Source organism: Pristis pectinata, chromosome 8 (assembly GCF_009764475.1).
Source record: "Pristis pectinata isolate sPriPec2 chromosome 8, sPriPec2.1.pri, whole genome shotgun sequence".
NCBI classification, from domain to species: domain Eukaryota; kingdom Metazoa; phylum Chordata; class Chondrichthyes; order Rhinopristiformes; family Pristidae; genus Pristis; species Pristis pectinata.
This window is the reverse complement of record NC_067412.1, coordinates 91,491,574-91,563,662: the sequence shown is the minus strand read 5'-3', so window position 1 is coordinate 91,563,662 and position 72,089 is coordinate 91,491,574. Positions and strand designations below refer to the sequence as shown.

The 72,089-nt window shown below is 41.7% G+C and overlaps 4 protein-coding genes across 5 annotated transcripts in view; 1 reads left to right on the top strand and 3 right to left on the bottom strand.

Moving 5' to 3' along the window:
- The window catches only part of zgc:110222 (uncharacterized protein LOC550336 homolog), a 7,309-nt gene extending 4,263 nt beyond the window's left edge, over positions 1 to 3,046 (top strand). The window contains exon 3 of the mRNA XM_052021852.1: positions 2,677 to 3,046. Coding sequence (XP_051877812.1) covers positions 2,677 to 2,885 — 209 coding nt within the window. The 3' untranslated portion in view covers positions 2,886 to 3,046. The remainder of the gene's footprint in view (positions 1 to 2,676) is intronic.
- A 15,955-nt stretch (positions 3,047 to 19,001) lies between these two features.
- On the bottom strand, positions 19,002 to 24,420 carry LOC127573822 (heat shock transcription factor, Y-linked-like). The gene is made up of 2 exons (XM_052022330.1): positions 23,845 to 24,420; positions 19,002 to 19,790 (listed from the first exon to the last, which is right to left on the bottom strand). Exons 1-2 carry the CDS (start codon positions 24,418 to 24,420, stop codon positions 19,002 to 19,004), a joined length of 1,365 nt encoding a protein of 454 aa, XP_051878290.1.
- A 9,955-nt stretch (positions 24,421 to 34,375) lies between these two features.
- On the bottom strand, positions 34,376 to 49,326 carry tmem185 (transmembrane protein 185). Its single transcript, XM_052021316.1, has 7 exons — positions 49,155 to 49,326; positions 45,792 to 45,968; positions 42,762 to 42,969; positions 41,379 to 41,462; positions 40,348 to 40,524; positions 39,668 to 39,791; positions 34,376 to 37,942 (listed from the first exon to the last, which is right to left on the bottom strand). The coding sequence occupies exons 1-7, from the start codon at positions 49,190 to 49,192 to the stop codon at positions 37,698 to 37,700; spliced, it is 1,053 nt and encodes a 350-aa protein (XP_051877276.1). The 5' UTR covers positions 49,193 to 49,326; the 3' UTR covers positions 34,376 to 37,697.
- Positions 49,327 to 52,024: 2,698 nt separating this feature from the next.
- On the bottom strand, positions 52,025 to 61,355 carry LOC127573775 (ankyrin repeat domain-containing protein 46). Of its 2 annotated transcripts, XM_052022273.1 has the most exons (4): positions 60,998 to 61,355; positions 54,853 to 55,011; positions 53,427 to 53,486; positions 52,025 to 52,958 (listed from the first exon to the last, which is right to left on the bottom strand). In XM_052022273.1, the coding sequence occupies exons 1-4, from the start codon at positions 61,306 to 61,308 to the stop codon at positions 52,742 to 52,744; spliced, it is 747 nt and encodes a 248-aa protein (XP_051878233.1). In that variant the 5' UTR covers positions 61,309 to 61,355; the 3' UTR covers positions 52,025 to 52,741. The 2 variants fall into 2 exon arrangements, with proteins under 2 accessions (XP_051878233.1, XP_051878234.1); XM_052022274.1 differs by lacking the exon at positions 53,427 to 53,486.
- Positions 61,356 to 72,089: the final 10,734 nt, after the last annotated feature.

Genomic DNA, 72,089 nt, shown 5'->3' with positions numbered 1-72,089 from the left:
TATACTGCCGTTTATGGCCTCAAGACATCCCATAGCATTTTACAGCCAAAGTAGTTTTGATTTGTGGTTATGGTCGTCACTGAAGACGCAACTACCAATTTTCACACAACCAGTGATAAAGATTTTATATTAAGAAAGAAAGACTTGGAATTATCTCCAGGTCAGTGCAATGAACAGCACCTCAGTTTCTGACTAGGCATAATGCAGCCTTCTGTACTCAACAATGAATTCAAAAGTTTCAGATAATCAGCCTTTCCAGCTTTTTAATCTCACTTTTCAGCATTGTTTTTTTTTCTCTCCTCGTCTGATATTTCAGATTTAATTCATCCTTCCTATTACACCTTCCTCAGATATACATTTTATTATTCACAAGCCTTAACCACCTTCTGTTAGCTGTCGCTACATCCGCATATCATCCAGTTTCTCCTGGTCTCCATCCTATTGCAGACCTCCCATTTTGTTCTCCCTGCCTCTCCTCCCTTTCTTGGTGAATTTAAACTTGTTTTATTTCTAACTTTTCCCAGTCCTGATGAACCTTAAACAATGACTCTGTTTCCCTCCCCACAGATGCTGCTTTGCCTGCTGAATATTTCCAGCATTTTCTGGTTTTATTTTTGAATTACCTGGTGTTTTCTCAGATCATCCCGAAACATTTTCCTATTATTATTTATTGTAGGATATATAGTAGCCCAGTTGTGTACTCCAAATTCCAATAAACGGCAATGGAATAATGACCAAGTAATCTGGTCTTTTTGCACTGACAGATAAATATTGATCGGGGCATTAGGGAGATCTCAGTTCTCTTCATAATAGTGCTATGGAGTAGAAATAAAGCCATAAGAAATAAACAAAGATTTACACCATTCTAAAAGCCCGTTATGATGTAATTGACTCAGCTGTTCCAGTACCAAACACTATTGGTATCTGTATAAACAAGTCAAGATGCTACCTCATTTAGATACACAAAAACATCCTGAAAACTTCATTAAGATCACAGCAGGGAAAGTCAATGCACCTGGCCACTGAGAATGCCGTGGAGGCACCAAGTCTGAGGTGAACAGATAGGACCAGGTTTCAGTAACTCTTCTGAGAGAAGACACCTCTCCAACTGGACAGGACCCTCTCAAATACTGAGAGCATCAGCCTAGATTTTGCGGGAGCAGAACTCATGTACATGTGACTAATAAAGATACCTTATCTTGCTCTGTAGCAAGACCTGCTCACCCCACACTCCTACCGTTACAGTTTTACATTGCCTTCCAGTCTCCCAGTGTTTCCAGTGTAAAATTCCCAACCTTATATTTCATGGCTCTGCCTCTTTGTCTTTCTGTAACTGCCTTTGTTCTCCTCCCAGAACTGACATTGACCAACAATAACACTTGCATCTCCAAAGTAATATATCACAAGGTACTTCGTAGGAGCATAATCAAATTAAATTCTGCATTGAACCACATGTGGATATTAGAACAGGTGACCAAATACTTAGTCTATGACATAGGTTTGAAGAGCATAGGAGCAGTCTAAATGACCCCTGAGCCTGCCCCAACATTCATTATATGGCCTCAACTCCACTTTACTGCCTGGCCCTGATAAACTGCACAGGCAGTCCCCAGGTTACAGCAGGGTTCTGTTCCTGTGAACTGTTTTTAACCTGAACAGTCCGCAAGTCGGAAATGCAGCCACAAACCAAGTTCCTGCATGGCAGGAGATGCCTGCAGCCCCGAAGCAGCCAGCAAATCTCTCCCGAACATTCACTCATACGTATGGGCTGTACATCGGTTGGGTGTTCGTAAGCTGGGGAGGACGTGTAGTCCAAAATTCTGCCCGTCTTAGACTTGAATATATGTTATAGTCAAGGCTTGATTATGGGAAAGAGAATAGAGCAGTGGAGGAGAGGTGAGATGCTTCTGGACTGGGAAGGTCAGGGTCACACTCAATGTAGTGACCCACATTTATTCCTATTGCAAACTGCCTTGGTAATACATATCTCAAGGCTGTTTGAATAGATTGTTGAAAAGAACATAATGAACTTGTTTGGTCTGCTGCTGATATTTAGAGTGGTACAAAACATTCCGTCAGATCAGCACTTTATCCATTGCAAAGACACCAAAGTAATGCTTACTTTGTCATCCACTAGTGACTAATGCAGCAATTGCATTCTGCATGGCAACATGGCTCAGATTTACATCGTGGATTGTGGAGTTGTTAACAGTGCAGGAAAGGTAAGGAGGAATGTGTAGAGGTGGGCAATATGCCTGCACTTCCTTTAGTGCTGAGGTGGGGGTAAAGCTTCTAGTCATCTCTGCTGGAAGGCTACTTTGAGCTGAATCAGTGACACATGGCTAGACAAGGCACCAAGGAATTGGGAACTACATCAGATGGCAAGGCAGTTGAGCTAAGCAATTTCATTGGAGGGTAGCTAGGATCCAGTTCAAAGAATGAACCAGACAAATGCTTGTTGTTTTATAGGATTGAAAAGATTGTTGCAATGAGAGTACCTTTCCTTGTATATTATGCCTCCTCCCTCATAGAAGCTCACTGAAAGACATCAGATTCTCTTCATCATTGTACTGAGCATAACTCCTCTGTGTGTGTGTGTGTGTGTGTGTGTGTGTGTGTGTGTGTGTGTGTGTGTGTGTGTGTGTGTGTGTGTGTGTGTGTGTGTGCGCGCTACAGGATTAGTCGATGTTGGAGACACCTGGCAGTGCCCGAGTGGTTCAGACCCTGAGGAAATGAAGGTGTTGGAGAAAAAAGCTATTCTGCGTGGGCTAGAACAGAAGTATCTCACCACATTGTCGAATCCGAGGTGGCTACGTGAACCAATCCCAGCCAGGGGACACAAAGATGTATGGATAGTGGATATCCCTGATGAACTGATCCCATGACTACCGCTGATACTGAGTGGGACTAGACTGAGCTACAGAGGAAGGACATATCAATGTCCTGGACTGAGATACCCTGAATGCAATGCTTTTATTTGTCTAATTTACGTCATGTTGCCTTTTCTCTGTTGCTCTTTTTATGTATCTGGAAAGTAATCACAATAAAATCTTATTGCACAAAACAAACAACATGCCCGAAATGTCGACTGTTTATTTCCCTCCATGGATGCTGCCTGACCTGCTGAGTTCCTCCAGCACTTTGTGTATTGCTCCAGATTCCAGCATCTACAGAATTTTTTGTGTCAACATAAATTATATGTTTCAAAATGTGCTGTTTTACTGTATAATGATCACTTGTGGTTACTAATCAATTTCAGAGATCTGGTAGATGGATTATAATGTGGCCATGGTCATTCAGAAGTGAGCAAAACCAAACTCCATTCAGGTATATTGTAAGGAGACTCCTTCATTCAGACAAGCAGCTAACTAATGCAATAAGATCATTTTCAACATGGAACTGGTGGAGTTGTGAACTGAACTATATCCCCACCCCTTGCCTTGCTTAAAGGCAGGGCAAATTAGTTAATGAAATTCATTTGGAAAAGTAATCTGAGTAAATTAAATTCTATAACTGAGAGACTAGAAAGAGGGTATTAGATCGCATCTAATGTACATGGAAAATGGCCTGTGAGATGCTGGACACAGGATGTTGATGATCGGAGGTCATCTTGAAAAATAAGCAGGCAATTTAATAACACTCAAGGCCTTTCACATGCCCCTATTGGGAATCTCAGATTAAGCAAAACCATTCACCTTAAAAGGGAAAGCCACATTAAATGTTCACAGACAGGTGGCACTCTGCTAGTTTTTTCTTTCTTAAAAATGGTAAATTATGAATGGTAAATTAGATACAATAAGAGCAGAGGTCTCTTGTAGTGGCCAATAATTACAAAAGATGTTCTAGTGATGGGTCTTGGTTCTAAAATTCATTCTTAGAGTCATACAGAGATACAGCAGCGAAACAGGCCCTTTGGCCCACTGAGTCTGTGCCGACCACCCCTTTTTACACTAATTCTACTCTAATCCATTTTAGTCTCGTTCCACGTTCCCCCCCCAGATCCTACCACTCACTAGGGGCAATTCATAGCATCCAATTAACATATCAACCCACATGTTTTTGGGATGTGGGAGGAAATCAGAGCACCCAAAGGAAAACCATGCCATTACAGAGAGCACTACTTTAATTATTTTTAAGGGGAGATGGAGAAGGAGCTTGCTGTGACCTTTACTGCTTGCAATTAACAGCTGATGTGATGGGGAGGAGGGAGGGACACGTGTGATTGAACATTGATGCAGGTTAAGTGCAACACTGCAGTGCCCACTAAGATAAGATATCTTTATTAGTCACATGTACACGGAAACACACAGTGAGATGCATCTTTTGCATAGAGTGTTCTGGAGGCAGCCCGCAGGTGTCACTACGCTTCCGGCGCCAACATAGCATGCCCACAACTTCCTAACCCGTACGTCTTTGGAATGTGGGAGGAAACCGGAGCACCCGGAGGAAACCCACGCAGTCACGGGGAGAACGTACAAACTCCTTACAGACAGTGGCTGGAATTGAACCTGGGTCGCTGGCGCTGTAAGCGTTGCGCGAACCGCTACACTACCATGCCTGCCCATGGCCCATCCATTGTTCCTGATGCTTGAGACGGGATTATACAATGGAGGGAAGTAAATAATGGAGTTCCTTAGTGTTCAGTGGTAGGATGCTGCTGCTTCTGATCGGTATTAATGACTTGGACTTGAGGGTGAGGACATGATATTGAAATTTTCAGTTGACTTGAAACTTGGAAGCAAGGTGAACTTGGAAGCAGGCTTGTAAAATGGGCAAACCCCTGACAGCTAAAATCCAATGCAGAAAAATGTGAAATATTTCAGTAGCAAGAACAAAAGATAATAAATGGTAAGTGGCACTATTTGAAAGGGGATGCAAAAACAAAGAGACCAGAGGCCATTTATGCACAAGTATTTGAAAGTGCAGGGCTAGCTAACAAAGCAGCTAAAATATATTTTGATTCTGACTATATAAACAGAGGCATCGAATGCAAACACAACTGCCGAACCCAAGTATATAAAATATTAGTTCAGCCCCCATGTCATGATGTGGCCCCAGGTGAAGAAGGATATGTGACTGGTCCTGGAAAATCAGGAATTATAGTTACATGGAGAAACAATTGAGAACAAGGATGTTCTTTTTAGAACAGAGGAGACTTGCTATAGGTCGGTGTTTAACATCCTGATATGTTTAGATAGAAAAAGGAACTGTGTCTATTGAACACCACAGAAAAAGATCCGGGGGATTGTAGTGGGGACTTGCAGCGGCCTGAAAAGCTTGAGCATGTAGATTTTAGAAAAGAGGTGGTGCTGAAACTTTTGGAAAGCGTCAAGTTAGATAAGTCGCCGGGACCGGATGAGATGTACCCCAGGTTGCAGTGGGAGGCGAGGGAGGAGATCACAGAGCCTCTGACGATGATCTTTGTGTCGTCAATGGAGACGGGAGAGGTTCCGGAAGATTGGAGGCTTGCAGATGTTGTTCCCTTATTCAAGAAGGGGAGTAGGGATAGCCCAGGAAATTATAGACCGGTGAGTCTTACCTCAGTGGTTGGTAAGCTGATGGAGAAGATCCTGAGAGGCAGGATTTATGAACATTTGGAAAGGTATAATATGATTAGGAATAGTCAGCATGGCTTTGTCAAGGGCAGGTCCTGTCTTACGAGCCTGATTGAATTTTTTGAGGATGTGACTAAGCACATCAATGAAGGGAGAGCAGTAGATGTAAAGTATATGGATTTCAGCAAGGCGTTTGATAAGGTACCCCATGCGAGGCTTATGGAGAAGGTGAGGAGACATGGGATCCAAGGGGACATTGCAGTGTGGATCCAGAACTGGCTGGCCCACAGAAGGCAAAGAGTGGTTGTTGAAGGGTCGTATTCTGAGTGGAGGTCGGTGACCAGTGGTGTACCTCAGGGATCTGTACTGGGACCCTTACTCTTTGTGATTTTTATAAACGACCTGGATGAGGAAGTGGAGGGGTGGGTTAGTAAGTTTGCGGATGACATGAAGGTTGGGGGTGTTGGGATAGTTTGAAGGGCTGTCAGAGGTTACAGAGGGACATGGGTAGGATGCAGAGTTGGGCTGAGAGTGGCAGATGCAGTTCAACCCAGATAAGTGTGAAGTGGTTCATTTTGGTAGGTCAAATATGTTGGCGGAATATAGTCTTAATGGTAGGACTCTTGGCAGTGTGGAGGATCAGAGGGATCTTGGGGTCTGACTCCATAGGACGCTCAAAGCGGCTGCACAGGTTGACTCTGTGGTTAAGAAGGCATATGGTGTATTGTCCTTCATCAATCAGGGAATTGAATTTAGGAGCCGTGAGGTATTGTTGCAGCTATATAGGTCCCTGGTCAGACCCCACTTGGAGTATTGTGCTCAGTTCTGGTCGCCTCACTACAGGAAAGATGCGGAAGCCACAGAGAGGGTGCAGAGGAGATTTACAAGGATGCTGCCTGGAATGCGGAGCATGCCTTATGAAAGCAGGTTGAGGGAACTTGGCCTTTTCTTCTTGGAGAGACAGAGGATGAGGGGGGACCTGATAGAGGTGTATAAGATGATGAGAGGTATTGATAGGGTAGATAGTCAGAGGCTTTTCCCCAGGGCTGAATTGGTGGCCACAAGAGGACATAGATTTAAAGTGCTGGGGAGTAGATATAGAGGAGATGTCAGGGGTAAGTTTTTTACCCAGAGAGTGGTGAGTGCGTGGAATGGGCTGCCAGAAACGGTGGTGGAGGCAGATACAATAGGGTCTTTCAAGCGACTGTTAGGTATATGGAGCTGAGTAAAATAGAGGGCTATGGGTAAGCCTAGTAATTTCTAGGGTAGGGACATGTTCGGCACAGCTTTGTGGGCCGAAGGACCTGAATTGTGCTGTAGTTTTTCTATGTTCTATGTTCTAACACAACAGCAATTACCAGAGATTACACGCTTAAAGCAAATGCCAAATGAACCAAAGTTGGCATGAATGATTAGGATTTGGAATTCTCTACCTGACAAAATGGTGGAAGCAGATCCAATAGCCCTTTATAAAGGAACTGGACAAACATATAAAGCTAAAATATGAAGCTACAGGGATACAGAAAAAGTGCAGGGAAGTGAGGCTAACTGGATTGCTCTAAAACAGACCTTTTGTACTATCCAAGTACATTATTCTGACTCTAACAGAGGGTAAAGTGTCTCAGAAGAGTCATGTGAATTTCAGCTCAGCACTACAGCTATGTTATATGTCCAACTACATCTGTGAATTGTGTTGCGTTCCTACTCTAAAACAGAATTAAAACAGTAAAATCACTCAAATCTCTAGGCAACTGTTTCCGGAGATGAAGCTTTAACAGGCTCCAAGCAATTATTAATGCTCTTTGCATGATATGGCCTCACACAATAAGTCAATTTGATAACGGAGGTGACATAAAAGCAGGTGATTCAAATCAATACAAGGCTGCCTGGTAATAGAAATAGACAAATTTAAGTGTATTTGCATAAATCATTGAAGAATAAAGGATTTGTTTCCAATAAGAAACATGCCTAATTAAAGAGATCAGTAAACCCCAGATAAAATTCCATTTAGACTAGTGGTACACGAGGTACATGAATAACTGTCTGTTCCACCCTGACAAAGTGAAAGGAAGGAATTAATGCAAAATTAAGCAAGGAGAAAGGAAAATGTAATTAAGTGGGAAGTGGGGATCTTTAAAAAGGCAAGTTACACTTCTGAATACATTGTGCTAAAAGGGAGGAGGAGGCCACAGTTAATGTGGTGTATGGTAGTGAATGTGAGATAATGTTATTAAAAGCTTTGATCCCATGACATGGGCTGAGCAAATGCAGCAATATAAAGGATGAGCAGGATGAATAAAACTGGAAATAAAGCTGGAGGGAAACTAATAAAGACCTTATCACATATATAAGAAAAGCCAAATGAAATTTGCAGCACCAAAACTATGTAGCAATTTAGAGGATCATAAAATACTATTCCAGTTCATTACCCAGCGTGTAGGAATCACCAAATACCATGATAACTCTTAATGTTCCTCCAGGTACCTGACTGAGTTCGCTGATGCAATCACTCTCATTGCCTCCCTTTCATTCACTATATTCTGTGTAAAATATAAATTAAGTTGAAATATGCATCCCACATGAAAGTGAATGGACAAAAAGGGGAAAATGAGTGTTTTTGTATAAATCATTGAATAAAGGATTTATTTCCACACCTAGTCAAAGAGATCAGTGAACCCCAGGTAAAAATATACAACACTTTAAACAATGTGCCAAAGGAATTTTCAATCACATTTATAGAATAGTCAATGTTGTAACGTGGGAAACACAACAGCCAATATGTGCATATTACGATCCCAGAACAGCAATATGATTAAATCTTTTTAAGTGCCACCATGCCCTTAATCTTTGCCATGGTTTGTAATTTCCTCCAGCCCTCCAAGATACCTGCACTCTTCTTATTCTGGCCTCTTGAGCAACCCCAATGTTAACCACACCATTGTTGATTGTCTTCATCTGCCAAAACCCTAAACTCTGAAATTCCTTCCAAAATCTCTCCACATCTAACAAGAACCTAAGAACAAAACTAGAAGCGCTTGTGCCTGCACCAGCATTCAGTAAGATCATAGTCAATCTTTTACTTCTGCGTCACTTTCTTGCACTAACTCCATATCCAGTCAATCTTCATGGTTCTTGTTGGGAAATCCCTGTGGTTATGTTATCCCAACATCCTGTGTGAAGCTGCTGAACCAAAGAATTGGTTAGACATGGCTCCTTGACTGTCCCACTGTTGACAGGAACATTTGGTGGTGTCGTGTTTTTGAGTACTAAATTCATGAGCACTCAAAGACCTGACCCTTTGACATGTGTGAATAACTGACGGGGAGATGTGACATGGGGAATGAAAGGTAAATCTCACTGTTGGATAGTGGCCAATTTTCTCAGTCAATAAATAGGACATAAAAGGAAATAAAAACAGAAAATGATGACAGAGAAATAATGGAAGATCATTGACCTAAAATATTAACCCTTTTTCTCTCTCCACAGATGCTGGCTGACCTGCTGAATATTTCCAACAATTTCTGTTTTTATATCAAATTTCCAGCATCTACCATTGCTTTGTTTTTCTCGCTTCCAATGGAGATGCTAGGGAATAGTAGAACTTCAACAATCTGCCTCCATATTAGGAGATTTGAGTACAGTTTGCCAGGTGATACAATTGATAATGACATAAAATTTTACCACCAAGATTTCATCGGGTGCCACGCTATTGGGCCTGTGGTTGAGAAATGATACGTGTAAGAAAAAGTGTGCAGAATCTGCATTTAAAAGGCAAAGCTACAATGTAAAATCTTACATCTAACCATGCAGAAGACTGGAAACAACCAGGCATGAGCAAGGGGATAGGACATGAAGGAATAGGGGGTCAGGAAACAGAGGATTGGCACCCAATATTCTGATTTTGCTGGAAGGGCCCAAAATTAGGTTTCCACAGAGCTCTTAAAGTATTTGACAATCAGGCCATATATTGTGTAGGAGTAAATGTGAGAAGTAGTCAACAGTTAAGTGAAGTCTGCCAAGGAAGGAAGTAAAGGCAGCATTTAATATACCAACTGAATGGGTCAATGATAAATTGCTACAAAAGGTATTCTTTTTACCATGCTGCATACGTAACAGCTCTCTGATGTGCTTCTAAAAAGCTAACTCCCTCAAGTTCCACAATTAGCAGCATATTTCTTACTACAGCTACACAAGACTGCAACCATAGTCATACGACAACACAGGGGGGCGGTGTACCTGCACCTGTCTACATGAATGGTGCTGAGGTCGAGAGGGTTGATAGCTTCAAGTTCCTGGGAGTGAACATCACCGACAGCCTATCCTGGTCAAGTCATGTAGATGCCATGGCCAAGAAAGCTCACCAGTGCCTCTATTTCATCAGGAGGCTAAAGAAATTTAGTTTGTCCCCTTTGCCATTCACCAACTTTTATCGATGCTCCATAGAAAGCATCCTATCTGGATGCATCACGGCTTGGTACAGCAACTGCTCTGCCCAGGACCACAAGAAACTGCAGAGAGTTGTGGACACAGCCCAGCGTGTCACGGAAACCAGACTCCCCTCCTTGGACTCTGTCTTTACCTCTCACTGCCTTAGCGAAGCAGCCAACATAATCAAAGACCCCACCCACCCGGGTCATTCTCTCTTCTCTCCTCTTCCATCAGGTAGAAGATACAGGAGCCTGAGGGCACATACCACCAGACAAAGACATCTTCTACTCCACCGTGATAACACTATTGAACGGTTCCCTTATACGATGAGATGGACTCTGACTTCATGATCTACCTTGTTGTGACCTTGCACCTTATTGCACTGCACTTTCTCTGTAGCTGTGACACTTTATTCTGTAGTGTTATTGTTTGTAGCTGTACTCTAAAGCTGTGTAATGAATTGACCTGTACAACCGGTAAGCAAGACAAGTTTTTCACTGTACCTCGGTACAAGTGACAATAATAAACCAATACCAATATGTGGCATGGAACAAGCTCACTCACTGGTACAGACTATGGTAAAAAGGAGACATATATGTGATACTAGTTCTGCATTCCCTGGATTTCCATTAAGTCAGCACAAAGGTAACGCACAAACAGGAGAGGGAAATCCCGAAGGGAGGAAATGCTGGGAAATCTTTGACCCATGAATCAGCTTGAACAAGTCACCATCATTGCCCTGGGACCTGGGACATAAGAAAATTGGCCATAGCTAATTTGGTTGCTTGGCTGAAGCTATAGCTGTCTGTACCCTGTTACTCCTTCCCCCACTCGGTGATACATTCACATCAAGACACAACACACTGAAACACAGCTACTGCAAGCTCCTTCTGAAAAATGTGCTGCCCTTGAGCACCCTGTGGTCACCAATTTTGACATTATTTGGAAGGAGGGAGCATATTGTGTTGCAAGTACTCCTCTGTACACTTACCTGCTTCTTTTAGAAGCGACTATTCACAGTTTGTGGACACTCTCCCACATCTCCCACAGCCTAATCGGGCTGATTGCCTTTGGAGCAGATTGCTGTTACATCTTCTCAGCAGCAGTTCATGAGTAATTCACAGTAGCAGAACTGGAAGGAAAAATAAGCAAGAGAATTTCATTTACCAGAAGAAAAATATTAAATTGTTATATGATATCTCTGATATCATCTACAGATTTTACTTGAAACTTGAGACCAGGGTGACATTTTTCTTTTAAGGACGAGTAGCCTGAGAAACATAATTCCTCCTTTTGAGAGGTTTGGGGTAATTAAAGAAAATGTGTTTGCATTGACAGTTTGGTCACTAACCAGAGGATACAGATGCACTAACAAAAAGAACCAGAAAGGAGATGTGAATATTAATTTAGACAGGGCACGTTCAATGATCTGAAATTAACTCTCTGAAAGGGTGATGGAAGCTGATTTAATAATAGCTTCCACAATTGTGTATATAACTAAAAATGAAGCATTTGTGGAGCTTCTGGAGGGCGGAAGATGTTTGGATATCCTCTGCTCTGGTGCACGACTCAGTGACTTTGTTCCCAGTGTGGTGGATTTAACACATCGTCCTATTCTCTGCACTGCAACGTATATTGAGGTTGATGTCACTCTGGTGACTCGTACACAACAGCTATGCTCTATTTAATATATATGTAAAATAATTACTGGCACATTCCAGGGTGCAGGAGTACATGCTGAGGGATGCACTGAAGCTCGGTGCAGCCAATGCAAAGGCTTTGTGGGGAAGGTCCACAGTCTAGGCTCCTTCCACTACTGGACATGAAGTGATACACAAAAACTGCTGGAGAAACTCCGCAGGTCAGGCAGCATCCATGGAGGGAAATAAACAGTCGACGTTTCGGGTCGAGACCCTTCATCAGGACTGGAAAGGAAGAGGGCAGAAGCCGGAATAAGAAGGTGGGGGGAGGGGGAGGAGTACACGCAGGCAGGTGAGTTCAGGTGATAGATGAGTCCAGGTGAGGGGCGGAAGGTAGTGGGTGGGTGGGGGAGGGGAGAAGATGCAATAAGCTGAGAGGTGATAAGTATAACAGGCAAAAGGGCTGAAGGAGGAGGAATCCGGTAGGAGAGGGCAGTGCACCATGGAATAAAGGATGGGGCAGGGGGGGAGAGGAGATGGGCAGGTCATCAAGGTGGGGGAAGGGAGCCACAGGAATAAGGGAAGACAACCCCACACCTTCCCCCCTCTCACCTGGACTCGCCTATCACCTGAACTCACCAGTTACCTGCCTGCGAGTGCTCCTCCCCCTCCCCCCACCTTCTTATTCCAGCTTCTGCCCTCTTCCTTTCCAGTCCTGATGAAGGGTCTCGGCCCGAAACGTCGACTGTTTATTTCCCTCCATGGACGCTGCCTGACCTGCTGAGTTCCTCCAGCACTTTTTGTGTCTTGCTCCAGATTCCAGCGTCTGCAGAATTTCTTGATGCCTCTGGGCTTGGAGGGGCTGAGTCAGGTGGGGAAGCCCCTCAAACATTGAAAGGGTGTATCACCCCCGGGGGCCACATGAGTGGCAATGGTGCTATGGTTTATAAAAAAATGTTAACACTACTGCATGTATTGACCATATGACACTAAGAATGTAAAAAGTTTTTGCACTGTGTTTTTTTCCTTTTGTAAATATATTTTATAATGAATAAATTTTATTTTGAAATAAAAAAATTATGCTTAAAAATTCTGGGCATAATAGAAGTCTGGCACAATTATTATATTTAACATCCTACTTTTTGTTCCATGGAAAATGCTAATGTGGCCCCACCCAGTACAAGGGATTACCAACAGGCCTGAGAACAGTGTGAGTTAACACTGATTTACCAATTGTTGTCCTTAGTTGCGTGTTTTAATTTATTAAAGAAATATGGGCATTGCTGGCAAGTCCAGCATTTACTGTCAATCCCTAATTAACTCCTGAACTGAGTGCTATTGCTTGGTCATTACAGAGAGCAGTTCAGAGTCATCAACAACAGTGAGGATGGAGTCGCTGCAAACCAGACCAACTAAAGAGACCAGATTTGCCTTTCCTGAATGAGGTTAGTGCACCAGATGGATTTTCATGGTCACTATTTAATTAATTGCTTAAATTCACCAGCTGCTGTGGTGGGATTTGAACTCACATCTGTGGATTGACATTCTAGCCTTCTGGACGATAGTCCAGTAGGTTAACCATAATGTTATCTTAACATCTGTCTGTGCTGCATTCTGATGAAAAATTTATGAATGATGGAGATTTCAAAGCAGAAAGGAGCCACTGTACCTGTGTCAGCAGTAAGTTTGTTATCTACTATAAGCCTTTTTTTTAAGTCTTTCAATTTGTTGCTTAATATTTACTTGTTTAAGTGTTTAAGTATTGTGTGACAGATTTACCTCCAAACCAACTTCTGATAATGCACTCTGTTTTGTAATAAAACTCTTCACCAAATAATCCTTCATTCTGGTTTTAATTTACAGCTTACTTTGAAATAATGCAACACATATACCAAGATTCACTGATACAAAAAGACATTCCAGCAATTTAAAATCACTTACACCGAATACTCAATACAAAATAAATGCCTTAATCTTTCAGTAATATGACATTCTTGAATTATCAGGCCACATATTACAATATTAATGGAAGGTCATTGACCTGAACCGTTAAGTCTGTTCTTTACTTTCCGCAGATACGCCTCACCTGCTGTGTTTTTCACAAGATCTCAAGACAAAGGAGCAGAAGTAGGCCATTCGGCCCATTGAGTCTGCTCCATGAGCTAAACTAAAAACTATTCCTATCTAGTCCCAAATTCCAGCCTTATCCCCATATCCCTTGATACCATGACTAATTAGATACCTATCTATCTCCTCCTTAAATGCCACCCAGTGACTGGGCCTCCACAGCTGTAAGTGGCAAAGAATTCCATAATTTCACTACCCTCTGGCTAAAGAAATTTCTCCTCATTTCTGTTTTAAACCGGTACCCTCTAATTCTAAGATTGTGCCCTCTAGTCCTGGACTCACCCACCAAGGGAAACAGCTTAACCACATCTACTCTTCCAGTCCTTTCAACATTCTAAATGTTTCCATGAGGTCCCCTCTCATTCTTCTGTACTCCAGTGAGTACAGTCCAAGAGCCGACAAACGCTCATCACTTTCTGTTTTTATTTGACGATGTGAGGACCCTCTGTCATAAAACCACCCACTAACCTCCCCTTCCTTCCTCCAAATGAAACATACCAACTCTTAACAACAGCACAACAATAACAAGTTTGAAGCGATGGCAGTGGAAATTTACAGAACAAGATTGATTGCATCACATTACACAGATGTACATGTGAATCTCTGATTTACTAAAGAATAAATTTAAAGTCAAGGTTGCTGTACACCAGGGAAACAAGCTAGCCATGTGTTGCCAATGAACAGTTTGCCCATGTCACTGGTATGTTCAAACACCAGGGAAAGAGCAAAAGTCTCACATCTCTCTGTGATTCTTTGCTGAAAATCATGTCAAGTTGCATTAACACCGTTCATTGTGTTTTAAAGTTGCCTTACAACAAATGAAATACATGTGAACACTGTACAAACATAACATTGCAATATAAATTGTGACTGATTTTAAAACGAATTTAATTGTGGGTTATTTTAACCCAATGCAGTGAGCGGTGGGTAAGGTCAAAATAGTCTGCCAACATTCACTGTCTAAACTCACACATGAAGTCTGACCAGTGTCCAGGACTTACACCCAAAGAAAATGTTGGTACTTTCAGATAAAGCAATGGGGTGAGATGAAAGATGGAATAAAAATGGACATTTGCAAAATAAAACATTATTCCTGATGCTTGATGGTTACACAAATCATGACCAAAGAGAAAGTGTACAAATTGTCAGCTTAAGGAGTTCAGAATTTCCCTCAACATCCCTGCAGACTAGGAATTAAACACGAAGGGGCATTGAAACATCACAACGCTTGCATAATACCAGGACAATTACAGTGATGTAAACAGTTGGCTATTACACTATACACTTCAATAATAAACAGTTGCATTCATAGTATAAAATGATATTTTATAGACATGCATTCTCAATAAAATAATAATAATTTTTCTAATTAAATGAAATTCTTACCAAAACTGTAAAGGGACACAAAAGATCCTCTGTAAAAATGTGCCAATCAACTGTAAAATATGACAGATGTTACTTCAGAGGCAACCTGATTTATGGGGATTCAATATAATAAAATGAGCACATAAAAAAAAGAGGTTACCTGTGAATTCAATGTCTTTGTGAAGGAGTGGATACAAGATGGATTCTGAAAGCTGACTTTGAATCCAGACTCGTGGGATGGCAGTCTCCTCTCTCTGCTGGTTGCATTGGTCCATTGTGATTAATCTAGGATCTTACATCCCAGTTCCATATTCAGAATGGAAATTGTAATTTGTCACAATCTGGCTGTCTCAACAAGGACAGATCGTAAGGATAGCAAATACAGCAGATGGGGAAAACTCCCAACAATGTTAAACTGAAGCATTCTGCCACAGCATCTTGATGCTGCTGGAGCCAAACTTCCATCTGAAAAAGCTCTGTATAAATTTCCTTTAAACAATGATTTTAAAGCATGTAACACAATAATAAAGAGTAACTGAAAACCTCAGTGGATGCACTGTTCATCACTTTTGTAATGTTTATTGTAATTAGGCATTTCAGATGAAAAGGTATTCATTTCCCTTTAAAGAAGCAACATTCAGGTTCTTCAAAAATCAAACATAGCAAATATGCTCCCATGGATGTCTAACAATGAAGAATTAGAAACATATTATTCAATAAAAAGAAAAAACTAGAAGTACAATGAATTTTAAACATTTTAACACTGGGTGCATATTACATACACACGTCAGAAATCAAGGATGCATAAATACAAACTAAACCAGGAGACACAATCTCAGTCAACGTGGGAAGATCTTGAGTGATGTTGATCATTTCTCATGAGGGAGATTAATATCTGTGCTTCATTGTGTGCTCCAGTAAAAAATTCAATGATAACAATTCCTTTAAAATTGGGTCACATGACTTCCAGTGAACAGTTAAAGACAAAAGGATGGGGATTGGAAAGGACACTCGTGCGTTAGGCTGTCTTACAAATCTTTTTTTAACAGCTGCTCAAGGAGACCTTTGGTGATGTTGAATAAATTCACCAGCAAGTCTTTGGGAAGGGCTGGCCCGGGGAAACCATGAATTCAAGCCAAAAAAATAATTATTCCAGGATGGGCTGCTTTAAAATTAAATTCTACAGCTTCTTTTGGAAGGCATGAGGAAACAACTTTGCACAACAAAGTTGTAACTGTGACATAATAATAAAAAACTTACCAACAATGGAACATATCCAATATTGTTACTAAGAATTATCATAATCTGTACCTGCAATATAGTAGCATAAAACACTGTGCACATGGCATGCAACAAGAATTAACAATAGCAACTCAGCATTCATATTTAAAATATTTTATAGGATGTCCAGCAATGTCATTTAAAATTTAAAAGTCAATCAATTGCCAAACATTTACAAAAAGGAAACCAAGTAATTAATTTTGTTTTCACATACTTTTGACATACAATACAGTATCTCTCATTTTATCATTGCAAATGCAGATAACTTGATAAGCTTATTGGCATATACAATATTTAAATTTGCTGGTGACACCACACTGGGGAGGAGGGTGGTAACCGAGAACTACTTGGATATAAAGTTAAAACCCAACACAAGCCCAAGGACTTTTTTTTTATATAGATGGGATCCATTGGGTTCAGGTTGGGTAAGCAGGTTAGGTGACAAATTAAAGCAAGAATTAGGAAGACACAGGTGGAAAGACAGGGCATGATCAATGTGGAAAGGGTAAAGTAGTGCATTTTTATACAAGCATACAAAAAGAACAAGTGCATTGGGGAGCTATGGGAAATTGGTGTCCAAATACACCAATTATTCAAGATGGTAATTCAGCTAGATATAGCCGGTAACAAGGCAAACAGAATCCTTGGTTTTGACATCAATGGCTTTGAATACAAAAGCAGGGAAACAATGTTGAATTTCCATACAATGTTAATCTAACAAAGTTTCAAGTGGTCTGCAAGAACCCTGTGAAAAATACTGGAAAACTGTAGCATGTTACCAGAAATGAAGGTTTTTTTCCGCACCAACAGGAAGATTAAGGGTGACTTGATAAAGATCTTCAGGGTGAGGAAGAGTAATACAGAAAACATAACTATTTGTTTCCACTGTGTTGTGAAACAGTTGCAAGAAAGGCACACATTAAGATAATCACAAGAAAGTAATGGAAAGGGGAAGTTTGAAGAAAACAAATCTTTACACAAAAAGTTGCTAGAATGTTGAATTCTCTACCACAACACACTGTCAAGGTAGAGCCTAGAAATCTTTAGAAAAGGAACTGGATAGACAACTGAGAGAGAGGATACAAGGAGAAGGCAGCAGAGAGTGATTAGATCACCTGACTTGTGGAGAAAGAATGTAAAAGCAGACTTGATGGGCTGAACAGTGATGGGCTGAACAGTGACGTAACATTCACAGAGACCAACACCCATCAAAGACATAAACTAGAAGCAAATGCTACATTTACAAACCACTAGTTAAAGTTACATGTTTACACATATGGTGTTTAAAGTTCTATACCTCTAACAATGATTTCACCTCAAACATGAATTCCTTCATTATCGGTGTAATTTAAGAAAAGATAGGTTGGAGAGGAGAACAGAGGAATTTTACACCTGTGTCCTGAACTTCTAACTTTGTGCTACCATTTAAAAGGACAAGCAAATTCTTCAGAATTGCCAAGTCATCCTAAATCGTCACTCAGTCCTACTAATATTTGGAATAAAACTACATTTCAAAGTAGTATGAGTCTTTTTTTTTGGTTCCAGGTTCCAATGCACTGAAATCATAACTGGGCTCTGCTCATCTTATCTAAGTCAGGCAAGTATTCATTGTAGGGAAGCTCTGAACTGCCTCTTCAAAACAGGCCCAAGAAGAATAACAACACTGACCACCAATGTTAGATCTAACCATACATCCAATGAATGGATAATCTCCAACTGGAATGTATAAGAAGTCAAAGATGTCCACAAATGGACAATTTGTAAATAAGATGGATGTTTGTGGTGTACAGGTGTTCTATACCAAATGACTAGCACATCTAAAAAGCTCCACTGAATAAATTCAGGGCCAAAAGCTTATGGAGTCCTTGCTCCACTAACCCAGTCAGTCCAACACTGGGATCCTAGAGAGTAAGCATGACGGTCAGATTTTAATGGAATAGAATCATCAACAATGGCTATACCACCCCTCCCCCTTCAGCATTTTGGACTATATAGCAATTGGGAAGAACCAAATTCTTTGGAAGGGGACGGATAAGGCAAAGTTCGAAAATACTTTTTCTTAAAGCAGAAACTGGAATGGTGAATGAGTTTACTTTATCAATTTAAATGTAGAGGCAACTGTCAAATTACTACAGCTTTTCTTAGTATTTTATTTTCTTTCTTATTCTTACAGCTTGCAGACCCTCCCAGAGGGGCAACAGGTTGCAACAGATATACAAATCAGGAATACAGTTTTTAAACAACATTTCAATGTTCATAAAAAATAAACCAAAGTTGTAGGTTATATTTCAGTGTAAGCTCAGCCTAGCACTGTATCACCTTTTAATAATTAAACAGTATTGCTTCTTTACAGCTACCATATATCCATTTCACGATGCACCCATTTTGCTAGGAAAAGATAATTAATGATTTTTATGGCAAGCACCAAAAACTAAAGTCAGGTAAGGAGACTAAAAATCAGTGACAGCAAAGGAAGAGAACTGGGAAGAAATAAAATCACAGGCAAATACACCAATGTTGATAAGAACACTTGTTCAGGAGTTTATTTTAACATGTTCTTTAGATATCATTTCTGGGTAAGGTGTCTTCATCACTTTATTTACTTTTATCTGTGTGGCCCTGTCATATAATCACTGTTTCTGGGGCCACTTCTTGTGGACGATGCACTACCTCCTTGACAGTTGCAGTTGGGGCAGTGGTGATGGTGTGGTGGCGGTCGGTGGTGATGGACTGAAGACCCCGATGACATGGAGATAGCAGAAGCAGCCGCCATCATGGGCATGGAGAACCATGGGTTGCAAAATGGCAGCAAGCTGGCCAGGTGTGCTTGGGCAGCCGCCGCAGCAAGGTCGGGGTACATGCCTTGGAAACCTGGCATCCCCATCATAGGTCCAAAGCCAGCCGCCATGGGAGGCATGAGATGGTACACTGAGGTAGCTGAAGTGGTACTGCTGGTCTCCACAGCATGATTACCAGCCCGGATCAGGCCACCATGTTGTGACGGATGAAACTGAGTCATGTGGTTTACCTTAGTGCTTTGCTCTGTCGCTATATGGTCAGCTGGCCTCACTGCCAAGGCAGGGGGAGCCGGATTACCAGAACCATTTGTGTTTCCAGTATTGGAGACTCGTTGATTGCTGAGGTTATTTTCAAATGCAAATTTTTGCTCATTTTCCCTCGTAGGTGAGACTAAGTTGTTCTGCTGTACAGCTAATGTCTGTATTAGTTGCCTTGGACCTCCTGGTGTCCCCCCACTGACAGGGAAGTCACTACTGGAATCCCCTTCTGTGCAGTTAAGGTTAGGAATCGCACTTTTAATCCCAACTCTTCGCTTCATTCTGGGCAGCAGATGAGGGTAATCTCTTCTGAAATTCAGGTTATGGTAAAACTGAAACTGAAATAAAAATACCATCATTTTATTAATCACTGCATGGACATCGTTTTCTTAACCTTTCCAACCCTGAATTCTTTTGGATCTGTACTGTAATGAGGGCAGCTCTGCAGCACAACACTGTGGTTTCACTTCAAGGGAGTAGAACTGTGGCCATCACTATCGATCACTTCATTAATGCATCTGTAACATATATGATTGCCAGCTCTGATTGGTCAGATTCCTGCCTCCCGCAGACCCATACTGTCCCTGATATGTCTGCCCTCAGCCTCCTCCACTGCCAAAGTGAGGCTAAATGCAAACTAGAGGAACAGCACCTCCTATTCTGCCTCAGTAGTCTACAACCCGATGGCATAAACATCGAATTCTCCAATTTCAGGTAAACTGCTCCCTCCTTCTGTCCCTGTTCTCTCTCCTGATCTACCCAGTTCCTCCTACACCCACCCCAACCCCCATCTCTCCGTTTCCTTCCCATCCTCCGTCTGCCCACCCCTCCTCCCTTATTTGGTTCCATGCTCCACCCTCGTCTCCTATCAGATTCCTTCACCTGCAGCCCTTTGTTACCTCCACCTATCACCTCCCAGCCTCTGTCACTATCTCCCCTCTGCCTATCACCCCTCCTCACCTGGATCCACCCATCACTTGCCAGCTCTTGCTCCACCCTGATGAAGGGTCGCAACCCGAAACGTCAACTGTTCATTTCCCTCCACAGATACTGCCTGACCTGCTGAGTTCCTCCAGCATCTTGTTTGTAGACACATACTGTCGTCGGCTTAACCGGGATTCACCCAGCGTCTAAGGCAATTTAAGGCAGTGACCAAGTCTCTTGGGACTTGGCTGAGCAACTCCGGGTCACCTGACTCCAGCCCAGGCCTGCACCTACACAAGCCTGTACACTGGGAGTGTTCCCAGCTCCGCATTAACTCCCCAACAAATCCACTCTTACAGCACACCTCATTTGCAGACCAACAAAGATGAAAACAAGCCTATCATCACCCTGTCATCATCCCAGCTTCTCTCATATCTGCTTTTAATAATTAGTGGACAAGTGTCCAATAAATAATATTTTGTAAACCCTTGATGACTTTGCTCACAGCAGAGACTCTGAACATTTGGATTTTCCTGCTTGACACTGCAAGAAGACTATCAACCCCAGTAATAGGCAAAGCCTTTGGAAATGGCCTCAGTACACATTTCAATTAGCTCTTGGAATGATCAATTATAATTTATGCAAGCAGATCACCAAAGCATTCCAGTGAAACAAGATTCCTACTAGCTATTTATACATTTTCAACAAATGAAGTCAAGATACGATCAGATTCAATCTTGGTTCTTTCATTGATTACAACTTTTTCCCCTCCCTTACTTGTCCAGTAGCCAGAGTAAGCTGGTATGAGCAAGGTTTATTATTTGACCATTACCAGATACCCTGAATGCATTAACTGTCAGTCACATAGCATGTCAGATTGGCGTCATTTAAAGGCCAGACCAATGGTGAGAGTAGATCACTCTCTTGTCATTGAACATTTATGAACGAGTTGGGGTTTTCAATGAACAATCCAACTTTCACAATCATTACTAGTACATAATAAAAATAACATTCAGTACGAGATTGAAACAAGAAGGAATACGAAATAATTTTAGTGCAAACTATAATTGCCATCAAGTATTTTTGTTGTTAACATCAGCTTCAGAACAAGTTCAGGAACAACTCAGTATAAGTTTCACATTTTATTCTTTCTCCCCCAGTCTCTTCATGCCCAGTGTACGTCTAGAGCCAAAAGACAAGGGTCATGCAAGATTTTAACATTATTTGAATAATCTGGACATGAATGGGGAGCACTGATTAAATCTGATGCAAAATCAGATCAAGCCTAGCCCGCATTGCATTATCGTAACTCATGTAACATCAACTGAGAGTTATCCAGGCAACTCAGGGACCTCCCATGGCACTGTGTACTGAAAGTTAGAGCAAAATAAATTTCTCTCAGGACTGCTTTCATGTCCTTACAGGTAAAGGTTACGGGGATCTGGGGACAGTTATGTCTCACCCAGTGGTAGAGTTGCAGAGCTGCAGGCATGGATTTTTTCCACAAATAAAGAGTGCCCACCATATTTACCACATTTAATTACATTATTGGAATGTCTGCTTTACCTGGATACAACATCAATTGACGTTTTCAACCTCAGTCTACTAGTGAAATGGATAGTATCCTTCTCCAACATCTCCAACCTCCGCAGCAACGGCTGTGGAGTCAGAGGGATATAGCACAGAAACAGGCCCTTTGGCACATCGAGTCCATGCCAACCACTAACCACCCACTTACACTCATCTTACATTAATCCCATTTTTTATTCTCCCCGCATTCTCATCAACTCCCCCTGGATGTTATCACTCACCTACAGACTAGGGGCAATTTACAGTGGCCAATTAACCTATCAGGCCACCCATCTTCGGAATGTGGGAGGACACCAGAGCACCCGGAGGAATCCATGCAGTCATAGGGAGGGAGAATGGGACTGGAGGTCAGGATTGAACCCAGGTCTCTGGTGCTGTGAAGCACTCACTCTACTGGTTGCACCATTGCGTCACCCACATATTTTACAGCATTTTCATGTACTTTTCATTCCCGCTTTTTCCCCCCTTTAATTGTTTTTCCCTTCTGCTTCCTGAAGGTGGTGATATATGGCAAAATTCAATGACCTCCGCAACCCCAAACAAATGGCCGTTCCTTCTTCATGTGTGAATGGAGACAATGAGCTGGTTATATCATAATGGAGAGCCTCACCCAACATCATTGCCAACAAGTACCTCTATAAACTCAACACTGATTGGAAAATGGAACCAAAGAGGTTTTGAAAGCAACCATTTAAGCATAGATGACCAATAGATCCTCATCCTTCTTTAGTCCCTGAACAGCACACCGCATTATGTATTTACACATTTAACATATACACTCTTTGTTTTTAAATTCTGAATACATTTGATAAAAAATCCATCGTACATGGAGGTCATCCAGGTACACTGCTTTAAGAATGGGGCAGGTCCATCTTTACAAATCCGTGAAACTATCCAATGCATTGGATATATTTAGTCAACAAAACAGCTGTTCTGTTTGGTCAGATCCACATGTTGGATTAATTGCATCGGCATGAATCCCCAACACATATTCTCCACTTAGCTAGTGTGTTAATCACAGAGGTCAAGCCTCCAATTCATTTTGACATCACAGAAAATATAATCAGCATAGCAACAGGGAATGACCTATTATGGCATCATCACCTTAGCAACCATTTCATTCAGTTAGCCCGGTACAAGTGCACAGAGGATGGAGGTCAAGAGCTTGTGCTGCAATGCATTTATTCCATGAGTGACTCTAACCTGGTCATAATCCACCAGCATTGTGATGGTCAAGGTTATGTTACATAAAATAGCATGGGTGATCAGCTCTTGGCATTTTATTCCAATTACATGCAATGAAAGACTTTAATTTCCATTAGTTTAAGCATTTTACAAGGGAATGGTTGGTCGAGAGGAGTTGGTCATGAGGGGGGAGAACACTCAAGTTTCTCCTCTGGGGAATCAATTCTTTCAGAGTGTTGCAATGACCTGATTGGTCAGTTCACATTTTTACCGATCATTTTAAACAATCATAGGAAAAAAGGCATCATTTTATCACAGACTTCCAAACACACGCTATTGCTTCCTCTGCCATTGGCTCAAATAGGCTATGTAGTGATGCACAAGAATCAACACTTTCACAGGTGTGTTTTATAAATGTTTTGCCACGTGTCCACACTATTTACATTTTGGTCGGAAGCATTATAGATATAATTACCTACGAGGCAATAAAGTATTTTCCAATTCAGCAGTTTCACATATTTTCAGAAATTATAGACTGAAGCAATCGTTCGCCTCACGAATTGACTCAGTCTTTCTGCATTCCTAATAAAACTTTGGTGTTTTGAGAAGGGTTGGTTTAGGGGGAGGGTTGGAGAGGTTCCATGAAATATTAGCCACAATTATCGTTCGTTACTCTATATTTTGCTTTTCTACCTTGGTCATTGAAACTGCTCCTTTTTCTTCGGCAATGAATTCAGAAAGAGAGGCAGATCGTTGGAAATCTTGGCGGATTTTGCTAAAACCATACAGATTCAGCTGCCGAATGAAACTTTTCATGCAGTCAGTTTCAAAAATCCTAGAGGGGCCGCGCCGCTCCAACACCTCTTTCTTAAAGGACTCCTCATCTATAACTACACAGTTTCCACCGTCGTCCCACCGGATGGACGCAAACTGATCGCTCTCAACGATCTTCCAGAGTTTTTTCGGGAAGGTGAGTGACATAAGGTCAGTGTCACCTACCTCTTCATAGTAGACAAGTCTGGGTCTTTTTAAAACCGACTCCTCGGTCAGGGCTTGGAGGGCATTCTCTTCCAATAATGTCCTCAGTTCCGAGTCGCCCGCTGCTGTCCGGTCACAAGCCGACCCGGCTGAAGATCTGTCGTGAGGCTTCTCGGTGGACTGGGCGACTCCCTTTTGCTCGGGCGGCTTGAGCTCGGCCGCCGTGGGCTGTGTGTCCCCTTCGGTGTCGCTATCGTCCTCCACTTTGATGGATTTCTGAAGTGCAGACATTGTCTTTTGGGCGGGTGAGAAGGATCCTCCTTGCGTCCAAGCAGAGTGAGAATAGGCAAGAACCAGGGTTGATTTTTGATCTCCACAGAAGCTGGCGCTGGACAGAATAAGTTGAGTGATGTATGGTTAAGATATGGTGAGGAGTTCCAGATCGTCATAAAACAAACCGCCAACGCGCCCAGGGCCGTCACAATGGAGTTTGCCACAATCCACGGACCGTCACAATAAGGAAACCTTCATCCTATCCCCGGGAGAAATGACCACAGCGCCTCAACTCCTGCTTTTACCCTGCTGCTAGGATTGGGCGAGATCAGGGCATGGCCACTTGGGTGGTGTTTGGAGATTTTGAGAGCTTGGAAGCAGTTGAGGCTCTTTGCGGTCACCAGGTCTGCTGTTTCAGGAGCTCGGGTCCTGGACTAAAGGAAACAACTAAAGGTGCGCAGTTGGTGTAGTTCATTGGGTGGAGGCTTCCACTTGGAGGGCTTCAAGTGCCTTGAGTGAAAGCTCAGTGGTAATAGTATGCCCTCACTGCACCAGACCAATTTTTGCACATTCTTTCAGTGGAGTCTCCTCATCATTAGAGATTTTCACGGATGGGTAGAAGTTAGTGCACTAGTGCAATCATTTCAATAAAATTTCAATCCCTCCAAAAATCACGTGAAGAAAACCCTCGATTAATACCACTGATAATTCGAGATTCACTGATAATTGCTCCTCTTTAGAACTGTGCGATAACTGGCCCAAAGATCCTGAGTCACATGGCCATATTCCGCAGTGACATCACAAAAGCATCCTGGTCTTCAATGAGACTGAAGACTTTCAGGAGGTCTGTTTTAATGTTGGAGCTACTTACACACTTAGATGTTTACAGTTTGAAAGATATATCTTAGGCTGAGAGAACAGATACAAATAATGGCATCTTCCTTTGCTGAATTATCTCGAGCCTATGCTCTTTCTTTGTGCCAGGTTACTAATCTTGTGGGATTGTTGGAAGATTTTGTCTAGAATTCAACGACCATTCATTCCTCAAACCTCAATGATCAATCATTGTCTGCTACCCAATCTATTGTGCACTGCTAAAACTATTCACTGTGTTGTCAGGGTGTTTTAAAGTGATACGACAATAAATGCAAGTATTAGTTGAACTAGTAAGTTCTTAGTTCTGCTCATGTAGAGCTAAGCATGTAGCTTGGAAGGGAAGAATAAAGGTAGCATTAGAGTGGGAAGAAGTTGAGTTTTCAGTAGGACCATCCTAAGTGGGGCTACAAGAAGGGCAATGACGGGTTGAGAAGGTATTTGTGTAAATGCATAAAGTGTGATCAATGAGTTTGGAGAGCTGCAGTGACATATAGCCTCCCCACTGTGGTATGACGATGTAGTAGTGATACTGAAACATGGCTCAAAAATGGGTAGGGCTGACTAAGATTCTTGTTCAAAAAGGAAAGGAGAGCACAAAAGGGTGGCAGGCTGTACTGATCATTGAGGACAGTAACGTGCCAGGGAGAGGGGACCAGGAGAAAATCCATGGCATCATATACAGGGTGTATTCTGCATCTCATCAAAATATGGGAGGGAGATAGAGAAGCAAACCTGCAGAGAAATGCAAGCATTGTCGAACAGTGAGGCTGGGGAATTCAATAACACCAATACTGATTGGAATAAGTTAGAATAAAGGGAAAAACAAGGGAGGAATTTCCAAAAGGAATTCAGGAGAATTTCCTTGCTCGGTATATTTTCAGTCCAATGTGGAAGGTGGATTTAGTTCTGCAGAATGTGGCCAATGTGGCCCAGGTGAGTGTGGGAGAACACTTGGAGAGCACTTGTATGGCACAGTTTAGCTGCTCTCTCACAGTTCCAGCAACCTAGCTTCAATTCTCACCCCCGCGCCCCCTGTGCTGAATGCGTGGAGTTTGCATGTTCTCCCTGTGACACCAGGGGACGCCCTGGGCATATTGCAATTTCCTCTCAAATCCCAAAGACATGCAGTTAATTGGCCACTGAAAATTGTCCCTTGGGTGTAGCTGAGTGGTATACCCTGGCAGGGTGCTAATGGAATGCAGGGGGGAATATGTTACAGGGGGAATGGGATTGTCAGCATAGGCTCAATCGGCTGAAATGGCTTTCTTCTATGCTGTAAGAAAATACGGAACAGTAGTCATTCTATCTTACAAAATAAATATGAAAAATGCTGGAAATACTCAGCAGGTCAGGCAGCATCTGTGGAAAGAAAAGCAGACTTAACATTCCAGGTCAATAACTTTTCATGAGAAGTAAAACATTAACTGTTTTTCTCTCTCCACAGTTGATGGGCCTACTAAATATTTCCAGCATTTTCTGGTTTTATTTGAGATTTCCAATATCCACAATATTTTTACTTTTTAATTGTACCATAGATTTTGACTAGTAATGGAGAAAGGCAAAGAGTAACATAAGAGAATAACTTCTTCATTGGGAGAGGGCTAACTACAATAGAATGGACTTGGCAAGGGTGAAACGGAAATACAATGTAGGGGAAACAAAGCAAATTATAGCAGCAAAAGGCACTTTCACAATCTTACCTCAACCTCCATTTACAGAGTAATAGATTCTTTCACTGGTGGCCATTGGTTTACTTAATGAATGGTGAAATCAGGATCAACAGTCAGAAAATCTCCCAGGGCAACACTGTGACTGCTCGTGTTGCCTTGGTTTGTTAATTTTATTTTGTGCCGGTTTAGCCTCCGCTCTGTGCTGAATGAGCCCGAGTGCTCCATTTCAGGGGAAAACACACAACTAACGGTTCACTCACAGTCTAGTGACCTCTCCTCAAAAGTACATGTTTGGCAAAGGCAAGATGAGTTGAAACATTACACCCTCCATGAATAAGTGACCTCCTAATATTCAATGTCTGGGAGCAGAAAACATGGGCAGAAGTAACATTCCCATGGAACAGTACCTTCAGAAAGACTGAGCACAATCAGACTGATAAATAGCAAAAGCAAAAGAACCCGTTTCAATGAGCAGATTAGGTCCATTCTCCATCCATTCACTGACTTCATTAGACTGCTGTAAAATACTTTCTACAGCTCCGAGCATGAAAATAATACCCCCTCGGCATGAGATCAATGGAATTATTATCTCTGACCTGACAGACAGAAGCTGTAACAGAACTTAGTAACTGAAGTCACATTGAGTTCCAGAAAGAATTATAGCAAGTCATAACAATTTTACAGAGGACAGGAGTTTCTCACAAACACTGAACTGATGGAGATCTCACTAGGAGATCTCACTTGGAACTTGAAATAAAATGGTTAAAAATCTTGTCTACAACCATTCACGGAGCAGTTACAGTTCTTGACTTCCACAGTGTATCATTCCAATGGGTTCCTGGATTAACTGCAGCATTATACCATGATGTGAAATGGGGCAGATGAACCAGGAGGGAGGGAGAGGGAGTGGAGAAATAAATTATTAAAAGGCCAGTGGAGAAGACTTCATTGCTGTATCCTGTTTTCTCTTTGAATTACAATATCACAGTACAGTTATTGGCCTTACAACACAGAACATAAGAAATAGGAGCAGGAGGAGGCCATCTGGTCTGTTGAGCCTGCTCCGCCATTTAATAAGATCATGGCTGATCTGGCCGTGGACTCAGATCCACCTACCTGCCTTTTCCCCATACCCTTAATTCCCCTACTATGCAAAAATCTATCTGACTGTGTCTTAAATATATTTAATGAGGAAGCCTCTACTGCTTCCCTGGGCAGAGAATTCCACAGATTCACTATTTTCTGGGAAAAGTAGTTTCTCCTCATCTCCATCCTAAATCTATTCCCCTGAATCTTGAGGCTATGTCCCCAAGTTCTAGTCTCACCACACAGTGGAAACAACCTTCCTGCCTCTATCTTATCTATCCCTTTCTTAATTTTATATGTTGCTGTATGATCCCCACTCATTCTTCTGAATTCCAGCAAGTATAGTCCCAGGCGACTCATTCTCTCCTCATAGGCTAACCCCTCATCTCTGGAATCAGCCCGGTGAACTTCCTCAAGGAGACCAGAACTGCACATAGTACCCCAGAAGTGGCCTTACCAGTACCCTGTACAGTTGCAGCATAGCCTCTCTGCTCTTAAATTCAGTCCCTCTAGAAATGAAGGCCAATGTTCCATTTGCCTTCTTGATAACCTGTTGCACCTGGCAGACCAACCTTTTGCGATACATGCACAAGCACTCCCAAGTCCCTCTGCACAATAGCATGCTGCAATCTTTCCCAATTTTTTTATAAGATAATATAAGATATCTTTATTAGTCACATGTACATCGAAACACAGTGAAATACATCTTTTGCGTAGAGTGTTCTGGGGGGCAGCCCGCAAGTGTCACCACGCTTCCAGCGCCAACATAGCATGCCCACAACTTCCTAACCCGTACGTCTTTGGAATGTGGGAGGAAACCGGAACACCCGGAGGAAACCCATGCAGACATGGGGAGAACGTACAAGCTTCTTACAGACCTCGGCCGGAATTGAACCCGGGTCGCTGGTGCTGTAATAGTGTTACGCTAACCGCTATAATCTGGTCTTCTATTTTTCCTTCCAAAGTGGATGACCTCGCATTTACCAACATTGTACTCCATCTGCCAGACCCTTGCCCATTCACTTAACCTACCTATATCTCTCTGCAGGCTCTCTGCATCCTCTGCACAATTTGCTTTTCCACTCAGTGTCATCAGCAAATTTAGATACGCTAAACTCGGTCCCCTCCTCCAAATCATTAATGAATGTCATGGACAGTTGCAGGCTGAGCACCAACCCCTGCGGCACCCCGCTCACCACTGATTTCCAACCAGAGAAACACCCATTTATCCCAACTCTCTGCCTTCTATTGGTTAACCAATCCTCTATCCATGCTAATACCTTACCCACAACACCATGCATCATTATCTTATGGATGTCTTTTATGTGACACCTTATCAAACACCTTCTGTAAATCCAAGTATACAACATCCACCTGTTCCCCTCTATCCACTGCACTCATTATATCCTCAAAGAACTCCAGTAAGTTTGTCAAACAGGACCTGCCCTTCCTGAATTAATGTGGTATCTGCCTGATGGAACCACTTCTATTCAGACCTCTCGTTATTTCTTCCTTAATGATAGCTTCAAGCATTTTCCTGACTACAGACGTTAAGCTAACTGGCCTCTAGTTACCTGTCTTTTGCCTACATCCTTTTTTAAACAGTGGCATGACATTTGCTTGTCTTCCAATCCACTGGGACCTGCCCAGAGTCCAGAGAATTTTGGTAAATTATCACAAACACCTCCACTATAACTTCCACCATTTCTTTCAGTACCCTGGGATGCATCCCATCAGGATCAGGGGACTTGTCTACCTTTAAGCCCACTAGTTTGCTCATCACTACCTCTTCAATGACAGTGATTGTATCGAGGTCCTTACCTCCCATCGCATCCATACATCTCTCTATGGCATGTTAGACGTGTCCTCCACCGTGAAGACCAACACAAAATAGTCATTCAAGGCCTCGGCCATTTCCCTTCTCATCTTCCAAGGGACCTATGTTCACTTTAGCCACCCTTTTCCACTTCATGGGATTATAAAAACTTTTGCTATCTGTTTTTATATTTTGTGCCCAATCTATGTGCAAGTCCCCCATGACAACTGCCATTCCATTCTTACATGCATCAAATATTTCTTGGTTTATTGCCTGTGCCACTGTAATATTATTATTCAGTGGCCCATGGACAACTGCCACCATGATTTTTTTCCCTTTACTATTCCTAATCTCTACCCAGATGGACTCAACATTCTGCTCCTTAGATCTTATATCATCTCTCACTATCGCCCTGATCTCATTCTTAAATAAGAGCGCTACTCCACCTCCCTCACTATCCTGCCTATCCTTCCATATTACCTGATACCCCTGGATATTTAGTTCCAAATCATCTCCACTTGCAACTACATTTCTGTAATGGTCACTAAATCATACCCTTTGTACAGATTTGTGGCACAAGTTCACTGACCTTGTTTCGAATACTACGGGCATTCAGATAAAGTGCCCTCACACTCATTGTCCTTTTGGAATCTGGTAACCTTTGTGACTTTTGCGTTTGACTTTTCTGTACTCCATTCTTACTTTTCTCTTTTCTAACTCTTGCTCTGGTCTCTGCTTTGCTTCCCTCTGTCTTTCTGCATGGATTCCCATTCCCCTGCCATATTAGTTTAAACCGTCCCCAAAAGCACTAGCAAATAATCCCCCTAGGACACTGATCCCAGTGCTGCCCAGGTGTAGGCTGTCCGGTTTGTACTGGTCCCACCTCCCCCAGGAACCTGAAACCCTCCCTCCTACACCACTGCTCAAGCCACATATCCATCCTAACTATGCTGCTATTCCTACTCTGACTGGCACGTGGCACAGGTAGTGATCTTGAGATTATTACCTTTGAGGTCCTACTTTTTAATCTATCTCCTAGCTTCCAGTTAGATAGTCTTAGGCATGGTTTAAAGGTCGGCACAACAGGGTGAGCTGAAGGGCCTGTATTGTGCTGTATTGTTCTATGGTTCTATGGTTCCTAAATTCGGCTTGTAGGACCTCATCCTTCTTTTCACCTTCCCCTTCCAGAATGCCCTGCAGCCGCTCCGAGACATCCCTGACCCTTGCATCCAGGAGGAGACACACCAACCGGGAGTCCCATTTGCAGCCACAGAAGCTCCTGTCTGTTCCCCTTACCATGGAATCCCCGACCACTATAGATCTGCCACTCTTTTTCCTGCCCTCCTGTGCAGCAGAGCCACTCACGGTGCCATGATCCTGGCTACTGCTGCCTTCCCCTGATGACCCATCTCCCCCAACAGTATCCAATACGGTATATCTGTTTTGGAGGGAGATGACCGCAGGGGAGTCCAGCACTACCTCTGCCTGTTGGTCACCTATTCCCCATCTTTCCCTGGGCCTTTAAACTGTGGTGTGACCAACTCACCAAACGTGCTACCCTCAATATTCTCAGCAGCGTGGATGCTCCAAAGTGAATTTTAAAGAAATTTTATCTTTTAAGAGAAAACTAAAACTAATCCCATTGTCACACTCTCTTCCTACAACTGTGTCCATTTCTCCTTGAAACATTTATTGACATTGTTTTAAAAATGCACTTGCCTTAAGAGATCCAATTGCCTCTTACCTCATTTGCTTGTGACAAATCATTCCATTCTCTTTTTAAAACTCTCGCCTCAGTAGTTCTTTGTCATTTTCTGTATACCTGTGGAAATAATCCTTCATTATTTTAAATATATCTGTTAATTATCTTCCCAACTCTCTGCTAATTGCTTTAAGTTTAAACACCAAACTCAAAAAAATCTATAATTATAAGATATTTCATTTGTTCTCTCCACTCCTCTCATTCCCTGCAACTTAAAACCTGCTTTCTTTCTAGTTCTGATTAGTTATTAGCCTGAAAAGTTAATTCTGGTTCTTTCTTCACAAATGTTGAGTGACCTGATGAGTATTTACGGCATTTTCTGTCTTCACATGTGATAACATAGCTGGGCTTCTGCAAGCAAAACCCATGACAGCAGTTGCAGTCTACACCATTGTTAAAGTTCTCTAGCAGCCTTTACAAATAGGGTTTGCACAATGTTGACAGAGAGCAATGGGAAAACTAAAGGTAAAATCTATTTTCACTAAGATAACTTCAGACATTATCCACAGATGAATGCCACTACCTCATAGTGCCAGAGACCCAGGTTCAGTTCTGACCTATGTGGAGTTTGCACGTTCTCCCGGTGACTACATGGGTTTTCTCTGGGTGCTCCGGTTTCCTCCCAAATCCCAAAGACATGGGGTTGGTAGGTTAATTGGGCACTGTAAATTGCCTCTGGTGTGTAATGAGCAGTAGAATCTGGGGGGGGGGGGGGAAGGGGGGATGAAAATGCAGGGAGAATAAAACATGGGATTACTGTAGGATTAGTGAAAATGGGTGGTTGATAGTGTGGATTTGGAGAGATGAAGGGCCCATTTCCATGCTGCTTCTCCTCCGTGACTCTAAAAGACATCCTGAACATTGCAGTTCCAAATTTTTAGGGCTTCTCTCTTTAAAACACTAACATTTTGTAAAGCTGTTGTAGAAAAGGGTTTAAAACTGAAAGGATGATCATTAGGAGCAATTTTCATTTAAATGGCACCATAGATGCAGTAAATATCCCAAGGCACTCAAGATTGGTGACCAAAGTTTGGTCAAAAACGTAGGGAGTGTCTCAAAATAGCAATTGTACAGCTTCTCCTCTAGATGGCAGAAGCAAACTTTTTCCATGATTTATGTAGTGTAATTATCGCATCAATTTTGTTTTGGATCAGCTAAACTGAAATTTAAGTTGCTCTAATTAAAAACAATATGGACAATTTGTCACAAATTTGCATGGCTTCTCTTTACTTGGTGTAAGAACAGAAAAAGTTAGTAAGTCCTACTCATTTCTTGTTAACTAATTTCAGCAACCTTGACCTCACTTTCAAATCTCACTCTATCTGAGCAACCCCATCCATCCTTACAACCATCTTCTGCTGTCTCAAGATACTATCTGCAACCCACCCTTATTCTCTAGAACTTTGCCATTTTCCCCAACCCGATCTTATATTTAAAATTTTCCTACTTTTTATTCATGCCTTTGTTTTCTCCATTACTTATTTTTCCAACTTGCTTTTGTTAAACACACTAGGATTCAAATTCCAAAAAAAAACTATTATTTTGTATAATCCCAAACCAAACTATAATCATTATGGGATTTTGTTTTATTAACAGTTATTCCAATTTCCTTCCACGTCCAAAGCAATGTGCTGGTGAATTAATTGGCTACTGTAAATTGTGCCTCCAGTAGAACATAATAGGAACAGGAGGAGGCCATCTGGCCCATCGAGCCTGCTCTGCCATTTAGTAAGATCATGGCTGATCTGGTCGTGGACTCAGAGCCACCTGCCTGCCTCTTCCCCATAACCCTTAATTCTCGTACTATGCAAAAATCTATCTAACTGTGTCTTATATTTAATGAGGTAGCCTCTACTGCTTCCCGGGGCAGAGAATTCCACAGATTCACTACTCTCTGGGAAAAGCAGTTTCTCCTCATCTCCATCCTAAATCTACTCCCCCGAATCTTGAGGCTATGTCCCCAAGTTCTAGCCTCACCTACCAGCAGAAACAACTTTCCTGCCTCTATCTTATCTATCCCTTTCATAATTTTCTATAAGATCCCCTCTCAGTCAGGGGGATAAAGGGGGAAGAATCAGGGGATAATTAATGGGCAGGGAAGAGGGGTTACAGGGAATAGATGGGGGAAATAGGACTGATATGATTGCTCTAAGAGCTGGTATAAGAGGATGCCATTTGACCCATCAAATTCCCATGTATAGAAAATTCTGGAAACACCTCAACTCTGGGGGTGGGGGTGAACAAGTTAAAGCTTCAGGCTATTGACCCTTCATGAGAACTGGGAAAAGAGCCTCCCCTCCACCAACCCTTCCCCTAAGCGTTTATCTTCAACGTGGACTAGTTCTGAACCACACTAACTGACCCAGTCAAATTTTTTTTAATTTCAGGTTTCCAGTATTTCACTTTCAGGATCATTTACATATTTTGCAACTTCTCAATAGTCAAAAATAACCCAAATTGCCTTCATGCTCCTTCACCCTCATTCTCAGTCCTTTACATTTAATGCACTTTACCTGTTCACTGTTCTTTAAGGTAGAGTCAGTACCTGCCCAAACCTATTTCCAAGCTATCAGCACATTGGATTAGATGGCTCGTTTGGCAATTGTATTTAAGTGAGGCCCAATAAAGAGAGTGGCAACAAGGGTAAGTAAAGGGATCGGAGTTTACATAACATCGAGCACAAGTTCTGATTGCTCCTTCCACCTACTGTGCACTGAAGGCCAGTGTATGGATCAAGATTTACAAAAAGAAACAGAATTCCGAAACATTTGTTTATTAAATTTACTGAATAAAAAGCAGCATGTACTCATTACACATTAATACACATTTCAGATATTACAGAAACATTTCACAAAGAACAACATCAATCTCTGTTTGGTCCAACAAGTGTTTTCTACAATAACAAAACGATTGCACTTCTTCCCCTCAGACCAGCTGAGAGTTCCCACTTTGCTGTCTTCGATCAACACACATCTGCACTGCCAAGAGCTTAGAAATCTTTGGGTTTGAAATACTTATCACCTCATACCCGTTTATATAGCCACTCTGTGTAGCATAATACCCCTCTTTCCTATTCCTCCAGCAGTTTAAGGTTTGGTAAAAATTATATACAGAACATTCATAAAATTAACACGCTATCACAAGTTATTAAGTAAATCAATTATATAGGATCTCTGCACACTTAATTTTTATGGTTCTCCAAAACAATTAATCTGAATATAGGTGGCTTGTCAAATGGTTCAATGCAATAATTTAATGTGACATTTTAGATTTGCAGGAGCGATGAATTCTCACCATATAATAGCAGCAACTTTCCAATCTGAAACACTGCCTGCAAAATTAGAGAGTTTAGGTCAAAGACCAAAATGAGAGAAAAGTTAACGTCAACAATGCCATTCCAGCCCACGACCTTTGTTGCACCTATGTAGAAATGGCAATATAACAACTCAAACATTTTTGGAAGAGTGGTTGACAATCACTGCTCAAAATACAGAGAGAAAACTTTCAACTTCAGCACCTGGGCAGTGGTCTAGTGGAGCATGTCTACCATAACACATTCAAGTCAGAACCCCGTGAATGTTTTGTTCACTTGAAATCAACTTGCTGATGACTGGACCATTCTACAATTTTACAATCTGATCCATCTGGTTACAACACAGGTGATGGAAGCTAAATGTGGCCCCTTCAGTGTTTCTATGCTGTGATATCAACAGTGGCAGCACACACCCATGAATCAATGCACCAGCAGAGAAAACATGAAGGAAGGAACTCCAGAGTCCATATACTGAAACAGCTTTTAGCAATGAACCACAGTTGTGGGAAACATACCAACAAGATCACCAAATATGCTCAAGAATAATCTTTGAAACCAGCAGACATTTCACCATATTACATGACAGTAATGCAGTCCATGATATTACATTTCATCTGATCACTAAATGCCAAATAATTTCATAAATTCAATCATTGATCTCATGGTTTGTGTTATACAGGAGGAAAAATCAGTCAGCCGATTACTGTTAAAAACACCTCAGAATTCAGCCAGATACTCTTGATACAAATTAGTTTTCCTTAAATCCACCATACATCTATACAAAAAACTGAACATATTGGATGATCGAGCTTTAAAGATTGCAACTGCGAAACTAAAGCTCTCAAGCTTGTCACTTTGAAGGAAATTATCTGAACTTATACATAATTTACAATTTTAAAGGAGAATCACAAAAGTTTTAAGGCAAGTATTTTGTTATGCTAACATCCATTTTAGGCCAAGTCACTTAAGTTTTAATTAATTACCACAACCTTAAGTAATATCAGTAATTCAATTAATTACCCAGTACACAAGGAAATTGTGCAATTTCATGAATCTTGGTTGTATGGTGTGAAATAAAAGCAAACGTAGCAAACAAAATTTTATATGATCAAGATTAGAAGTACAAATTTTAAACTAGTCATTTGATGCATTGGTAAAGGGATTCAACACTTCCTCCCTCTGTAGCATCAATAATACTGCATAATTAGGTAGCTCAATAAACTACAAACACATTCTGACATATTCTAAGCAAGAGCTTATGCAAATATCTCAAACCCCATCTTCAGTGACAATGTTTCATAACAGCCATTACCCAATTACATTCTGTTTGCAAATTTAAGCAGATAACATGATTCCCATTCAAAGAATAGGTACCCAGAACTAGGAGAGCATTGTAGGTATTGATATATTACAGCAGTGTTTTGCATTGCATCCAGCATCTAACTAGGGACAAACATTATTTTAACAAGGGCAGGTGTTAATTTAACAGATATTCAGCCTACTCAAAAAGCATAACCAGCTTTTCACTGGATACAAACTGCATTTTAATAAGTCACACAACAAAAAGGTTGTTCAAATTTCAGTTCATGCATTAAAAAACACTTTTATACACACGTTATTATTGCACTCCATGTCTTTGTTAGGAATAAGACCAAGCAAAATGCAATGCATCGGGCACAAAGAACAACTACATACTTCTCCAAGGATAAGTAAGAACCCGTCTCACTGCTTTCCAAGCAGAGTTTTGTTAATTTTCTATTCAAGGAGGCTATCACATACAAGTAGTTGCAAACATGTAGAAATCCAAGCAATATCACTTTAACAAAATGGGTCCAGATCCACAATGTCGGAACTGTTTTCTTTCAAAGAGAGAAGAAGCATTTAAGCAATGTTTTAAGAGTTGTCAAGCTGTGAATAGACCCAAATATGTTTTTGGGAACACAGCAAAATGGAGAGGATCACGCTGAACCAATATTAAAAATAAAAGAAAATATGCATCTGCATTCACATTGAATCACTACGCTAAAGTCTTACCTTTGTGGACAGAACTTCTATTAAAGCATTCTGTGCAGTGTAAAGTGGCTATATGGATTCACCAGATCCAACCCTCTATGGAAGTAGAGGGTTGCCTTCAACAATCTATTTATCATAAACATTTTGTGCCTTAATGGAAAGGTGGATGAATAGTTCCAGTCATTCGATCCTGTTGCAGTCAATTACAGCAATCAAGTATTGACATAATTTGAAAGCCCAACATGTTTCTGTTTACTGGGTTTTATCCACTTTCCTGCAATCATTAAATACAGCCTAATCCTGTTAATTCAAAGTATCTCAATTCTAATTATCAGCCCATTAAAATCTCCTCTAGCACTAAATAAAGAATTTGCAGTGTAATTTAAAGTATGCAACCACTCAACTTTTTGTTTTAAGCGCAAGAAAGCGTTGAATTATCAGGTTAAACTATATTAAGATGCGGATTCAGCACACTGTTTCAACAGCAACACACTGCCACGGTGGGAATACAATAGCAGCATCTGCCTTTACTGCTGCTAGTGACACTGTAGCACAGGTGTTCTATTCAGTTTTAAATTATGAAAAGGCCTATAGCAAATAGAAACTGACTTCATGGACTGTATTTTTTACATTTTTGGCAGCACAGTGTTGTATGCCAGAGAGAGTCCCGTTTATACAACAGCTACGCATGTATAACATAAAAGTACCATATCCAGATAGCACTATTTCATTCAAGTCCAATATCCTCCCCTCTAAATCTTAATCAGGCATGTCGATGTTCAGCTTTTGAGGGGGGACAAAATACTTCCCAGGACTCTGGGTAATCACAGCTCCAGTCTTTTTATAAAACATGGGGGGTATCTTAGCAGGTTCTGGTATAGGTATTTCTTCAGACTCTTCACTGTCATCGTGGTGAAGTTCGTACGAAATGTTTCCATATTCCCTCAAGAAGGGGAAGATCTCTAGAAGAAATTGACAGAAATCTTTGCGAATTCCAAACCACCCTACAAAAACAATGTGAACAGCAACCATTAGAAGATATGCATCTTTTCTCCCCCAAAAGCCTTTCACATCACTGGAAAACTAAACAGCCCCAGCAAGGGTGAAGTCCAATACATTAATTGATCTGATTGTCTCACCTCAGCCTGAGCTTGGAGTTCAAAGATATGAAATAGAACATTTTTAATGTTCCTAAAGCTTTAGCATCAAAGTGCAACAGTGGAAGTGGATAGACTTTCTATAAAAATTTGAAATTTAGAGCCTGTTACTCATCATCAGAATTCACCCATGCCAGTAAATCAGCCAGGGGGCCCCTGATCCTAAGCATTCTTCTGAGGGTAAGAATCACTTTCAACTTGTGCAACTGAACTGCTTTCCCCCTCCCCACCAATGTGATTCAGCTGTTCAGGTAACCTCAAAGCTGGAAATAACTATTAATGGGAGAGCTCAATTCAATTTTCAGTTCACACAGGCTGATGCTGGAATACTGGCACTGTCCTGAATAAGAACCACCAGAATGTCAGAAACAGCTTTGCTTTACAACAGCAATCCTGAACTACATTTACAAAGACACTCAAGACAATCTTAACTGAAAATAAATCATTCTTACATCTTCTATTCTCTGAAAAGAAAACAAAACTGCTGATGAATTTAAAAATAACAAAATGCTGGAGCCCCTCCGCAGGTCAGAGAGCAACTGTAGAAAGAAAGAGTTAACGTTTCAGTCTGATGGCCTTTCCTCAGAAAATGCATCTTCAGCAGATTGTTAATTATTAAATTAGTTAGGAAGTATGCAATTACAGACTTTTTTTTTGGAGAAAACCTCTTCCCAAATTCTTTAAGAGTTTAAATTTCAACCTAATCTGCCTGCTGAAAACCAATTTTAATTACACCATTGGTCCAATACAAAACCAAAGCTCCACCCGAAGCCTTATGGAGACAAGAGATCCTGCAGATGCTGGGATCTGGAGCAACACACACAAAATGCTGGAGGAACTCACCAGGTCAGGCAGCATCTATGGAGGGAAATAAACAGTTGACATTTTGGGTCGAGACCCTTCGGCAGTCCTGGTGAAGGGTCTCGACCCGAAACGTCGACTGTTTATTTCCCTCCATAGATGCTGCCTGACCTGCTGAGCTCCTCCAGCATTTTGTGTACCTGATGCCTTATGATTCCTTTGCCTCAACTTTGAGTAAAGTTACTGCCTTATTCTCATTCTGCCTCTTTACAAGCAATTTCCAATGGTTAAGTTTCTTTTAGCCTAACCATCAACGAAAAGAAAATCAACTTGGTCACGTGACGGACTGAATCACACCCAACTCCAAAAGACTCAGATTAGAATCAGTAACTGCCTTGAAAAGTTATTTCATGCAACCCTACATCAATTGGAGCTAATAAGGATATAGATAAGAGCAAAAGGATCAATATCACAACTAAAACAGAATCTGAATCTTTCAAAATGAATTTTAATGATTTTTTTCACAATCTAAGTTACATCGTGCACATATTCATTACTCACTGTAGGAAAAATGCTATGAGCAGTAATAATTGAGTGCAATGAATATCACTAGCTCAGAACAGGACTTAGTCAGAATAGCTATTGCCTTCGGCATAAATTTACTGTGCACGGGAAAGACATTTATTTCCTTATAGTAAAGAGCCATTTCTACTGTGAAAAGATGTAACAAAATGACAGAGGATACTGTAAAACTCCAACAGTGATACTTACAGTGATTACCCCCTTTCTGTCCAAAGGTTGTTGCCATTAATGTCATGAGAGAAAGCCAAAGAGGGATGAAAATTGGAATATATGAGAAGTTATTATGACCATCCAGCTTGTGAACTAAAAGAATCTGGAAGAAAGAAAAATCATGAGTCGCCATGTGAAGCCTTGCTAGCAATGGAAAATCCTACATCTCAGTCGTTTGATTTGGAGATTCTCATATTGTATTTCTATGCATGTAAATAACGCTTCACTTTCTTCTAAAATATATATCTCTCAGATTTGAGAAGGAAAGCTTTGTATTTTTACAGATAATGACATAAGGGGTATGAGGAACAAGTCAGGGATGTCACATGCTAGTTTACTGAATCTCTATAAAATACACGAGTTTCAAAGACTCAAGTGCATTGCGACCATAGCTTCCAGACTACTACTGTCCATTTCACCTTTAAGCATGACTTGCCAAATACATATATATACATGCCAAATACTACTGTGCTGAATTAATTAAGCAAACAGACAAAGAGACACTTAACTCTAAGATTTGCTTAAATGAATGAAATTAGCCACTAAGCATTCAATACATCTTCTGTAATTAAAATCAGATGGTTGAACTTTTTAAACTGCAATGATGATTTATTAGCTGAAGAACCCACAGACTCCATTACCAAAGCAGAGTTGCGTACCTCAAAGGTCAAAAGTGGAACAACAATGGTCATCCAGCTGATGGCCATTGTAACGTGGGTCCGCCTTTGTTCGGCTATCACGTCCATAGATCGCAAGAAAAGTACGGACCACACAATGTAGTAGAGCACCACCAGGCAGAGAAATGACATCAGGATCCACAAAGGGACACAGACCACCTACAAAGAATCAGTGAAAACTGAAAAAACTGGTTAAAGAAATTTGACTGGCTACAAAATGCTTTTCTGCATATTTTGCTTGGTCCAGGCCATTTGGATTCTCTGTCTTCTGAACACTTTGTCAAAAGATTACAATAGTAGCCTTTCTGCACTCAACAGCAGAAACAGCTCAAGTTGTTTCACATAGCCTGTAAGCTGCTTTCTCACAAGTAGCTAACCAATTTATCTACACTTGCTTTTAACATGCTATTGAGAAAAAAAACTTTCCTAACCTACCAAACAATAAGAGGTATAAAGCCTCATGATTGGGCTATGACCTGTTTTCTGAAGGAGAGCCTGTTTGTTGAAATGCATCCAATGCCAATAAATAGAGTGCATGATTAATCTGAGAACAGCCAACTACCCCTGTACTCAGTGCAAGTTGTACACTTAAGGACTAACTGTAATTTGAACAGCAGGCCATTCAGTAACTCTCCAATACTGTACACGAATACCACGGATGGGAAGCTTGACCATTAAAGGAAGATTAGATTATTAAAAACAGAAAAATAACAGAGAGCCCATTCAGTCCCTGAAGTCTGCTCAATGAATTACGGCTGATCTGTACCTTAACTTCATTGAACCAGTTTAACTTCACATCATTACTACACAAACACAATTTATCAGTCTCAGTCTTGAAGTTCTCTAACACAACATCCACTGCTTCTTGCCAGGGATTAAAATTCTAGATTTCCACAATCCTTCCTGTGGAAAAACTGCTTCTTCAGTTTCCTGCTAAATTGTTTAATCCCAATTTTAAGATTTTGTCCCTTTTTCTCACCAAAGGAAACACAAAACAATAAAAGAAAATTTACCAGCCAAGGCCACTTTATGATTTCATCCAATCTCAGCGCAATGAATATGAATTGAAGAATGTTCACAGAGCACAGGATTTCCAACTGATGAGCAGAAATGAAAGGGAAAAAAAGGGGGAAATGTAACAAAACCATAAAGAATGCATTTCTGGATGCAGTCAAAATCTTTAGCATGGGTAAAACTTGAAGATAAGTTATTTGTATTAACCCAGGAGGACAAAGCTTTAAAGGTCAATTGTTTAATTCATTACAGCAGCCAGATTGTTTAAAGTAATTTATCACAGAATCGTACGGCACAGAAACAGACCCTTTCAACCCACCTCATCCATGCCAATTGTGATGCCAGTCTATGCTAATCCCAATTTAATCCAGACAAGTGCGAGGCAATTCACTTTGGGAAGTCAAATTCTGGTAGGACATATACAGTAAATGGCAGGGACCTTAGGAGACACATAGGAGTGCAAGTCCAGAGCTCCCTGAAAGTGATGACACAGGTGGATAAAGATAGTGAAAAAGGCATTTGGTATGCTTGATAGGACAAGAGATGAGACACCATGTTGCAGTTGTGCAAAACACTGGTTAGACCACTTTTGGGGGCATTACGTATAGTTCTGGTCACCACACTACAGAAAGGATGTGGAAGCAATGGAGAGAGTCCAGAAGAGATTCACCAGAACCTCCAGAATGGAGGGCTGTAGTTTTATGGATAGATCAGATAGGCTGAGTTTATTCTCACTGAAACATAGGAAGCTGAGTGGTGATCTTATAGAGATTTATAAAATTATGAGGGGCATAGTTAAGACAGATTCTTTTTCCCAGGACAGCAGAGTCTACAAGTAAAGGGCACAGCTTTAAGATGAAAGGGGGGAGAAGAAAGAGGAGAGCTGGTGGTGGGGGCAGATATAATTACAATGTTTAAAAGGTGCTTGGACAGATAATTAGAATGGGAAGGCGTGAAGGAATACGGGCCTAACACAAGCAAATGGGATTAGCATCAATGGGCATCACAGTTGGCATGGACAAGATTGGTCGAAAGGGCCCATTTCTGTGCTATGCAATTCTATGATGACTAATGTTAGATGAATAATAAAAAATAACTTTCCATAATCTGGTTTGAGGTTGAAAGAAGTTCAGAATGCTTCTTATTCTAACAGTTTGCAGAGCAGCACATGGCACAGTAACACACGAATTAATATCAATAACTTGCATTTGTTTGGCATCTTTAACTGTAAAATGCTCTCAAGATTCGAGAATGACCAGTTATAATATTTGGCACTGTGCCACTCCAAGACAATTAGGTAAGACGAACAAAACCCCGGTAAAAGCTAACGGACCCAATCAGAATTAGCTTGGCCAACAGGTCCCCAAGGCAATACAACCTACCTCCAAAGATCGATCATGTCGAAAACCCCACACACAGGCAGCCACTGACACCGGAGACACAAAGAACAGCGGCATGAAGACAAGCAGCCAGAAATGGGTTCCTCGTTCAATCCTGTCACACACCAGAACTTCAAACATTAACAGCAACAGATGGATTCCAACTGCTATCAGCATTGCTTTAAATTCCACACAGGTTTCTCCTTCAGCCCTGTAGCAAAATATAACTAAGAGTAAATTAGGGAGCATTTCACTTTTCACACAAGTGGGTTGTCAGGAAATTTCACCATACTTATTAGTGTAAACAAATTAACACATTAAATCAGAGCAAAATAGAACTATTTACTTTAAGGTAACGGGATTAATTGGATCAGCCTTTCAAAGAGTCAGCACTGATACTTCTATCTGTGCAATATGACTCTATATGGTTAACAACGTTATAATGCTTCCTTTAATGTAGTAAAATGTACCAAGGCACTGCACAGAACAAACCGTAAACAATTTTTTTTAAAAATGAACTCCTTATTTTCCTTTGCTTAAGTGCACATTTTAAATTCAGGTGTTAACTAAATATAAAATCAGTCATCATATTGCAGAGTGTGTTGTATGTTGATATATGCTAAACACCTCACATACATCAACTACAGGAAAAAGAGACCCTGGAAGTGATATCATTTCCAAATAAATCTCCTCACACCTCAATTTGGACTTTCACCACATTCCAGGACCTCAATCCCTAGTTTACTTGCATCTTTTGTGAACCAGAAATGTACCAATGAAGGAAGTTCTCTGATCTCCCCTTCTCCTCTGTTATTAATACACCAATTTGTGGTTTGTTAGTCACCCATTATCAGTTTCAGAACATAGAACAGTACAGCACAGTATGGGCCCTTCGGCCCACGATGTTGTGCCGAACTATATGAACAACTCCTCCATGATCAACCTAACCCTTCCCTCCTGCACAGCCCATAACCCTCCATTTTTCTTACTTCCATGTGCCTATCTAAGAGCCTTTTAAACGTCCCTGTTGTATCAGCCTCTACCACCACCCCCAGCAGTGCGTTCCAGGCACCCACCACTCTCTGTGCAAAGAACCTAACTCTGACACCTCCCCTGAATATTCCTCCTCTGACCTTAAGTGGCTGTCCTCTGGTATTTGCTTTTACCGCCCTGGGGAAAAGGTACTGGCTGTCCACTCTATCTATGCCCCTGATAAACTTATACACCTCTATCAAGTTGCCTCTCATCCTGCGTCGCTCCAAAGAGAAAAGGCCTAGTTCGCTTAACCTTTCCTCTAAGAATTCTGTGGCTTTTGCTCATCTTTATAATTTCCCTGCAAATTTGCTCAATTTCCTTCTCACTAGTTGGCGGCACATACATCGGCCCAATAGTATAATCACACCTCTGTCCTTGATTTTTCCAGGCCATCCTCTCTCTAACATTTTCTTCTATCAATACTTCTTCCCTCCTTTTTTTTTACTTCTCCGTCTTTCCTCATCCGTTCAAAAACAAAAGACAGAGATGTGATTATACTATTGGGCCGATGTATGTGCCGCCAACTAGTGAGAAGGAAATTAAGGAACAAATTTAAGGTGAAAGCATAGAGTTTTAGAGGGGATCCAAGGAGTAATTTGCCCCCACCTGTGGTTGATCTCTGCAAATGCACTGCCAGAGGTGGCGGTGGAATCAGATACAATTACTGCATTTAAGAGATATTTAGGCAGACACTTAAATAGGGAATAGAAGTATATGATCCTAATGCAGGTAAATGGGATTAGTGTAGATGGACAAAAAGATTGGCATGGACACGGTGGGCCAAAGGGCCCACTTCTCTCCTGAACGACTACAACTGCATCCAGGAATAGTCAAACCCATAATGGGTCGGCCATTTAGAATCAAAGTGAGGAGAAATGTCTTCACATAAAGGGTGGTGAATCTTTGGAATTCTCTAACCTCGTGGGTTGTGGAGGCTCAGGTCATTGACTTCATTCAAAACAGAGACGGATTTTTGGATATTAGAGAAACATAGCACAGGAAAACAGTGTCCGGGTCGAAGATCAGTCAGGATCCTGCTGAATGACAGTGCAAGGGGCCAAGTGATCTAATTATGCTCCTCTTACGCCATGGCTGTAACGTCATTGTTGAAAATATTTCAGTCACAGAAGCAATGTTTCCTTCCACATATTTGAGCTCGATTACATTTTCAAACCTCGTATCATCTCTTAGCCAGTGAGTTCATCTATACATTAGATCAGAGCTCTCAAGAGTGTACCAGTGCTATTTTGAAGCACCACCATCCCATGCTATCTTCTGCTCAAGGAGTTATAAACAGAGCCCAATGGCAAGCTCTATCAATGATCATTCTTGGATCTTAAGAAACCTCTAGGAAATAACACCACTTTCCTGACCAGACAAACCAAAGTAATTGTTCTTTCTGCTTGGAAATCAGATCCAGGAAGAAAATCAGCTTTCTCTTTGAGCATTTGTCGGAGATCACAGTACCCAGGCACTACAAAACAGCTAAACTCATTTTCCCCCACACAGTAAATGGATCAACAACTAATGATGTGGACATGTTTTATCTTGCGTTTCCAACAAGCAATATAAACAACACAAATACATTGCTTAAAGACAAAATGATCATATGATGACTCAAGTAATTTTGAATTAAGAATAGGCTGCATTAAAATAGTCACTCTCAATTTCTTCCTTTTATTCTATTCCCTTTTTCAAAATTTTTAATACTCTAATCCCAAAATGACACCAATGACAATCTGTAGAGCTTTGGAGAGAGTCAGGCAGTGGAGGGTGGTGCTGAATATCTTTTTCAAGCAGCTGGCACAGGCATGATAAACTGATGGCCTCTTTCTAAGCTGTGTTAGTTAACAATAAAAGGGAAAAAGTAAAGCTATGAACACAGAGGCCATGTATGTTCCCAACAAGGCATTTTTCTAACTTAAAACTTCAACCTACTTTGGTAAATTTTGAACAATATTTTCAATCTGTTCCAAATGCGAAGCAATTATTTCTCACCTGTATTGTGGATTGCGTGCCCAAACCCCGGTTCCCACCGAGGCGCCTATGATCACCATTAGCTTCCATAGCCAGACGGGAGTAAAGACTGCCCAATAGCTCCATAGGATGATCCCGTCCAGGCGCAGCGAGAGCAAAATGGAGAACAGTAGTAGGCAGGCATAGATCAGAAATTTGCTGCAAGAGAACATGACAGAACTCGGTCAAGCAGCAATCAATAATTGTTTGGTAGAATAATACACAAGTGTAGAAGTTAATTAAATTGAACTGAATTTTGGAGACTAAAATGAATGTAGTAAAGTTACTGTATCACCAATTAGTACACAGAAAAGAATGAATTTCTACTCTACACACTCCAGATTCAACAAGTGGTCTAGCTCCTGTAGATAGTTTACAAATGGGACTTTACCATACTACTTAAAAGAGCTTCACATATGTCCACATTAATTTATCCTTTTATATGCAGCTAGGCTAAGATATGTAGACAAGGTTAGATGCAGATGAGCTCAAAAACTCAAAAGCTTAGGCCGTGATAGAGAGTGCTCAGTATTGTTTAATCTCAGATCCAGGACACATGCTCTAGCAGAAAGATCGAAATCACTTGCACTTGTAAACAATCTCGTCTGCCTGCTACTGTTATGGATTAGGTTACTATTTGGTGAATGCCCCTTTAAGACATAGTACAGTAGTGTGTGTGTGGCGTCATTACGACAACAACAGGAAATAACGACGTGCTGACATTTTAGTTCAGTCAGAGTCAGAAGGAGAGAGAGAAAGAGAGACACTGTCTGCTGGTCTCTGTATCGATGGATGAAAAACAATAACTGTGTCTGTCACTACAATCCACGTATGAAATTTTGGAATATTCCAGTGGAGTCCACTTTGTCGTTAACCTGTAGAGGGAAACAGGTATGTGTGTGGACGGCCACGTCTCGGACGCCTTTCGGGGTGGCAGATATTTCAAAACAAAGCAGTGGAGATCATCAGTGATTGAGGTGTCATATGGGTTCCATCGTGGAACATTTGGATTTCGTAATGTCTCTATTCCCTCTCTACATTTTCTCCTCAGTCAATGGTGGTTTTGCAAAAGCCTTTGCTCACATTTCACCTTATGGCTTGCTGAACTGAACTTTGATAACTATTCCTGGACTTGGAATTTGGGAATTTGCCCCACGCACACTTCGTGTTTAGTTTTTGGGATTAATGGTTAATACCTAACATTTTTACTTCTAACATTCTAACATTTTTACTTTCATTTTTCTTATTATCATAAGTAGTTATTAATAAAATAGTTTCTAACACTTATACATGACGGTGTGTTTCTTTTGTTGCTGGTATGTAACACTACTTTTCAAAGATGTATGTTAAATAAAACAATGTTTTTGCAGCAAACTGCCTAGCAATTAAACAAAGATATGCCAATGTCTATTTGTCTATAAATAAACAAATCTCACCATACAAGGTTCCATGACACTTCAGTGGGGATTACAAGAACTTGCAACGTATTGTCAACAAAATTACTCTATTCATGTAAAAATCACAGTTTTAAGGCACTGAAGGAGGATGTTTGGCCCATCATGTCCATGCTAGCCAAGAGGTCTCCTGATTAATCCCTCTTTGCAGTTCTCAGAACATAGCCTTCTAGGTGACAGCACATCACATACTTATCTAGGTCCGAAATGAAAAGGTTTTGTGCCTCAAGCAGTATTCCAGATAATGTGGGGAGAATGAAAATGGGATTAATGTAGGATAAGTGTAAGTGGGTGATTGATGGTGGTGCAGACTTGGTGGGCTGAAGGGCTTGGTTCCATGCTATATTCCCCATGACTAAGGCAATGACCATCAAAACCCAACTACTCTTAGGATGAACAAAAGTTGTCCTTTAAATCTTTCTCCTTATCACTTTAAATCTGTGTTCACTAGTTATTGACCTGTCTGCCAAGTCAAATGGCTCTTTCGTATTCACCCCATCCAGACCTCAATTTCGTACACTACAATTAAAGCCTTCTCTGTTCTAAAAACAATCCTTCCTCGTAACTTTCTTCCCACTCCAAATATCCTCTTAAATTTCCTCTGAAACTTCTCCAGTGTTCCTACATGCTTTCTGTAATGTGGGATCAGAACTCTATGCAACACATTAACAGTATATGCCAATTGAATCAAAACTAGAAAGATGACAATACTGAGATGCTCCAGTGTATTTACAATACTGACATCTATGCAACAAAATGGAAATAGTTCAAATTTTTTTTTGCCCACAAAAACAGAGCAAGTACAATTCAGCTAATTACTCCTCAATCAGTATGCTCTCAAACATCAAAGTGATGGAAGGTTTCATCAATAGTGCTACTAAATGGAATTTATTTACAATAACCTGTTCAGTGATTTCTCCAGGACCACTGGGCTCCAGGCCCCATTATGGCCACAGAGCCGAAGTCCAGGTGCAAAGTTCAAGTGACTGCCTTTGACAATTAGGAAACATTTGTCTTACTGTGGCATTAGGAGCCCTGGTAGAACTGGTGAATGAGAATCAAATGGAAAACACCTCACTGATTGGAGTCATAGGTTGCACAAAAGAAAATGGTTGTGTCAATCATCTCAGTTTGAGGACATTGGTGCAGAGTCCCTCAGTACAGTGAATTAGCTCGACCATCTTCATCAAAGTCAACATTTCTGTTGCAGAAATATTTAGATAGCCAAATAAAAATTTCCAGCTGCTATTTTCAACTGGGTCCATGAATTATATTGACCATATGCTATATGGACCATATGAATTATACACCATATTACAGTATCCTCTTGTGGCCTTACACTCTACATGTAGCGACCTGGCTCAACCTCAGGAAATCATACCCAGTGTGCCCGCTTTAACTGTACCAGAGACTGTAAAACAATGTACATCTTCGAGTGAGTCTGGAACACTTAATTTTGTCCATTATTTCTCAATAAGGCTAACTCCACATTAAAAAAACGTGCAAAACTACATTTGCGTTATAAATGCGCGATTGCAATTTTGAATCGCACAAAACTTCTGTTGCAGGAATCGGCTGAAATGCAAAATGTGCAACATTGTGATGTACTTTTTGATTTTACTTCTGCTTTCTGCTAGATAGATGAATATTTGCAACCAATAACTCTTTTAAAACTCTTTCCTCATTGCGTTAAACCGATGACGTGCCAGGTAGGAAGTGGCCGACAAGGTCAGGCAGCACAGGCCGGGCTGCAGCATTACTTGGCTCCGAGGCTTCAATGGTGCAGTTTAGGCCTCCTTGTCCCCTTTCCCCAGCCAGCACCGGCCTCGGCTATTCCTCCCTCCCTCGCCCCGAAGACAGTCCCTGTCTCTCTGTAGAACCTGGGCCTTACCTCGGGTTAAAGTCCTGGAAGAGTCCACGAAGATTCATGGCTGCGCAAAACCCAAAGCAAACAACCGACAACCGGCTCTTCCTCCTCTCCTTCCCCGTCAGCGGCTTCTGGGGGCGGGGTTACCGACGGCCCCGCCCTCGTGCTCCGGAGGTGCCAATCAAACCGTCCCCTCGCCATCCTAACGATGATGGCATGAAGATAACCAATGCAGACAGAAAGCATCAAACATTGCTCCATCCAAGGGCAGGCCGCACTGGAAGGGCTTGTCTGAAACAGGAGCAGCCCCTCACCTGTTCAATAAGTTCTAATGCAACACACAAAAAGCTGGAGGAACTCAGCAGCAACCCACACAAAGTGCTGGAGGAACTCAGCAGCAACCCACACAAAGTGCTGGAGGAACTCAGCAGCAACCCACACAAAGTGCTGGAGGAACTCAGCAGGTCTGGCAGCATCTATGGAGGGAAATAAACAGTCGACGTTTCCAGCATTTTGTGTGTGTTGCTCCAGATTCCAGCATCTGCAGAATCTCTTCTGTTTCCAGGAACTCAGCGGGTCAGACAGCATCTATGGAGGGAAATGGACAGTCTACGTTTGGGGTGGAGACCCTTCAGCCGGACTGCAGATGCTGGAATCTGGAGCAACAATCTGCCAGAGGGACTCAGTGGGTCGAGCAGCATCTGTGGAAGGGAATTGTCGACGTTTCCGGTCGAAACCCTGCATCAGAACAACAGAAAGCTTCATCTTGAGAGCAGGTGTACTGGAGACGGAGAAACTGGGTGAAAGGAATGGCATCCTTACAAGAGACAAGGTGGGAAGAGGTGTATTCTAAGTAGCTGTAGGAGTTGGTGGTTTAGTCTACAGTCTCTTGTGTCTAAAACAAGTTGGCCTCAACTCCACCATTCTGCCCTATTCCCAATCCCTAACCCCCTCCAGTCCTCGGAACTGTTCAGCATCCACAGCTCTCTGGCTAGAGAATACCAAAGATGCACAGCTCTCTCATTCCTCAATATCTCAGTCGTGTGCCAAACTGCTCATCCTGGGCAGCTCAGTGGCACAGCTAATAGAGTCACCGTCTCACAGCACCAGAGACCTGGGTTCAATCATGACCTTGGGTACTGTCTGCAGTTTGCGTCTTCTACCTGTGACTGCATTGGTTTCCTCTCACATCCCAAAGACGTGCATTGGTAGGTTAACTGGCCGCTGTAAATTGCCCCTAGATGTAGGTGAGTGGTAGAATATTGTCTGATTGGAATGTGGGGAGAATAAATATGGGATGAATATAAGATTAGTGTAAATGGGCAGGTGATAGTCAGCATGGACTCAGTGGGCCGAGAGTTCTGCTTCTGCACTCTCTCTCAGTCATGAAATCATAGAAACAGTGCCCCCACATTCTAGACCCCTCCCACCATCTTAATATCTACCCTGCTAAACCCCCTAAATAAGATCATTCTTCTTAATGACAGAGAATATACACCCAAGTTCAATGGCAGAGGAGGTTTGCGAGGCCTTATGGCCTATTCCTAAATTTATTTTGCTGCTATGATAGCCTCTCAGCCTAGGCATTGATTTACCGAACATTTGCTACACCAGCAGCAAGACAAGCATATCCTCCCTTGAATAAAGTGTCTAAAATTGGCAATTTTACTGTAAATGTTCAACACTGTACAAGCTGCACATTTCATCCAGAAAGTATGTAGATAAAAATTGTTTTCTTTAAAATAACCTTTCCACAGACTGCCTGCATAACTCAACACAAGTCCAATGAGAGGTTAAACTAGTTTTCCAATAAATTGGATGTTAAGGAAGTTCTAAATTGTAGACCAGGAAATAGAGATCTAGAGGCTGTTTCTGAAAAACATTGCAAAGAGTGACTGAAAGCACCAGTCGTTAGTGGGAAAGTGTAAGGTTGACGAGGAGAGTACTTTTTTTTTTGCAGAAAATCCATAGTTAACTGCATTATATATTATGTATCTGCTAAATATAAACATGGCCCATTTCTATAGGCATGCCTATTCAAGGGGAGGATCAGACTGCTCTAATGGGAGCAATGCCTTCAGTGCACCAGGCGGCAGTGATCCCTGCCCTTTATGTGCTTCTGAGACTTGGAATACCTGCGGCAGACACCTCAATGTTATTACTTTCTGTACCACTCCATGTTATTTTAATAATCAATACGTGGATTCTCAAGTCTCAGTGGACCTCCACTGGTCCTAGATTTTTGCTATGCAGAAGGTACATATGCTTTCTATCTGTTTTAGGTTCAAAATGAATGATCTCATATTTGCTTACACTGAAATCCATTCAACTGTTTGTTTAATCTGTAAATGTATTTGTAATTAATGCTGCTATCTACACTGCAAGACAGTACAAGCTTTGTGTCATCAAATATATTGGACATGTGTCTTTCTAACCCACAGTTGTATATAAATCACTAGCCACATCCTGTGAATTAGTGAAAATGCTCAGTTTCCCTCCTTTGGTTCCTGCTACTCAGCTAATTTAGTAATTTGGTCTATAATTTAGCTACAGAAACTTTTTGAAATAGAAAAGCAAACACACAGTTCCAACTTGCATATTACTACAAATATACTTTATTAAATGTTTTGATTTACCTATCTGCAGAAGGCATAGAAAGCATGACAAGTTGTAAAGGCATTACAGAGAATGATGATATAAGCACCTACATACTGCCCTCAGGTGACAATCATCATAATCAGCAAATCTCACCAGCAGATTACTGAGGCACAGAATTTTCATATGGTTTATAACTGTGCATATTTATTTTCCATTTTAATTTGACTATTTCACAGCATTAACCTAAATGTGAATGATGCATAATTTACTTACTGCTTCAAAATAATACAAACACATTGTTCAGGTACTTAAGTTTATTGCAATACATGGAGTAACAATTTTCATTAACGCAGTTAAAATTTACATTACTACAGTTAAAAGTGCACAATTTTTTGTTCTATATTTAGGCTTAGTCAGCTACCGTTGCAAAACAAGATATGTCGGTTGATCAAGCTATTTAATTCTATGGACTAAATACTTTAAAATATCTCAATGATTATTAAAGTCAGTATTCTACTGGACTCATGACTTCATAACTATCTATATCTTAGAACATGAAGCCATCATTTCTAAATTCTTCAGTTTGTACATGTTTTGCCACATTTCCTTAAGAGAAAACAAAAATATGTTCCAACGGAAATTTTCACCTCTATTATATAAACAAGTTCAAAAGGTGAAAAAATGTATTTCACAACTTGAGCACATCATTTTGAAGCACTACCTTCAGATTACATTTTATATCGGCTCTAATGGATAAAGACACTACAAGTGGGCAACAAGCTTCGCTAGTGTTACAATTTTCAAAAACAAAATTTGTTTTAAAGGTTGGAATCAAAGTGAAAACAACTAGATTTAAAACTGATGCCAAGACTATAGGTGCTGAACTTTGGTAGCAAAATATTTTAGTAACTGGAATGGCAATGATCAAATGCTGACCAGTCTGCTAGCATTCTGACATGCTACCATAGACAGCCCAAATATCAAACTTTGTTACGCTGGATGCTGTTTAGGTCTTAATGCACCAGTTCAGGCTGGTTTTCCACAAAGGGTAGAACGCCACTGACGTAGTAGGCAATACCAAGAGACAGCAGTGCAATGACAACAATGAGCAGTAGAACCCGCCAGAAGCCCAAATCATCCACGAACTCCTGCCAGGTGGATCGGAAACTGGAAAGAACACCTTCTGTATTCTGCAGGTTGGGACTCAGCAGTGAGTGGCTCTCCATTGCACTTAAAAATAAAGTTTGCATACAATATATCAAAATATGGTCAATTACAGGTTAGTTTGAAACCATCGGTGGGCTGTCATGTAGCAATTGCAGGTGACCCCCACATTACGGGGAGGGGGGGTTGGTGGGAGAGAAAGGGGAAGGGAAGGGGCATTCCTAACAAAGTCCATAACACGAAGCCACATCATCTGCACATGTCAAAAAACACGAGTTGAAAAAAATTAATTTATTTACCCCCCCATATCATAATTTCTTAAGAGGGAATTTAATTCCATATTTCAAATTTTTGGGTAGTGATTTATAAATTCTGTAATTCCTATGAATTTCCGTTATCCGAACAGCCATAATGCGGGGTCACCTGTACATTTAGGATTCAAGAGATTTTATTTTAATCAACTGAGTAACACAAGAGCTTTTGTTTTGTACATAGATTGAAATTTTTTTTTGGCAAACCACACACCAACTTTACCTGAGGGGCTGATGATCTGTTTCCCAACCTCTGAGGATGATGTTCTGAGTCTCCTGCTCACTAGAAGAGGCAAGAGAGTAATTAGGGAACAGCTCCCCCCTCCTGTTGGGGAAGCATCAATCCTTAACTCAGTATATTCCTACAATGTGCAACTGAGATCAGGGTCATCTTAGTATGGAGGATAAAGAACCTGCATACCAGATGTTGTGATGCCAAGCATTGGCAGATCAAGGCAATCTGACTTGGTGGGCAAGCTGAGTGGGATACTTTAAGCGGTTTGCTTTCTTTGCAAGCAATGAAGATCAGGGAAAATGGCAGAACATTATCAGTATTAAACCACTGCTTTTACTCTCTACAACTATCACAAAAACCAATAGTCCAACAGATCTTGCTCATTAGAGCAAGATCCTCCAAAATAATCACCCACTTAACTATGATTAAGCTCAATTTCCTCCCATGATTCACTCTATTTATAAAAAAAATTCAGAAACCTACTTTAAGTCACCTTGCCCATAAAGGGTGAATCAACTGGTGCAAAAAAACTGCAGATGCTGGTGCCATATCCCTCATCACCCTTGGCTAGCAAAGAAAAATGCTTCCACCATCTTTTGTTAAACTTCTCTCCTACAATTAACTGGCTCCAATTCAAAGATTAACCATTGTCCTCACCTGCAGCGAGGTTTTCCCCCCTCTATTCATCTCTCAACTTCCTTCTAAATCATAAAAAAATAATTAAATTGCTCCTTAAACTTCCTTTATTCCTTTCTATGTTCCTTTAACCCACTATAGAATGCATGATACCTCTGATTAATCAACACAATACACCTGGGTTTTTTTTCATTATGCATGCCTCAGAACAATTCACTGCTTTAATCCACTAAACCAGCCACAGAATTTTAACTAAAACCTCATTCTTTCCTGTACTTTTTAACATATACAAATTCTCAAATCATAACATGGATAAAAGAAACAGGGTATCAAGGTGTACCTTTCCAAAATGATACAACCAATGCATGTGCCACAAAACAGATTCATGATCTCAGCTGAGCCAGAGTCAAGGAGGTGCCTTACTTGACAAGCAGCAGCAATTAGGGACTGGAGTGCAAGGGAGGGGCAGTGAGAAGGTTATTCCTTTTACTAGCACCCAACTAAAAAGCTGTTTTGGTCAAAACCTGTGTAGGAAGGCCAGGGATAGCTTATGCTAGAATTAAAAGCCTAAAATGCAATGGTGGGGTTTGCAACTTAAATTTATTTGCACGTCATTTAATCAAAGCTGCTAAAACAATGAACAGAAAAAGATCCATAAAACAATGTTGGCAATATCAAAGGCTAAACTTGCAAAAGTTCGTATTCTCAAATATTAATGCAAAAATTTCACATCATAAAATTATCCATGCAGCCCGTTTTCTTACAATTTAATGTTTACCTCTCGTTTTCTGCAGTCTGCATAATCTCTAGTTTAGAGTGAGTTCCACGATTGAATCCTTTCACTTCCTGCTCCTCCAACGACTCCAGTAACTTGATTGCATCTTTGTTTACTCCTCTACGCTTTGCCAATACAAGTGGTGTAGCACCATGATGGTTGCTGAGTTACCACAAAATGAAATAAATGATTTGTATTCATGCAAAAGAGCACTCTAGGCTGTTTCCAGAAACTGCTACGAAAAAAACCCTGACAATAGCCAACTGTCACTTGCTAGTTATATGTTTTTAAACAAAACACACAAAAATCATCTTGGCTTCAGCTTAGGCATCAAATAGAAAAAACTGAGTGGTCTCTTACATTTAAAAGCTCAATTATATTTCAGTGCTTCCCTGTGAGAATGTTACAGCCTCAAATACATAGGCAAGACCTTTCAGGTTCAAAAATTACCTAAAGTTGCTGTTATTCAGTCAGAGGTTTAAATAGTGGGCCATTTTGAGCAAAATGTAAAGATTCTTTTCAGACCCCAAATCAAAAGGCAGGTGTTTCTTTGTTCCTGCAAGTGTCCATGAATAAAAGATTGCAGTGACATTTTGCCTCTCATGACCTCAGGACAAGCCAAGTATAGACAATTTTTTTTAAAGGGAGGTCAGCACCAATTCAAGTGTTTTTTTATATATATAAAGAAACACATATTCTTCTCTACTTCCAAATCATACCAGTCTATAAAAAATTGTTTTAAAATAAAAGCCACCATATTGTAAAAAAATGTTTTGCCTAAACTTACAACATTATAAAATAATTGAGATATCTTTATTAGTCACATGTACATCGAAACACACAGTGAAATGCATCTTTTGCGTAGAGTGTTCTGGGGGCAGCCCGCAAGTGTCGCCACACTTGTGGCGCCAACATAGCATACCCACAACTTCCTAACCTGTACGTCTTTGGGATGTAGGAGGAAACCGGAGCACCCAGAGGAAACCCACGCACACATACGGGGAGAACGTACAAACTCCTTACAGAGGCCAGAATTGAACCCAGGTCACTGGCGCTGTAATAGCGTTACGCTAACCGCTATGCTACCGTGCGTGTCTTCACAAAGTATGTGAAGAACTTTGGGGCATGTTTTCCAAAAGCATAAATGTAAATCTCTTCAATTATAGAACTGACAGTATCACTGAGAACAGGAACAGTATTCAAAGTAACAACTCAAGTATGGGCCTTTCTTTATTGGTTGTTCTGTGTTCTCACCATAAGAGTATTCTTCAAATCAAAATAAAGATGGTTTATTTCAAAAATTGATTGTGCATAATTGCAGCCGCTTCTACACAAGATGGAATTGTGTAAACTAACACACTCAGGAGAATACCATCAACTCTGTCGACTGGCTCAGTAATGGCAGTCTCCATTCTGAATCAGGTGGTTGGAGGTTTGAATTCCTTACCAAAGATTGGAACACAAAGATCTAGGCTGGCATGCCCTACGCATTACCAGGAGATGCAGTACTAAAACAGTGCTGCACAGTGGCGTAGCCTCACAGCCCCAGTGACCCAGGTTCAATCCTGACCATTTTTAACCTTAACAGGTTATTTGCCACCAGTGTAGGCGAGTAATAGAATTGGAATGTGGGAGAACAGATTGCAGGGAAAATTAGTGGGAGATTCGAATAGCTCTGTGAGCCAGCATTGACCCGTTAGCCCAAATGGTCTCTTCTATGTGGTAAATATGGAAAGATGTTGCAACAAGGAACTGTCCACCCACCCAGATGCACACAAGATCCCACGGCACTGTTTTGAAGAAGAGGAGCTCAACATGATGTTGTGTCCAATATTTCTCTCTTCAACTAAAGCAAACTTAGCCATTACCTCTTTGGTGTTTGTGAAAGCTTGCTCGTACAAATTGGCTGCTGTATTTTCCAGAACGGCAACTATATTTCAAAAATATGTCATCTGGTTGTGCAGCGCTTTGGGGGTGACCCCTGTTATAGGCACCATATAAATAGGTCTCTAACCACAGACAAGTAACAGAAGCATCAAGAGAAATAAAAGACATTCAAAAAAACAAATGAAGAGTACTTCCCCAAAATAATGAGGCATTAGATAAACACAAGGAATCGAGACAGAAAAAATAACTGGGAACCAAATTTTAAATTCAATTTAAAAATTGGTGATAAAGCAGAGTAGTTCCACGATGCAGAGAGGGAAAGACAGCTGTTCTGATAAAATACTGTACTTCACAAAATGTCAGCTTTTCCAGGGCACCCAGATACCAATAGGAATAACTGCCACTAGGGAAAAGTTACTAAAATCAATGTGTGAAGGCCAAAGCGCAATAGGTGGTCAGGGAGAGGCTGAAATAGTGTTTCTAAGGCTTGCATTAAACTTTTTTGGACCAATATGAAAATGGCCACAGACAGTGAGGAGAGAATGAGTTAAGGCAAAGGGACTCAAAGCTCAAGTCTTTTTGTTTCACTTTTCTTTAAAAAAATTTGTTTACTTCACTATGTCTCCCATTAGAATAGGATTTGCACTAACAGTTGTTCATCTATACAAATCAATGTTCTCAAATGAGCATAGGTACTTGATAGAGAACTAAATATTAAACAAACTTTTGTTTTATAAAAGTATAGCACAAGCCAATGTGGAATGCTTTCATTGCCACTGAATTCTCAACATAATTCAATATTGCAACTGTTTAAAATACAGATGGCACTGCAACAGCCAAACCCTTTCAGCTGGAGGTTTGCAAAAACCAAACTCAATTTGCCTATTGCTTAACTTGTTCCAGCTCTAACCCAAAACATTAACTTAGTTATCCTCAGATGCTGACCGAGTTTGCACATTTCCACTAATTTTTGGTTTAAAATTTACACATTGACTTAATTTACTATGAACTGAAAGGATGGATCCTTGGTCCGTCACTCACACTAATATTAGAAACTGCTCCACCAACCTAATGGATTTGAACTTGTCTAACTATATACTACAGTCAGATCAGAGATGCCATGTTATATTCTCCAAGGAAATCACAATAATAATCAGTCCAATAACATGGATGTGAAGCAGCTGCAGAAAACAGTTTGCTAATATGCATTCTTGCCAATAAGTCAAAATTAGAAAAGCTCTGAACAATGAATTTACATGCAGAAAACTAAGAATTTTAACTATATAAATCATTCATGTCTGTGTGATTGAAACCTACAGAAATGATGCTGAGATTGAGTTAGACAGTACAAAAACATAGTAAATTCAGACATGCAACTTGAATTGGAAGTCAGGCTTGAATGTGAGAAAATAAATGGAAATAAGACTGCAGATACTGGAATCTGAAGCAAAAAAAAACTGCTGCAGAAAAACAAATTAGTCTCAATAAGTCTGTTCATACAATATATTCAAGGACAGTCATTAATTAGAACCCATAATTAAGGAGCAGTTTACTGACCTATTCATTCCATGAATTTACCTGGATTTCCACAAGGAAGATTAGCAACCAAAAGTTAAAAGGACCTTGAAAGCCTTCATGAATATCAGGGAAGTGTATTCATTTTATACTTAAAAGCTGTTCTTTCAAGTTCAAATGGAGAAGATACAGTGTTCAAGATTATTTTTATCCGAGATTAACATTATTTTTGATTCAAGTGATGGGACTGTATGCTTAAATTCAACCATACAAGGGATCAATTATTGAACATTACAACAACTCTTCAGTGATTACTGGATTGTGAAAAGGGATTTTTGACCAGAAATGTTAAATCTATTCCCCTTTCCACAGATGCTGCCTTGCCTGCTGTGTTTTCAGCATTTTGTTTTTATTTCAGATTGCCAGAATCTGCAGGTTTTTTTTTTGATTTTCATCAAGTGTTCATTGTCAATCTTAATAGGCCATTTTGGCAATAGTGAGAAGCGCCAGCCTAGATTAAAACCAATGTCTGATTGATTTATTGTCCAATTCCTTGCTATCTGGTTTTAAAACAGTCACAGAGTTATACAGACCTGATATTTTTCCAGCACAAATGCTAACTAACTCCAAATGATCATTGGAAAACTGGAAATGCTGAAATCAAAATTTAGTTCGATACCTACCACCTCTGTATTGCTTTCCAATAATACTCTAGAACTTGGAATCCACACTTGCTGCTGATGAAAGTGCTAAAGGTCCAACCTTCTCAATAAAAATGTTAAGAATTGTACAAGGTTTAATTCTAAAAGAATTTTTTTTTAAAAAGTTAACTGTTGAGAGTATCCCAGCAGGCTGCTATAAGCCAGCATTGTATTAGTATTTACAAATTCAAAATAAAATCAAAGTGCTGGAAACACTCAGGTCAGGCAGCATTTATGGAAGGAGAACATTAACTACTTCTCATTCCTGACTTGATCAATTGGCACTGATACAGAGCCTGAATAGTGGTCAGAATATCTGGCATGGCCTCAAAAACTGCTGCACTAAAAAGTATGCATCTAAAAAATAAAGAATACACGTGCAATGCCAACTAGGCCAACACTTTCAGGATACAGTTGAAGTTATGTATAACATCACTGCAAATCATTAAAATTATAACACAAAACTCTGTGTGGTTATGGATAGTTTACAGAGAAATAATTTCAAATCACATTTTGTCAGTATATCAACAACTTAATCTACAAAATTGGAGGATATTAGCCACTTGTCTCCACTTGCCCATCTCCCCACAGGTAGGTCTCCAATGTTGGTCCAGTAACCATCTATTATCTCAGCCCTAAAGGGAAATTAACAACCAACCTGCTCCCTCCTCCACACTTCTGAATCAACACATGTGTAAACAAACTGTATGTGGGGAAGACATTGCTACATGCTGGCAAAAAAATCATACAAAATAACCTGTTAAAAATTTAACTCAACCAGGTATAGAAAAACACATTATGCTGAATGACAAATGCAAACTTGCTGCCTATTTGTACTTGTAAATACTGATACAACACTGGCTTATAGCCATCCGCTGGGATACTCTAAACAATTCACTTTAAAAAAGATGTGTTATAATTAAACCTTATACAGTATTTAACATGTATTTTTATTGACAAGGTTGTAAACCTTTGCCACATTCTGTTCAAGATGCTAAGTTCCAGGGTACATTCAAGACTGAGTGGTTCCTTTATTATATAAACTATCAATGTATATGGCAAAATTAGGCAGGAACGTATGGCAATGGATTGGCCAACATCTTATTGGAAAGCAATATGGGGAGAGCAGCTATATGATCAACCTGTAAAGTTACCTCTTTTTCCTCTCTCAGCAATTCAGGCAGCATTTGTGGAGTATTTCCAGCATTTTCTGTTTTAAATTTCAAATCGAGAGGGAAACTGGAGGGAACTATATGCAGGAAAAAATAGAATTTAGACATTTGGAGTGATGAGGAATTGAGGGAAATGGGGTTGGTGTAGCGGAGTAACACTGAGCCAAAAGATCAGGTGATATTAGTGAATGGAGAGCATGCAAAAGGGGCTAAACAGCCCACCCCTGCTTCCGTTTCTCATGTTCCTGTGATATCATGTATTTTATTTTGTACATAGTTGAATTCTCATTACCAAAACGCCATTGAGACTAAAGGTCAATAGTAAACTTCAGAGTTGCGTTACTACAGCACATCTTATATCCCTTACAGGATGGCCCAAAGCACTTTGCAACCAATAAAAATTATAAACAAACAGTCACAAATATAATGTAGGAAACCCACCGGCCAATCCCAGCGCAGCAAGCTTCCACAAAGAATAACAAAATAGTGGGGTGGAAGGATTTAAGCTGGGTAGGAATACTGAGGGTTTGGGTGGGTTTGGGGGTGGGGGTGGGGGTGTGGGTGGGGGGGGTGGGGGTGGGGGTGTGGGTGGGGGGGTTGGGGGGCGGGGGAGAGGGGGGGAGAGGGGGGGAGAGGGGGGGAGAGGGGGGGAGAGGGGGGGAGAGGGGGGAGAGGGGGGAGAGGGGGGGAGAGGGGGGGATGGGGGGGAGAAGGGGGGATGGGGGGGAGAAGGGGGGATGGGGGGAGGATGGGAAGGAATTGGGGTTGAAAGTCAAAGGAGCCACTACAGGATGGAAGGACTGAATGGCCCAGTCGACCTGCGGAGAAGCTGAGGCCAGCCCGTTGGGCACGGTTCAGCCCGCAGGCACCCACCAGATATCGATCTTGAGGCCGTTGGACACCAGGAACTGGATGGAGTCGACGTGGCCGCACAGGTGCAGCGCCGTGTTGCCCTGGTAGTCGGTGGCGAGCAGGTCAGCGCCGAACTTGTGCAGCAGGCGGCAGATGTCGACGTTGCCGCGGGCGGCGGCTACATGCAGGCCGGTGCGGCCCCGGGCGTCGCGGATGTTGGGGTCGAAGCCGCTCTCCAGCAGCCGCTTGGCGTAGGCAACATCGCCGTCGATGCAGGCCTGAAGCAGCGGCACCCCGGTCTGGCTGGAGTCGTTGATGAAGACGTACGACATGGCGACCGTCCGCTCGCTGCGCCGCCCGCACCGCGCAGGCTCGCCGCACCGCGCAGGCTCAGTACATCACCCACTGCCCAAGCCAACTGAGGCAAGTGCAAGAGACCAGAATTAATGAACTACCTGGAGGGTGACCATTGCTGGAAATGGATAAAATATCAGTCTGAAATTGTGTTTTTCTCCCTCACACAGGTACTGCCTGACCTGCTAAGTATTGCCAGCATTTTCTTATCTTCTAAGAACAACCTTGCACCTTATTGCACTGCACTTTCTCTGTAGCTGTGACACTTTACTCTGTACTGTTATTGTTTTTACCTGTACTACATCAAGGCACTCTGTACTACCTCAATTTAACTGCATTGTGTAATGAATTGACCTGTATGATCGGTATGCAAGACAAGTTTTTCACTGTACCTCGGTACAAGTGACAATAATAAACCAATACCAATAATTGGCTGCTAGTCCTCACCTGAAACGTTTTTCTCCAGGGATGCTGCCTGGCCTGCTGAGTTCCTCCAGCATAATGGTGTTTTTTCATCTAGATTCCAGTATCTGCAGTCCTATGTTTAACTAGTTGACTGCTCCTTCTTGCCTTTTCTGCCACAAAACACAAGAAATGGGGAATGGTTAATTAGCACTGAAGAAAGAATGTCAAAATTCTGCTCAATATTTTGGACTTTGGTTATTGGGTCTACTCAAGAGGCCAGGTACCAGCTGTGGAGAAAGAATCAAATTAATATTACATGTTGGGACACATAGATGTTGGAATCTAAGACAACAAACAGTCCGTTGGAGGAACTCAATGGGTCAAGTTCGGGAGGGGGTGGGGGGAGAGAGGAAATGTTGACATTTTGGGTTGAAACCCTGCATTAGGACTAAGGGTGGAGAGGGAAGATAGCCAGTATAAAGAGCAGAGTAGGAGTGGCCAGTGGATGATTGATGGAGGGCAGGCGCAGTAGTGTAGCGGTTAGCGTAACACTTTACAGCGCCAGCGACCCGGGTACAATTCCCGCCGCTGTCTGTAAGGAGATTGTACGTTCTCCCCGTGTCTACGTGGGTTTCCTCTGGGTGCTCCGGTTTCCTCCCACATTCCAAAGACGTATAGGTTAGGAAGTTGTGGGCATGCTATGTTGGCGCCGGAAGCATGGCAACACTTGCAGGCTGCCCTCCAGAACACCATGCAAAAAATGCACTTCACTGTGTGTTTTGATATACATGTGACTAATAAAGATCTTATCTATCTTAGGAGTAAAGGATGACAGGCATATTGAAACTACTGCATATTGAAACTACTACATATTGACCTTATTAACTTGAAACATTAACTTACCAGTCCTGCTGAAAGTTCTTCAAACTGAATTGTTATCACTGTTCCCTCTCCAGCCATGCTACAAAACCCACTGGAAACACCAGTTTTTGCTTTTAATTCAGTTTTCCAACATCTGCAGTATTTTACATGTGTATTAGTGTTTACATTGTCACTTGTCCTAATAAAAAGTCATAGAATCATACAGAAACAGACCCTTTGGCCCACCACATCTGTTCCAACCTTTTTTTGCACATCTATACTAACCTTGTTAGCCTGCATTAGGGCCGTATCCTTCGATGCCTTGCCTATTGATGTGCCTATTTAAACGTCTCTTAGATGTAGTGTTTGTATCTGATGCTGGCATCAAGTTCCAGATATCAACTAATCTCTGCAGATAAAAATCATACCCCTCAGATCCTCTTTAAAACTCCTTCCTCTCACTTTAACCCTATCCCTCTTGTTTTTGATACTCCTATCATGGGAAAAAGATTCTGACTATCTACCCTATCTATACCTCATAATTTTATGTATCTCTTTTCAGCTCAGTCTTCAGCCTCCTTTGCTCCAGAGATACCCCAGCCTGTCTAATCTCTCCCCACAACTAAAGTCCTCCAATCCAGGCAATACCTTGGTGAATCTTCTCTGCACTCGCTCCAGTGCAACTACAACCTTCCTATAATGTGGCAACCAGAACTGCACACAATACTCCAAGTGCAATACACAGAATGTGCTGGCAGCATCCATGGAGGGAAATAAACAGTCAACGTTTCAGGCCGAGACCCTTCATCAGGACTGGAAAGGAAGAGGGCAGAAGCCAGAATAAGAATGTAGGGGGAGGAGTACACGCAGGCAAGGGACAGGTGAGTTCAGGTGAGAGGCGATCCAGGTGAGGGGGGAAGATGTAATAAGCTGAGAGGTGATAGGTGGAAGAGGCAAAGGGCTGAAGAAGAAGGAATCCAGCAGGGGAGGGCAGTGGACCATGGAATAAAAGATGGGGGGGGGGGGGGGGGGAGAGGAGATGGGCAGGTCATCAAGGTGGGGGAAGGGAGCCACAGGAATAAGGGAAGACAAAGGAGTGGGGTGGGGGGGGGGGGGGTGGGAAGAAAGGGAAGGGATGGGGTTACCGGAAGTTGGAGAAATCGATGTTGAGGCCATCAGGTTGGAGACTCCCAAGGCGGAATATGAGGTGCTGTTCCTCCAACCTGCATCTGGCCTCAAAGTGGCAGTAGAGGAGGCCGTGGACAGACATGTCAGTATGGGAGTGGGATGTGGAATTGAAGTGGGTGGCCACTGGAAGGTCCTGGCTGTTGCAGCGGGCGGAGTCTTTCGCAGCTGTTGTGTCTCCGTTGATACTCTGAGTGCAGTCTAATCAGTTTTATAAAGTTGCGATGTAATGTCGCAACTACTATATTCTATGCCCTGGCCTCTGAAGGCAATTCTTCACCACTCTGTATACTTTTGTTGCCACTTTCAGGGAACTATGGACTTGAACCCCAAGGTCCCTCTGTTCATCAACATTCCTTAGCGCTCTACCATTTACTGTATATATCTTACCCTTATTTGACTTTCCAAAATGCGTCAATCGGAATTAAATTCAATCTAAAAGACATATAGACAGGTACATTTTTACAAGCCAAGTCTCTTAAACATTGTAATTGTACCTGCCTCTACAGCTTCCTCTGGCAGTTTATTCCATAAACCCACCTCCCTCTGTGTGAAAAAGTTGCCCCTGAGGTCCCTTTTAAATCTTTCCCCTTTCGCCTTAAATCTATGTCCTCTAGATTTAGACTCCCCTGCCCTGGGGGACAAAATACTGTGATCATCCACCGTATCTACACCCCTCATGATTTTATATACCTCTATGAAGTCACCCCTCAGTCTACTGCACTCCAGGGAAAAGAGTCCCAGCCTATCCAGCCTTTCTTTATAGCTTAAACCCTCCAATCCCAGTAGCATCCTCATGAATCTTTTCTGAACCCCTTCCAGCTTAATGACATCCTTCCTATAGCTGGGTGACCAGAACTATGCATAGTATTCCAAGTGTGGTCTCACCAACGACTTGTACAGTTGCAACATGGGGTCCTAACTCCTGTACTCAATGCCCTGATCGAAGAAGGCAAGTGTGCCAAACATCTTCTTCACCACACCACTTTCAGGGAACTATGTACCTGTACCACTAGGTCTCTCTGTTCTACAACACTCTCCAGTGCCCAACCATTTACTTATAAGTTATTCCCTGGTTTAACTTACCAAAATGCATTACCTCGCACTTGTCTGAGTTAAATTCCATCTGCCATTTCTTGGCTCACTTCCCCAGTTCATCTTAGTTAACCTTCTTCACTGTCCACTACACCACCAACTTTGGTGTCATCCACAAAGTTGCTAACCATCTTAACAACATTGTCATCCAAATTGTTAATATAGATGACAAACAACAGTGGACCCTGCATAATGATGCTCCACACTCTATCAAAACCTTTCATAATTCCTCTCGTTTCTCTGAGGACAACCCCCCCCCCCTCCAATTTCTTCACATCTCGTCAACCCTGATATCATTCTCGGAGACATCACCTGCACTCCCTCCAGGGACTTGGAATTCTTGGTTAATGATTGGCACCCTCCACAATTAGTTTAGCATTTACACTTCCTGCAATCAATCAAGGAATCTCAAATAAAAAACCAAATTGCTGGAGGAATTCAGTGGGCCATGCAGCATTTGTGGAGGCAAGGGGATAATCAATGTTTAGAATCGAGACCCTGCATCTAAGATTTGTAGAAGGGAGATAGCCAGTATAAAGAGGTGGGAGGGAGGGGTGAGGCAGGTGATAGGTGGAACTAAATGAGGAGGGAGATGAGGGGAAACAGGGTGACAGAGAGAACCAGAAGAGAAAGAAGCACAGGGAGTGTTGGTTACCTGAAGTAGGAACATTCAGTGTTTATACCATTGGGTTGTAGACCACCCAGGCAAAACAGTTCGCTCATCCCTACCCACCCACCTCCTCCTGTCCCCTGGCACTTTCACCTTCAACCATAGGAGATGCAACACCTGTCCCTACACCTCCTCCCTCCCCACTGTCCAGGGACCCAAACAGCCATTCCGGGTCAGACAAAAAGTCACATGCACTTTTAAAAAAATTTTTATACAGCACGGTAACAGGCCCTTCCAGCCCAATGAGCCCACGCCGCCCAACTACACCCATGTTAACATACCCTTTATCTTTGGAATGTGGGAGGAAACCGGAGCACCCAGAGGAAACCCACACAGTCACAGGGAGAACGTACAAACTCCTTACAGACAGCAGCGGGAATTGAACCCCAATCGCTGGCACTGTAATAGCGTTACGCTAACCGCCACGTTACCGTGCCGCCTTCCAATCTCATCTACTGCATTTGGTGCTCTCGAATGTGGCGTCCTCTATATCGGCAAGACCAAGTGTAGATTAGGCGGCCATTTTGCGGAACACTTACAGTGGTCATCCTGGCCTCCCAGTTGTGTGCCGTTTCAATTCCCCTTCCCACTCCCAACCAACCTGGTGCTGCCCTCGGCCTTCTCCACTGCCAGGGTGAGGCCAAATGCCAACTAGAAGAACAGCACCTCAGATTCTTCCTGGGTAGCCTACAACCCAATGGTGTGAACATTAAATTTTCTAACTTCAGGTAACCCACACTCCCAGTGAGCTTTCTCTCTCCTCTGTCTCTTCCTCCACCTTCCCCTTCCCCTACCTGGCTCCATCTACCCCCTTTTCTTCTCTTGTCTGATCTGTCTCCACCTATCACCACCAGCCCCTGTCTCCTGACTCCATCCTCCATCCCCCACCCTGCTCCATCATCTCCCTCCTCACTTGCTTCCACATGCTGCCTTCCAGCCCCTGCCTCACCCCTCCCCGTCACCTCTTGATACTGGCTTTCTCCCCTCTCCACTCTCAGTCCTGTCAACCTGAAATGTCGACAATTCCTTCCCCACCCCCATAGATTCTGCTCGACCCCTGAGTTTCTCCAGCAGTTTGTTTTTTGCTCCAGATTCCAGCATCTGCGGTCTCTTGTATCTCCATGCATGGAAGCTCACAGCACAGAAATAAGCCATTCAGCCCATACTTTCTGCAGACTGATTGAAATAGTCTTGTGAAACAGGTTTTGTCTCATTCCCTGCAATTTTTTAACTACATGTATTTCTGTTTTGAAAGTTATTTTTGAATCTCCTTTCACCACCAGCTCATGCATTCCAGAGCAAAGCAGCTCACTACATAGAAAACCTTTTCCTTCCCTTCCTCCTGTTCTTTCACCAGTAAATTATTGGAGAAGGTTCTTTGGGATAGGATCTACCTGCATCCGGAAAAGCAGAGACTTATTAGGGATAGTCGGCTTGGCTTTGTGTGGGGGAGGTCACGTCTTACAAACTTGATTGAGTTTTTTGAGGAGGTGACAAAGATGACTGATGAGGCTGGGCCAGTGGATGTTCTCTGCATGGACTTTAGTAAAGCTTTCGACAAAGTACCTCATGGTAGGCTGATCCCAAAGATTAAGGCACATGGGATCCATGGAGACTCAGTAGAATGGATACATAATTGGCTTGACTATAGAAGACAGACGGTAGTGGTGGAGGGGTGTTGTTCTGACTGGAGGTCTGTGACCAGTGTTGTTCTTCAAGGATCAGTGCTGGAACCTCAGTTGTTTGTGATTTATGTAAATAACTTTAACAAAAATGCAGGTGGGCTGATTTGCATCTTTGCAGATGACACAAAAATTGGCAGAGTTGTGAACAGTGAGGAAGGTTGTCAAAGGATTCAGCAGGATATGGACTAGTTGGAAATATGGGCAGAGAAATGGCAGATGGAATTTAATCCAGAGTGTGTGAGCTGTTGCACTTTGGGAGATCAAATATAAGAGGAAAGTATACAGTAAATGGCAGGACCTTTCGGAGCACGGATGTACAGAGGGATCTTGGGGTGCAAGTCCATAGCTCCCTGAAAGCTGCAACACAAGTAGACAGGGTAGTAAAGAAGGGGACAGCATACTTGCCTTCATAGATCAGGCTGTTGAGTGTAAAAGTCGGGAAGTCATGTTGCAACTGTATAGAACTTTGGTTAGGCCACATTTGAAGTATTGAGTGCAGTTCTCGTCACCACACTATAGAAAGGATGTGGAGGCTTTGGAGAGGGTGCAGAAGAGATTCACCTGGATGTTCCCCAGATTAGAGAGTATTAGCTATCAGGAGAGTTTGGACAAACCTGGATTTTTTGCACTAGAATGTCAGAGGCTGAGGGGCGACCTGATAGAATTATATAAAATCATGAGAGGTATAAATAGGGTAGATATAGTCTTTTTCCCAGGGTGGAAATGTCAAACACTAGAGGGCATAGCTTGAAGGTGTGAGGGAGAAAGTCTAAAGGAGATCTATGAGGCAAGTTTTTTTACACAGTGAGCGGTAGGTGCCTGGAACCTAGTGGTGGAAGCAGATACAATAGCAATGTTTTAGAGACATTTAGACAGGCACAGGAATGGGCAGGGGAATTAAAGAGGGTTTTGGAACGTGCAGACAGATAGGATTCGTTTAGATTGGCATCATGGTCAGCAGGGACATCCTATGGCGTACTATTCTATGGTCTAATAATCTCAAAGCTTTGTCTTCTGGTGACAGATGCTCCCACCAGTGGAAATACCAACTGAAATTGCTGTGTATTTTTTCAGCATCCTGCTGAACTAGTGAGCAGAATTTTTTTTTGTCCAAAGGGTAATATATCTAAAAGATAATACTTCTTCCAGCATTGATTTCCTGCAATATACTTACTTAATTTTATAATATATAATGACACAAAAATACAGAAAACCAAGTTTGCTGGTTACTCTGCTGGGGTTAGCAATGCATGAATAAGGCACACCTCAAGGATGCATGTTCAGCCCAGTGCTCTACTCTTTCTACACTCATGACAGTGTGGCTAGGCACAGCTCAAACGACATCTATAAATTTGCCAATGACACCACTGCTGTTGATAGAATCTCAGATGGCGATGAGGAGGCGTACAGGAGTGTGATAGATCGGCTGGTTGGATGGCGTTACAACAACCTTGCACTCAATGTCGGCAAGACCAAGGAGCTGATTTTGAACTTCAGGAAGAGGAAGTTGGGAGAACACACACCAGTCCTCATTGAGGGGTCAGTGCTGGAAAAGGTGAGAAGCTTCAAGTTCCTGAGTGTCAACATCTCAGAGGATCTATCCTGGGTCCAACAGATTGATGCAATCATGAAGAAGGCACACCAGCGGCTCTACCTCACTTGGAGTACTTGGAGTTTGAGGAGATTTGGTACATCACCAAAGACTCTTACAAATTTCTATAGATGTACGGTGGAGAGCATTCTGACTCATTGCATCACAGCCTAGTATGGAGGCTCCAATGCATAGGATTGCAAGAGGCTGCATAGAGTTGTAGACTCAGCCAGCGCCATCACGGGGATTACCCATCCCGCCATCGAAGATATTTTCAAGAGGCGGTGCCTCAAGAAGGTGGCATCCATCACTAAGGACCCTCACTACCAGGGACATGCCTTCTTCTCATTACTACCGGCGGGGAGGAGTTACAGGAGCCTGAAGACGCACTCCCAAGGGTTTAAGAACAGCTTCTTCCCCTCCGCCATCAGATTTCTGAACGGTCCATGAACCCATGAACACTACTTTGTTACTGCTTTTTTTGCACTATTTATTTATTTAGTAATTTATAGTAATTTTATATCTTTGCACTGTACTGCTGCCACAAAACAAGAACATAAGAACAAAAGAAATAGGAGCAGGAGGAGGCCATCTGGCCTGTCGAGCCTGCTCTGCCATTCATTAAGATTATGGCTGATCTGGCCATGGGCTCAGCTTCACCTACCTGCCTTTTCCCATAACTCTTAATTCCCCAACTATGCAAAAATCTACCTAACTGTGTCTTAAATATACAGTATTTAATGAGGTAGCCTCTACTGCTTCCCTGGGCAGAGAATTCCACAGATTCACTACTCTCTGGGTTAAGCAGTTCCTCCTCATCTCCATCCTGACCACACCCTCAAATCTTGAGGCTATGTCCCCTAGTTCTAGTCTCACCTACCAGTGGAAACAACCTTCCTGTCTCTATCTTATCTATCCCTTTCTTAATTTTGTATGTTTCTCTAAGATCCCCTCTCATTCTTCTGAATTCCAGCGAATATAGTCCCAGGCAACTCAATCTCTCCTCATAGGCTAACCCCCTCGTCCCTGGAATCAACCTGGTGAACCTCCTCTGCACCGCCTCCAAAGCCAGTGTATCTCTTCTCAAGTAAGGAGACCAGAACGGTACGCAGTGCACCAGGTGTGGCCTCACCAGTACCCTGTAGAGTTGCAGCACAATCTCCCTGCTCTTAAATTCAGCAATGAAGGCCAACGTTCCATTTGGCTTCTTGATAGTCTGTTGCACCTGCAAACCAACCTTTTGCAATTCATGCACAAGCACTCCCAAGTCCCTCTGCACAACAGCATGCTGCAATCTTTCACTATTTAAATAATCATGTGATCTTCAATTTTTCCTTCCAAAGTGGATGACCTCACATTTACCAACATTGTACTCCATCTGCCAGACCCTTGCCCACTCACTTAACCTATCCATATCTCTCTGCAGACTCTCCACTCAGTTTAGTGTCATCAGTAAACTTAGATATGCCTCACTTGATCCCCTCTTCCAAATTATTAATGCATATCACGAACAGTTGCAAGCCCAGCACCGACCCCTGCAGCACCCCCACTCACCACTGATTTCCAACCAGAGAGACACCCATTTATCCCAACTATCTGTCTTCTAATGCTTAACCAATCCTGTATCCATGCCAATACACTGCCCCCAACTCCATGCATCCTTATCTTATGGACAAGCCTTTTATGTGGCACCTTATCGAACACCTTCTGGAAATCCAAGCATACACCATCCACCTGTTCCCCTCTATCCACTGTGCTCGTTATATCCTCAAAGAACCCCAGTAAGTTTGTTGAACAGGACCTGCCCTTCCTCAATCCATGCTGCATCTGCCTGATGGAAGCATTTCTATCCAAATGTCTCGCTATCTCTTCCTTAATGACAGCTTCAAGCATTTTCCCGACTACAGACTTTAAGCTAACCGGCCTATAGTTATCTGCCTTCTGCCTACATCCTTTCTTAAACAGTGGTGTGACATTCACTGTCTTCCAATCCGCCAGGACTTGCCCAGAGACCAGACAATTTTGGTAAATTATCACAAACGCCTCTACTATAACTTCCGCCATTTCTTCCAGTTCCCTGGGATGCATCCCATCAGGACCAGGGAACTTGTCTACCTTTAGGCCCACTAGTTTGTTCAGCACCACCTCTTCAGTGATAGCGATTGTATCGAGGTCCTCACCTCCCATTGCATCCATAACATCTCTCTTTGGCATGTTAGACGTGTCCTCCACTGTGAAGACCGACACAAAATAGTCATTCGAAGCCTTAGCCATTTCCATATTACCCAAGATTAATTCCCCCTTCTCATCTTCCAAGGGACCGATGTTCACTTTAGCCACCCTTTCCCACTTTATATAAATATAGAAACTTTTACTATCTGTTTTTATATTTTGTGCTAGTTCACTTTCATAATCTAACTTCCCTTTCCTTATTGCTTGCTCAGTGGTTCTTTGAGCTTTTTAAAGTTTTCCCAATCTTCCAGTTTCCCATTATTCTTGGTGACTTTGTATGTACGAGTATTTAGTTTGACGCTTTCCTTTATTTCCATAGTTATCCAAGGCTGGCTCTCCCCACCCTTACTGTTCTTGCTTTTACTTGGAATATACTTTTGTTGAGCACTGTGAAAAATCTCTTTGAAAGTCTTCCACTGTTCCTCAACTGTCCCACCATATAGCCTGTGTTCCCAGTCTACAATAGCCAACTCCTCCCTCATCCTGTTGTAGTCGCCCTTGTTTAGGCATAATACACCAGTTTTAGATCGAACTATTGCACCCTCCATTTGTATGAGAAATTCATACCATGATGACTCTTTCCAAGAGGATCCCTAACTACAAAATCGTTCTTTTTACCTGTCTCATTGCACAGGACCAGATCTAAGATAGCATTTTCTCTTGTAGGTTCAGTAACATGCTGTTCAAGAAAGCTATAGAACCATAGAGCAATACGGCACAATACAGGTCCTTCAGACCACCATGTTGTGCCACCCTTCAAACCACACCTATGACTATCTAACCCCTTCCTCCCACATATCCCTCTAACTTGAATTCCTCCATATGCTTATCTAACAACCTCTTGAACTTGTCCAATGTATCAGCCTCCACCACCACCCCAGGCAGCGCATTCCATGCACCAACCACTCTCTGGGTGAAAAACCTCCCTCTGACATCACCCTTGAACTTCTCACCCAATACCTTAAAGCCATGTCCTCTTGTTTTGAGCATTGACGCCCTGGGAAAGAGGCACTGGCTGTCCACTCTATCTATTAT

What these genes read in the sequence shown, in the direction of transcription:
- LOC127573822 (XM_052022330.1), bottom strand. Translation starts at nt 24,420, where the DNA reads ATGTCTGCACTTCAGAAATCCATCAAAGTGGAGGACGATAGCGACACC. An exon ending in GAGCAGTTTCAATGACCAAG is followed by an intron (nt 19,791 to 23,844) that starts GTAGAAAAGCAA and finishes TTTTTATTTCAG; the next exon opens with TTTCAGTTTTACCATAACCT.
- tmem185 (XM_052021316.1), bottom strand. Translation starts at nt 49,192, where the DNA reads ATGAATCTTCGTGGACTCTTCCAGGACTTTAACCCGAG. An exon ending in TTCCAGGACTTTAACCCGAG is followed by an intron (nt 45,969 to 49,154) that starts GTAAGGCCCAGG and finishes GTTCTCTTGCAG; the next exon opens with CAAATTTCTGATCTATGCCT. An exon ending in TCATAAAGTGGCCTTGGCTG is followed by an intron (nt 40,525 to 41,378) that starts GTAAATTTTCTT and finishes GATTCTTTGTAG; the next exon opens with GTGGTCTGTGTCCCTTTGTG.
- LOC127573775 (XM_052022273.1), bottom strand. Translation starts at nt 61,308, where the DNA reads ATGTCGTACGTCTTCATCAACGACTCCAGCCAGACCGGGGTGCCGCTG. An exon ending in CAGACTGCAGAAAACGAGAG is followed by an intron (nt 53,487 to 54,852) that starts GTAAACATTAAA and finishes TGCCTCTTCTAG; the next exon opens with TGAGCAGGAGACTCAGAACA. An exon ending in ACAGATCATCAGCCCCTCAG is followed by an intron (nt 52,959 to 53,426) that starts GTAAAGTTGGTG and finishes TTTATTTTTAAG; the next exon opens with TGCAATGGAGAGCCACTCAC.